Here is a 72,089-nt window from a genome sequence, read left to right as displayed (position 1 = left end):
TCAAACTGTGGCATGACATTCAATTTTGGAAATAGAAAACCATCATTCATTTCAGAACTATCAGCACTATCAGCACAGAAAGATTGCAACATGTCACGCTCCTTCTTTGTTAAGTCTCCTTTCCATTTGTTTAAGAACTGTGCCACAACTCGTGTTGATTACATATGTAAAGCAGTAGCTACAGGTTCAACGACATCAAGTTCAGGGCCTGCTAGAGATACTAGGTTCCCCAAAGTTTTAAGTCCATGGCTTTCCAAAATGTGGTCCAATGGCAGAGCTGACTCCCTTGATAGATCCAGCTTAGCCCCCCTTGTCAATGGCTCTTTCAACAGTAAGGGTGCAGATATTGAAAATTCCCATCTCTGTATTTTAAAGAAACATAGCACTTTAAAAAGTCCACAATAGAATGACGGTAGATTCTTGAAAGGTAGTCTCTTGGGGTCCATTAAGAAAAGGGAGAGATCCAACTGTAAACCTCCCAGTCTTCGCAATATACTATAGGCCAAAGGTCTCCACAATAAGTCTGTTGGGCCTACAAGCAGTCTTTGAAGAAACTGAAGGCGGAAAGCAGCAACTCGACTGATCAGGTGAACAAGTCCTTGGCCTCCCTCATCTTTAGGTAAAAACAACACACTTTGGGGAATCCAATGCAGCTTATCCCAAAAGAAATTCACCATTTCAGTTTGAATATCAGACAATAACTTCTGGGGAGGATTCAACACCATTAAACGATGCCAAAGTGAGGATGCCACCAAATTGTTACATATTAAAACACGCCCCCTATAGGACATCTGAGGTAATAACCAAGACCATCTTTTGAGACGTCCTTTCACTTTTTCTAGGACCCCTTCCCAATTTTTCTGTTCTGTTTGACTGTCACCCAAAAAAACACCCAAGTACCTAAATCCATTCCTGCCTGATTTTAGTCCTTGGGGTAGCTTTAGTGTCCTGCCTTCCCATTTTCCACCCAACAGTGCTTCGCTTTTGTCCCAATTAACCTTTGCTGACTTCCCAAAATTTGTAACTGTATTGGTTAAAACATTTACATCTTCTTGATTCTTTACAAAGACCACCAGATCATCAGCATAAGCAGATAACAGATATTTTGAACCACAAAGAGAAAAAACAGAAATGACCATCCTCAATTTATGCAGTAGGGGCTCAATTGCAAGAGAATACAACATACCAGAGAGTGAACAACCTTGTCTTATTCCCCTCTGAGCTTTAAAAGGAGAATATAAAGATAAAGCACCGTTAAATTTAAGGATACTTTCAGCACCACAATACAAAACCTTAATCTTGTCAACAAAGCCTGGGCTGAAACCAAAAGCTGTTAAAGTTTTCCATTCCAAGTATTGGTGTTCAACCCGGTCAAATGCTTTCTCTTGATCAAGAGAAATCAGACCTGTATCCATGCCAAATAATCCTGAGACATCCAAAATATCTCGAATTAAAGCAATGTTATCAAAAATGGATCTGCAGGAATACAGTACGTTTGATCTCTATGGACCAATTGCTCCATTACGTTTCTTAGTCTAATAGCCAGTGCTTTAGAAAAGATCTTCAAATCAGTACACAAAAGTGCCACAGGTCTCCAATTTTTTATCTCGTGGAGATCAACCTTTTTTGGGTAGTAGAGTAAGGACTGCCCTCCTACAACTCAATGGTAACTCAGTTTTAGTTAGGCTGTCATTTAAAACATCTAGCAGATCATCTCCAATCACTGCCCAGAATGTCCTAAAAAACTCTACTGGAAGCCCATCAATGCCAGGTGATTTCCCACTCTCCACTCTCCATGGTCTAGAGAAGCACTGAGCTCCTCTAAAGACAGTGGTCGTTCTAATTCTTTTGCACTGCTGTTCCAAATTTTAGGAAGCCCATCAAAGAACTCCTCTTCAATTTCTGGCTGCTCACTGTATTCAGAGGAAAACAAGTCAGCATAAAAACTGACTGCTCGTCTCCGAATCTCAGAAGGCTCTTTTAGCAAATTCCCAGATTGTGAACGCAGAGCATGTATGCAACATCGCTGACCATTCTTTTGCTCCTGACTAAAAAAGAAACGGGATGGAGTGTCCATCTCAGTCAAACTCTGAAATCTTGATCTCACTAGGGCACCCTGTGCCTTCAAGCCTAACAAGTCAGCCAATGCGCCTTTTTTAACTTTGAGAGCCTCATTATGGTCTTGATCTCCTGTGGTTTCCATCAATTTTTGGAGTTCTACTATCTCTATCTCAAGATTTGTCATAGATTGGGTTATGTCTTTTGTTACACTAAAAGTATATTGCTGACAAAACTGTTTTATCTGCACCTTCCCATAATCGCACCATTGCTGAAGAGATGGGAAAAAAAGTCTTACAGTTTCTAAAATCACAAAAAAGTTGTTCTAAAATTAGCATCACTCAACAAAGTGGTGTTAAGGTGCCAATAAGCACTCCTGCGCTTAAGCAGCCTCATGACTACACCACACTGTACCAGACAATGGTCGGAAAAAAAACAGGACTGATCTTACAATTCCTAAAAATGTTAAGCTGATTCTTAAAACAATTAAATCTATCAAGACGGGCTAAAGAAATCAAATTGTCTCTTGCATGTGCCCACGTATGTTGCCTTAAATTATTAAAATTTCTCCAAGTATCAGTAAGTTCATGTTTTTTTATTAATTCCACAAGTCTCTTTCGTGATGCAAGATGTGGTTCTGGATGATTTCTTTCTGTACAATTGAAATCACCTGCCATAACTAAATAATCATCTTTACTACAATCACTTAATACTTCACATAATTTATTTAAGAAAAACATTCTTTCCAGATGAGGGAGCATACACACATAAAAAAACAAAAGCACAATGTTCAAAAATAGCTCTTACTTTCAAAAGTCTTCCATCTATAATGTTGTCAACTGAGAAATCTAGTGGAATCCAACTTGTAGAGATGAGTAAAGCCACACCCCCACTTAAAGCTAATTTATGACTAAAAAAGATTTTTCCATTCCACTCTCTACACCAATCAACAACATTTCTATCATCTGTATGGGTTTCCTGCACAAACATTACATCTATGTGTTTTTGCTTTATAAGCTGTTGCTTTATAAACAGTTGAGCTCTCTTGTTTACATCTCTAGCACCATTTATATTTAAGGTTGCTATGTTAAAAACACTCATTTGTAATAGAAAGCACAACACAAACTCAACAAGAACAAAGCCCTAAATACATGCTGTTGTGACGTTGAGCAAGAGTCCATAGAATCGTACTCAGATTCAATTAAGTCAGCTTCGGCAGAGACGGCAACTTTCTTAGCTGCTCTAGTGTGACTAAGAGTATCTATTTTTCTTCTCACCATAGGAAATTTAAACTTCACATGTGTCCATTCCTTCCTCATCGTCCAATTCCTCCAATAGGCTACGGCCTCTGCTACCTCATCGTCCAATCCCTCCAATAGGCTACGGCCTCTGCTACCTCAACAGCAGTCGCTTCATTTACTGTGGGAATTTCTAGCAACTTATTCCCGCACGCTTCTTCACTTTCCAAAACTTGCGTGTTTACACTCTGATTAGTAGAAATCTCATCAGACACTGTGCTACACCCCATACCCAAAACTTCCTTACCTTTTGTGTCGTTTTGTTCTGGTTCTGGTTCTTTTTGCTCATTTTGTTTGCCAGACGACCCTGCCGCTGAAACCTCATTTTCCGACGCTTCTCTTAGGCCTACTCCTCCAGGCTCCGTTTCTGACTGTTCATTTGTACTTGCGGCCGGGGTGCCTACTGTGGGCCTGCTTTTCTTTTTCTCAGGGCAAGCACGAATAAGATGCACTTCCTCTCCACAATGAAAGCATGTCATAGTCTCAGTAGTGGCGAAGATCGTGTAATCAAACTGATCAATTTTAAATTTGAAAGCGACATTGCGATCGCTTGTATAATCTTTAAGGATCATATACACATGTCTCCTGAAAGACACAACATGTTTCAGTAAAGGGGATTTACATCCAAGCGGGATCTTTTTAACTGAGGATACTATTTGCCCATATCGTGCCAATTCACGGCAGATTATCTCATCACTAATGAATGGCGGTACATTGGACAAAATGACACGTCTTGAAGGAGTAACGAGAACATTAACCAGATTTCCATCTATGTTAATACCTGTGCTGATAATTTCACTGACTTTAGTAAAACTATCAAGAAAAATAACCACTGAACCATTCATTCTAGAAGCTGAAACAATACTATCATGTCCTACAATAGCGCCAACAGCTAGACCACATTCCTCAACAGAGATATCCAAGTTTACAGGGATTTTAATGGCATGGCGCCGACTTAAATTATCAAACGCCATTCTCTCCATGTTTGCCACGCTAACCAGCGCCCAAACCGCTGGTTGCGGACCTAATAATTACTATAAATACAACACTTATCAAACTAAAGACAAAACAAACTAATTAAACATAAATTATAAAGAAAATAGCAGAATAAACAGATAGAAAGAGAATCACTCAGCCGGACAAAGGTCCGCACGCACACTCACTCACACTCAGAAACGCTCGTCCAATCAGAGAGAGAGAGAGAGAGAGAGAGAGAGAGGGAGAGAGAGAGAGAGAGACATGCATCCCTACCCTGCATGACAGAAGGAGAGAGAGAGAGAGAGAGGGATTGAAGAAAGGAGGGAATGATTGAAAAACAGAGGGAGAGGGAGGTAGACTGAAAAGAGAGTGAGGGAAGGAGGGAGTGGAGGAGGGAATCTGAAGTGGTCTAATTACTGTATCTTGTGTTTCATCAAAAGCCTCGTCTGTCTGGATACATAGCAGATGCAAAGTCATCTGGAACTGTCACCACTCAAAGCAAATGCCCAAATGAGAGATTTTGTAGTCAAATGCAATATCTTTCAGACACCCCACACATGTTACATAAACACAGGAACCTTTTTACAACACAGCACCATCTACACAAACAAACACACAAACAACACAGCACCATCGACACAAACAAACACATAACCAACACAACACCAACTACACAATCACATACACAACACACCATCTACACAAACAAACACACAAACAACACATCGCCATCTACACAAACAAACACATAAACAACACAGCACCATCTACACAAACAAACACACAAACAACACAGCACCATCTACAAACACATAAACAACACAGCATCTACAAAAACAAACACATAAACAACACGGCACCATCTACATAAACACAAAACAGCACATCTACACAAACACACACATAAACAACACAACACCATCTGCATAAACACAAACAGCACAACACCATATAATAATAATTATAAAATAATGAAACAGAATTAGTCGTCTGAGGTGCAATGCTGAATATTTACACTGTATTGATGTGATTAAACTATTAAAGCTCTTGTAACGATGTCTGCTATAGGAGATAGATCTGGGATATCATAATGACGTCTGCTATAGATAGATCTCGGATATCATAATGACGTCTGGTATAGGAGATAGATCTGGGGATATTGTTTGTGCAAATGAGTGCAGCTGTCTGCTATCTAAGGCCAGCTAGCTCAGGTGCAGTTTTGCTGGCTCTGCATTAAATTCCTCCTACATCAATTTGAAAACACTGTCACATCCCATTTAGTAAATCCGTCTCCCCGCTGGGAACTAATCCTGTTACTCTCCTTCTTCTACCTTTTCTCTTCCACGCTCTAAATAAGAAAGCAGAGCGATTTCTACCTTTCTTGGAGCACTCTAAATAAGAAAGGTAGAAATCGCTCTGCTATCTCGGAGGAGGGAAGGAGCTGAAGTGTGTGTGTGTGTGTGTGTGTGTGTGTGTGTGTGTGTGTGTGTTTACACAGCTCCACTCCAGAGCTGCAGCCCTCCGACATCTCAGTGTGTGTGTGTGTGTGTGTGTGTGTGTGTGTGCGCATTATCAGCGCCATGGCCCACAGAAAGCGCACGCTGTGATTCTACAGTTTACATCAGTGGTCCCCAAACTACGGCCCGCCACCTCATTTTGGGTGGCCCCCCAAAACATGTCCGTGGTATATAGCATCTGCCCCGCATGGGAGTACGACATCGTCAAACTATAACCTCCGTAATTTCCCCCATTCATTCTCTATGGCGAGTCTTAACAGTACACATGTAATACTACTTTTGTCCACTGGTGGTTGTTTTGGCGCTGTTTCGCGTTTGCCATCGAAAACGGAATGAAATGTAGGCCTACCTGCAAACAATGTAAGAGGCCTATGCGGACTGCATCAGTGCTCAAAGTATTCTAAACGTTTATCAATTATTTGTTAATAACTAACTAACTTCTATTCAAGTCATATTTCTGGGACTTAATTAACTTAATTATTTATATTTTTTATTCACACGTTCAAATGTTCATACAGAGTTCTCATCAGGTGAGTGAAAGTTAAAATGGTGGTCATTTCAGATGTGTTTGCCAGCACTTCATAAAACTGTCATAGTTTGATAACTTTAAATTATTTGTAGGATATTGCTTGTTCACAACTTGAGCTATGTATGCAAAGAAACAGAGTCTTTTTATTAGTGTTATTTCATTTGAGCTACATTTTACACTGATATGGCATGGTGGCAACATAAACACAGCTAGCAATGGTATTAAATTGCAGTAGCCTATGATTAAATGGAATATTCAACTAAGGTAAACTGCTGCTGTTCACAGCACTAAGCTATTTATGGTTGATATACTCCGAGTCTCTGGCCCTCTCTTAGAGCCAGCCATAGTGAGCTGGCCCTCGGAAGAAAAAGTTTGGGGACCACTGGTTTACATGGTGATTATCAAACCTGCAGTTCATAGAATAATCAGCACCTTTCTCCGCCCCCTACCGCCCATCTCTCCGCCCCCCTACCGCACCTTTCTCCGCCCCCTACCGCACCTTTCTCCGCCCCCTACAGCACCTTTCTCCGCCCCCTACTGCACCCCTACCGCACCTTTCTCCGCCCCCTACAGCACCTTTCTCCGCCCCCCTACCGCACCTTTCTCCGCCCCCTACTGCAATTTGCGAACGTTCACAACTGAACTCAATCACAAGCGCAGTTGAATGAAGTTAACTGATGATAACATTTTCAGAAATCAAACATTTAGTGATCATGACAGACATGATAAGATGTCAACAAGCAGGAAGATAATGAAGAGCAGTATTCTACTCAAACTACTTGTGCACGTACACTATGGAAGATTGTTCAAATCTAGCAAGTAGGAAAGTTTAAGTGGATGGCGTGAAAGTGAATAAGACATTTGGAAGGCCAACGATACCAGGAAGTTCCGGGAGTCTCCCGCATATTGATAGTGGCTCCCTGATGCTCCCGCATATTGATAGCGCCTCCCTGATGCTCCCGCATATTGATAGCGCCTCCCTGATGCTCCCGCATATTGATAGCGGCTCCCTGATGCTCCCGCATATTGATAGTGGCTCCCTGATGCTCCCGCATATTGATAGCGCCTCCCTGACATCCGCAAATTAGATCAAATCTCCCGGAATCTAGAGCGAGTGTGCAAAAGTGTGCACGCAAAACTGAGACTTCAAATCACGTATGCATCTGAGTTTAGTACTCACACGACGGAGAGAGAGAGAGGGGGGGGGGGAGGGGTGGTGTGCGTGGTGCGCATCCTGTCATGTTTTGCTAAATCAACCAATCAGTTTTCAATGTAGTCTGGCTTTTATGTATTTTATCCCGAACTAAATTAATCAGTTCAGTGTATCTAGGAACAGGAGCATCATGGCAGAGTCAGAGTGCACCAAAAAAAATAACTTTTAAGACCCATTTCACATCAGACTAGACAAAAGTGTAGGCCTTGTCTCAAAAGAGTAAAAAACAATGATAGGCCTACTGTAGTTGCATGCTGCACTGTTTGTAACAGTGACTTATTGCCCATGGCAGGTTAAATGATTGCAAAAGACATGTTGAGGTGAGTTGAACAAGTGTCATTTCATATGCGTATTATTCAGGCCTATACAAAATGGCTAGTTGCCATTTATTATCACAATTTCAATCTATAGGCCTTCCTTATTTGGTGTACTGACTAGACATTATTGAACAAACATTAATCTGTATTTCAGTATCTAAGTATACCTATAGGCTAAAATACCTCCCTGAAATGACTTTTTGCAGGTTGGGATGTCTGGATATACTGTAGTACAAAGACGCAAAACTCTGAATAGCGATTCCGTTGTCTTTGAAAGTTTCTCTTGACGCATTTAAGCAAAATTTGGATTAACACCTGCTTTTACAAGGCGAAATATTTCACCTCAAAATAGACGTGCGCCTTCCTGGGCAGTTTTCGTACATACAGGGGAATACCTAATTAGGCGCATTTTACGCTTCTCCCATCTTTACATGAAACTCCCACTTCTCCTGACCCTCCTATGAGCGCATACGCATGACACGGAAAAATGCAATTTGCCATTTTCAGCTCCCGCAACAGGCAGTCTGTGCTTTTTTCTCAGTGTGGCCTGTTTGTACCTTGCCATGTTTTTACGCCCACGTTGCGGAACAAATACGCCTGAAGTGGATGCAAAATGTTAGTACATCTGGCCCAGAGTGTGTATTTGTGTGTGTGTGTGTGTGTGTGTGTGTGTGTATGTATCTTCACACTGTTGTTAAAACTGTTGATGTGATATCGCTTTGTCCTCACCAGATGATCATTTTTGGGGCAGTCGTGGCCTACTGGTTAGCACTTCAGACTTGTAACCGGAGGGTTGCCGGTTTGAACCCCGACCAGTAGGCACGGCTGAGGTGCCCTTGAGCAAGGCACCTAACCCCTCACTGCTCCCCGAGCGCCGCTGTTGTAGCAGGCAGCTCACTGCGCCTTGATTAGTGTGTGCTTCACCTCACTGTGTGTTCACTGTGTGCTGAGTGTGTTTCACTAATTCACGGATTGGGATAAATGCAGAGACCAAATTTCCCTCACGGGATCAAAAGAGTATATATACAGTACTTATATACATTGTTTTCGGAGTAAGCACATTGTCTACTTTATTGTGCTAACTATTCCCTTTTGATGATGTGATAGAGAAAGCCTTTGAAAGCAATAAGTTAAAGTATGCAGAACTGCTATCAGAGGTAAGGGAAGGGGGCAAGCACACACAGTGGAGATAGGTGTTTGAGGCTTTGTAAGTCGACCACAGCATTTCTGTTAGATTTTAGTATTCAAAGATGGTCACTGAAAGGAGTTGAAAAGGGAAGTCAATGGCCATGACTGAGGCCCTCATAGCAACCTGAATTGACTCTGAGATGTGTTAAATCTTGCTGCTGTGTTTCCGAAGGGGTAGTTGTGGTGCCCACTCTAGGGCTTGAGGTTTGCCTGGTTATGTTGCTGATTGGATCATAGACAGCTACAGCAATTAAGAGAAATGCCCAAAGAATTTGTGAGTATTTGTTGGTAGAGAACCAATCAGGAGTGTGGATCTGGGAATCCAGACACCACTGTTGAGCCTTCTGGAGGTGTCATGGGCCTAATTCAACAAAACACAGACGAAGGAAGGTACCTATTTGTAAGCCCAGTGAAATGCTCTCGAAAGCTACTCTTTTGGTGATGTTTTTTGCCCACAAACATTGCTTTGTTGATGATTTTTTTTTAATGGTAAAAGTGCTTGGTTGTTGACTGGCCACTGTGGTAAATCCCCTTCCTGTGACACTAGCAACTCCTCTCCTGTGTGTATCTGAAATTCATTTGGTAAAATTAAATCATTCACATTACCATAACATATACAATATACGTTGTATTTCGGTAATGAGAGTTAATTCATTTAAAATATATAAAACAGACATTTTGATGCACTGCACTGTTCATTTAATGTACTTATTTGTGTAAATGCAAAAAATAGTTTTCTCACTAATGGTCTCCCTTTGTCATTTACCATATCGGTAATGAGAATATTCTGGATCATACTACCATAACATTGAAATAAAGTTATATAGATTGTTTTACTATAATACTTTTATCAGAAAATAAAAGTTCACATTCTGTTTAGTCTCTTAAAGGTAAACTATGCAGTATTGTATTCATTACTGATTTTTTTCTCGGTTTTTGCTTCTTTTTCGCTGGCTCTGTCATGACGAATGTCTGAGAAACTCCATCGCTACCTTGTTCTAGCCGGTGCCTGGCGTGTATGTGTATTTAAATGCAGTAAAGCAATTCGTTACACTCGTTATACTTCCTGACACTGAGGCCGTCGGCCCGCCGGCCCACAGTTGCAAGGGTGGTTTTTCCGCTCACAGGCGCTAGGGGGAAGCGAGATGGCCACCATTCAACCCGAAAAAAGTCATATAACCATTCCAATGACTCTGAAGCTGGTAAATGAAGGTAAATGAAGCTAAAAACCTGCATAGTGTGCCTTTAAATAAAAAAAGGTAGATAATATTTTGATGTCAGTTTGACAGGCTTCGTGAGATTCACCCATCAGTGCAGCTCAGTGCCTGGTTCCTTCCACACACAGTGTTGGGAATTGTGGCCTAATAGTTCAGTCTTTGTTTCATCAGACCAGATGATTTTACTTGTCATGGTCTGAGAGGCGTTCAGGTGCTTTTTAGGAAACTCCTGGCAGATAATGGCCTCCATCTGTCCACTCTGCCATAAAGGCCTGATTGGTGGAGAGCTGCACTGATGTAAGGCCTGATTGGTGGAGAGCTGCACTGATGTAAGGCCTGATTGGTGGAGAGCTGCACTGATGTAAGGCCTGATTGGTGGAGTGCTGCACTGATGTAAGACTGTAAGGCCTGATTGGTGGAGTGCTGCACTGATGTAAGGCCTGATTGGTGGAGAGCTGCACTGATGTAAGGCCTGATTGGTGGAGAGCTGCACTGATGTAAGACTGTAAGGCCTGATTGGTGGAGAGCTGCACTGATGTAAGACTGTAAGGCCTGATTGGTGGAGAGCTGCACTGATGTAAGGCCTGATTGGTGGAGAGCTGCACTGATGTAAGACTGTAAGGCCTGATTGGTGGAGAGCTGCACTGATGTAAGACTGTAAGGCCTGATTGGTGGAGTGCTGCACTGATGTAAGGCCTGATTGGTGGAGTGCTGCACTGATGTAAGGCCTGATTGGTGGAGAGCTGCACTGATGTAAGGCTGTAAGGCCTGATTGGTGGAGTGCTGCACTGATGTAAGGCCTGATTGGTGGAGAGCTGCACTGATGTAAGACTGTAAGGCCTGATTGGTGGAGTGCTGCACTGATGTAAGGCCTGATTGGTGGAGAGCTGCACTGATGTAAGACTGTAAGGCCTGATTGGTGGAGTGCTGCACTGATGTAAGGCCTGATTGGTGGAGAGCTGCACTGATGTTGGTCCTTCTTTACACTTCTCTCGTCCTCTCAAAGGAACTCTGGATCTCATTCATAGTGACCATCGTGGCTTGATTTACTCTGACATACGCCATCAACTGTGAGACATTATATAAAGAGATGTGTGCCTCTCCTAATAATGTCTAGTAAATTAATTTAGGCACAGATGGACTCCAATCAAGTTGTAGAAGCATCTCAAGGACCACTGACCAGAGGTCAATTACAAGCATCATAACAAAGGGTCTGAATACTTATGTAAACGGAATATTTCAGTCTTTTATTTTTTATACATTCACAAAACACTCCAAACACCTGTTTTTTTGTGGAGTGTTGGAGTATTGTGTGTTGATTGATGAGAAATAAATGAATTGAATCCATTTTAAGATGAGTCTGAAACGTAACAAAATGTGGAAAAAGTGAAGCACTGTCAACTGCTTGTGGAACGTTGGTAAACCTCACTCCCCGACGCCTCAAGAGTGCTGCTGGCATGCGAGCCAGCGCCTCCCGATCCGAGGTGCTGCTGTTCACGGGTTCGAGTCCGGGCGTGTGCAGGACTGAATCGCGCAGGTTCAACACAACGCGGGTTACACACTGTAACTAGCAAATAGCCCAGTTAAAAATAAAAAAATGTTTCCATTTTTTTCCAACACAACTATAAACTCTCGCCATGCCCCAAATCATCAGCTTTCCCATAACTCTCCAGGGACAGCAGATGAAGTGACCCTGCAGCCCCACTGGCATCATCCAGGGCTGCAGGCTTTTGGAAGTGTTTCAGTGTGGATGGATTAGACTCATAAGAGGTCTCAACAGCCTCCCCAAACTCACTTGTACACTCCTGCAGCCATCGCAGCCAGTGCAGCCATCGCAGCCAGTGCAGCCATCGCAGCCAGTGCAGCCATCACAGCCAGCGCAGCCATCACAGCCATCGCAGCCAGCGCAGCCATCGCAGCCAGTGCAGCCATCACAGCCAGCGCAGCCAGTGCAGCCAGCGCAGCCAGTGCAGCCAGCGCAGCCATCACAGCCAGTGCAGCCAGTGCAGCCATCACAGCCATCACAGCCATCACAGCCAGTGCAGCCATCACAGCCAGTGCAGCCAGTGCAGCCATCACAGCCAGTGCAGCCAGCGCAGCCAGTGCAGCCAGTGCAGCCATCACAGCCATCACAGCCATCACAGCCATCACAGCCATCACAGCCAGTGCAGCCATCACAGCCAGTGCAGCCAGCGCAGCCATCACAGCCAGTGCAGCCAGCGCAGCCAGCGCAGCCATCACAGCCAGTGCAGCCATCACAGCCATCACAGCCAGCGCAGCCATCACAGCCAGCGCAGCCATCGCAGCCAGCGCAGCCATCACAGCCAGCGCAGCCATCACAGCCAGCGCAGCCATCACAGCCATCACAGCCATCGCAGCCAGTGCAGCCATCACAGCCAGTGCAGCCATCACAGCCAGTGCAGCCATCACAGCCATCACAGCCAGTGCAGCCATCACAGCCATCACAGCCAGTGCAGCCATCACAGCCAGTGCAGCCATCACAGCCATCACAGCCAGCGCAGCCATCACAGCCATCACAGCCAGTGCAGCCATCACAGCCAGCGCAGCCATCACAGCCATCACAGCCAGCGCAGCCAGCGCAGCCATCACAGCCATCACAGCCATCACAGCCATCACAGCCAGCGCAGCCATCACAGCCAGTGCAGCCAGTGCAGCCATCACAGCCATCACAGCCATCACAGCCATCACAGCCAGCGCAGCCAGCGCAGCCATCACAGCCATCACAGCCAGCGCAGCCAGCGCAGCCAGTGCAGCCAGCGCAGCCATCACAGCCAGTGCAGCCAGCGCAGCCAGTGCAGCCAGTGCAGCCAGCGCAGCCATCACAGCCAGTGCAGCCAGTGCAGCCATCACAGCCAGTGCAGCCATCACAGCCAGTGCAGCCAGCGCAGCCATCACAGCCAGTGCAGCCATCACAGCCAGCGCAGCCATCACAGCCAGCGCAGCCATCACAGCCAGCGCAGCCAGCGCAGCCATCACAGCCATCACAGCCAGCGCAGCCATCACAGCCAGCGCAGCCATCACAGCCATCACAGCCAGTGCAGCCATCACAGCCAGTGCAGCCAGTGCAGCCAGTGCAGCCATCACAGCCAGTGCAGCCAGCGCAGCCAGTGCAGCCAGCACAGCCAGTGCAGCCATCACAGCCAGTGCAGCCAGTGCAGCCATCACAGCCATCACAGCCAGTGCAGCCAGCGCAGCCAGTGCAGCCATCACAGCCAGTGCAGCCATCACAGCCAGTGCAGCGGTGCCTCCACTTTAGGTTTGCTCTCCATCTTGTGACCTTGGAGAGCCTGCCGTGATCTGTTCTGCAACGCTCGGGCTTATCGCTCTCAGATCATGTGACAAATAGGAAGTCCAGCCCTTGTGATTCCATTTTCTATGCCATTACCCAAGAGTTCTGTCACAGAAGCCTAGTGTCTCACATTGTCCAGGTCTACAGATCGTACACCGTAAGAAAGCCCATTAATGGACAAAGCATTTGCTTCAGCACAATCCCTTTTATCTTATGGCAAACATTTTTGTTTTTGTGTCCTTGCCTCTGTCCCACATCTGAGTGATTGTTGCCGGCGCGAATGGCTGCAGGGCTGTGTCTCCAGTTGGCTGTCTGTTCAGTTCATGGCCCTCACTCACTCAGTTTTTGTCCAGGGGAAGGCATGGCTGGAGGAGGTGTTGAGATGATGGGCTCGGGGAGTGTGGGGGTGCTGTGGTCAGATTAGCATAGCCCCACCACATTAGCATAGCCCCTCCAGAATAGCATAGCCCCACTAGATTAGCATAGCCCCTCCAGAATAGCATAGCCCCACCACATTAGCACAGCCCCACCACATTAGCATAGCCTCTTCATAATCTAGGTGCTTGATTTTACACACCTGTGGAAAGGGACCTGATGAAACCCATGAATATAAGGGCTGCAATACTGAAACCAGTGAAACCAGAACCGGTTATTTCACACATCTTTGAGCAACAGAATATGCACATACTGTATCTCACAGAGTCACAGAAATAAAACATAAAGGAGAGGCGTGGGTGTGTGTGAGGGTGTGGGTGTGCGTGCGTGCGTGCGTGCGTGTGTGTGCATGTGTGTGTGGGTGCGTGTGGGTGTGTGTACGGGTGTGGGTGAGTGTGAGGGCAGTTTGGTCCTCCAGCCTTTGAGCTTCCTCACTGTGCAGGTCCATTATCAGCTCTGAAAGGGACCAAAACAAACGGCAGTCCAGTGGGCGTCCAGCGGCTCCGCTCTGGCCTCATCTCCCGTAAACCAGCGTCCGCTCTGGCCTCATCTCCCCTAAACCAGCGTCCGCTCTGGCCTCATCTCCCCTAAACCAGCGTTCGCTCTGGCCTCATCTCCCCTAAACCAGCGTCCGCTCTGGCCTCATCTCCCGTAAACCAGTCGGCTACTGCACGTCCGCTCTGGCCTCATCTCCCGTAAACCAGTCGGCTACGTCCGCTCTGGCACACACAACACAACGGCTCTCCTCATCACAGCGCGCCTCCAACGCCACGCTCTGATCAGGCCGCTAATCCTCACCTGGAATAAGGTCCTTTCCTTCGCTCTGATCAGGCCGCTCATCCTCACCTGGAATAAGGTCCTTTCCTTCGCTCTGATCAGGCCGCTCATCCTCACCTGGAATAAGGTCCTTTCCTTCCCGAGAGGAGCACCTTCATAAACCAGAGCATGTCACATGACCAAAACCGCATTACTAGGCCTGGGATAACCATGTAGACATTAAATGCAACACAAGGCCAGTCTTCACCATCATCTGTTGAAGATTTATCAAAAGAGCAACAGAGCATATCATCCCTTTAAAACGATTTATCAAAAGAGCAACAGAGCATATCATCCCTTTAAAACGATTTATCAAAAGAGCAGCAGAGCATATCATCCATAGCCTGGCTATATCATCCCTTTAAAACGGGACATCAAAGCCTTTTCAGTGGCATGTTCAATTTTGGGATTTTAAACAAAAATGGAGTGACAGATTTTTGGGCTGTGGCACAATCACAGGTGTTTCTGTCAGAGAGCTTCGTAATGATACACACACACTCACAAAGCTCCGTAATGATACACACACACACTCACAAAGCTCACAGAGCCATATCCTGTCAGCTCCACCAAACTAATTATGACAGAGGACCTCCAGCTCAGAGCTAGGGCTGTGGGCACACACGCTGTGATTTATCTTGTTTGGAGGGTGGAAATTGGGTTCAGATTAAGTAGAGGACACACGTTGGCTCTTGCCTTGAGGCTCGGAGATGGTGTACCTGGGGATGTCAGCTGAAGGGATTGATTTGTTGGACAGTGCTGATCTGAGCCATGTGTCACTCTCAATGTGCTCATATTCTCCTTCTCTTTTTCTCTCCTTCACCACGGACTGCATTTGAACAATTACGATAGGTAATAGTCCGCAGATCGGCAATAGTCCGTAGATGGGCAATAGTCCTAGTCTTGTTTCAAAGAAGAATTTACTTAACATCAAACCATTTTTTTGGTAATGACAAATATGTTTGTTTCATGAATTTCATTAATTCATTCTGCAAAAAAGCATGTTCTCTCCTTTCCTAAAAACATTAACATTGTTTTACTCAACATAGACACACATTGTGAAGGACTCATTTCAGAGAGAGCTACTGAGCTACGTCTGGTCCACGGTGCACAAGTGCAGTGTGTCAGTTAAAACACACACACACACACACACACACACAGAGAACTGCAGGACTGCTAGCCTGTTCCTGGGAAAGGATTGGATACACTGTGTTAATGCCAGTGTGTGTGTGTGTGTGTGTGTTTGTGTGTGTTTGTGTGTGTGTGTGTGTGTGACGTAGGTGCAACCTGCTTGTATCTCCCCCACTGACATCTTTAATTACAAATCTGCAGGTCGTTGTCTCTGTCACCGGGTCCCCCAGAAGGCTGGAGAGAACGAGAGGACGAGCTGGACAGGACGTGCTGGAGAGGACGAGCTGGACAAGACGTGCTGGAGAGGCAAAGAGCAGGAAAAGGCGGAAACATAAACTGGGTGGCAACAGATTAAGATTCCATTCACAGTGTGACCGGGCGCTGTCTCCTGCCCCTGATTGAAAGTGTTGGCGAAATGTCAAGCTATTGAGATGAGACAGAGAAGAGCCTTCACATACACACACACACACACACACACGCCCCTTTATGCCCAGCTGCGGTTGCCTCGGCATTGACGTGGCTGCCATACCAAATGTCAGCAGCCTTCTGCAGATAAACTAAGTGTGTGTGTGTGTGAGAGAGAGAGAGAGAGAGAGATTTAGAATGTGCCTCATGCCCAATCTATGAAATTCTGAAAATACCTCTTTACAAACTGCAGCCATTTGTTCCCATTCACTGTGATCCTATTCATACTTTGCAGTCACGTGATTACCATGGATACCTGGCGGGCAAGAAACGCAAGACAATGGCGACGAACAGTGGCCAGCCAGGAGAATTGCAGATTTCCAATACTACAATCAATTAACTATTTAGACCATATGTCACCAAATGTTCAAATAGATATCAAGAAACGATTGACATACTCGGAACGTGTGATCCATAACATTACACAGCACCCGCTGATGTTTTCATTGCTTTGAAGCTGGCAAAGTCTCTACCAGACTTGGAGTTTGGAGATATTTACATATGTTATAGAGAATTCGTCACCTTACACCGCACAAAAAATGAAAGCCTACAAAAGTACAGATAGCTATCTTTTTATCAAGAGTGGATGGGTTAACAACGCTGTCGTATGGAAGGTGAAAAACAGGAATATCTTCATAAAAGGTGAGTGTTACTAGTTAGCTAGCTAACGTTACCCGTTTGCTAATGTTTGCATGTTTGTAGCTATAAGTTACACAAAGTGACATCTGTTCCATCGTGTGATGAAGTCTTCATCTGAATATGTACACCCTGCCTGCCAGCGAATGACAGCTTGATAAGTAGTTTAAAAAAAAGAACGTATGCCAACTGTATCATATAGCTAGCAGGATGTCAACATTGTAGCCTACCTGCTTATCCACTCCACATAGCAACAGACAAGAGCAGTTGGGGCAGCGAAATGCGTATAATCCTGTTAGGTTGTAATGTAGTAGTAATAAGTGTACGATAGTATGCATGCAAAGTAACTGTAAGTAATAAATAGACGCAGTACAACAGTAACGTGTCATTCATTCACCATGTACTCTTCTTCTCATATATCAAATCATGTACAGATGATAACGCGTTCTCCCCACCTACTGGCGAACGTGTAAGCACGTTTAGTTAAGATTACACGATTGACATGAAACATAACTTCAGCGAATCATAAATCTGAAATTATCCATTATGTCAACTGTCTCTATGACAGGAGACTTCATGACCGTCACTTAGAAGTGAAACCCAGCTGGATGCACAGCTTGCAGTTCGTCTGATTTGTCTACCCACATCCATTGATGCCACATGTAAACATACAAGGATACAAGGAAGTTTATTGTCACATGCATATAGTTACTGGAAGTAAGAAATGCACTTACTATTGCAAGCAGAGTACTGTATGCATGATGTATGTGAGTGATGACAGTGAAGATGTGTGTGTGGGCGGGAGGGGAGTGGAGCAGTGACTGTGTGTGTGTGTGTGTGTGTGTGTAGTGTGTGTGTGGGTAGGTGGGGGCAGTGTGCTGTAAGTATGTAGAGGATGTGTGTTGGAGAAGATCCTGAAGACAATGTGCTGTGTATGTGGGGGGGGGGGGGGGGGCAGTGTGCAGCAAGTATGTAGAGGAGGCTTACTGTAGCAAGCAGTGTGCTGTATGTATGTGAAGTGATGACAGTGATGATGTAAGTGTGTGTGTTGGGGATGGGGGGGGGGGGCAGAAAGGCTAGGCAATCAAGGACATGGGTAGATGGAGGAGAAATAAAAAATAATAAATAAAAAGTGTGCAAAAGTTGGAGAAAGTCAGATATGTGTGTGTGTGTGTGTGTGTGTGTGTGTGTGTGATGAAATAAGAAAATAAATAAAAGGTCTGTAGCATAGGGAGAGGGATGTAAAAGTGCTAAAAGTCTTGTAGGTGTGTGTGGGTGTGTGTGTGTGTGTGTCGGGGGGGGGGGTCATGAGTGCTGAGGAGTGAATGAGTGCAAAGTCAGTATAGTGTGAGTTCAGAGTTGGGAAATGTTTGAGAGTGCTGAGGAGTGAATGTGTGCAAAGTCAGTATAGTGTGAGTTCAGAGTTCGGATGGCCTGGGGATAAAAACTTCTCCTGAGTCTCTCAGTTCTGGATTTGTGACTACATAGGCGTCTTCTTGATTTCAGCGGTAGGAATAATCCATTGTTAGGATGAGAAGAGTCCTTCAGAATCTTTTGGGCTCTTAGGAGTACTCTTCTGGAATAGATATCTTGTAGAGCAGGGAGTTGAGTTCTTATAGTACGTTCAGCTGAGCGCACTACTCTCTGCAGAGTACTACAATCTCTAACTGTGGAGTTCCCATACCAGGTGATGATGCTACCAGTTAGAACACTCTCAACCGCTGAAGTGTAGAAGGCCTTCATGATGGATGTAGAAACTTTGAATTTCCTTAGCTGACGAAGGAAGTAGAGTCGTTGTCTGGACTTCTTCAGAACATATTGAGTGTTAACAGTCCATGTTAAGTCTTCAGTAATGTGGACACCAAGGTATTTAAAACTTGTGACTCTCTCTACAGGTTGCCCGCTGATCATTAGTGGGGTGTAACTGTAGTTCTGCTGCTGCCTTCTGTAATCCACTACCATTTCCTTGGTTTTATTGATATTCAGTGTCAAGCTGTTAGATTGACACCACTGTGCCACCTCATCAACCTGATCCAAGTAGAACTGTTCATTGTTGTTACTAATCAGGCCCAAGATCACTGTGTCATCTGCAAACTTGATGATGGAGGTATGACTACTGTTGGCTTTGCAGTCATGTGTGTAGATGTTGTACAGCAGTGGACTCAAAACACAGCCTTGGGGAACACCAGTGCTGATGGTTAATGAGTCAGATGTCAGACCCCCCACTCTAACCACATATATGGTAACCTAATTAAAAAAAGGAAAGAAATGTGTAGCTTTAAAAAATATCTGTTGTAGGCTAATGTTACTGTGCTTGTGAATGATATACTTTATCTAATTAAAACATTTTTCTATGTTAGGTACATCATTCCTACAGCTTGAATGAATCGCCTCTGACAACTGAGGGACTGATTCGATTTGGCCACTGCACCTGTATGGCCGGGTTAGGTGAAGTGTGCTCACATGTAGTGTACATCAGGAATCTGTAAGAGACTGTACATGCACAGAAGTTGTTTGCAGACTACTGATCTTAGTCTTTTGAATTGGAGGTGCAGTGTCTGCAAACAGGAATTGGCAAAACGCAAGCGTGCACAAAGAAAACAAATGAAAAGTGCTACATTTTGAACTGCACTGTTAGACAGACAATTACAGATGTATTCAATAAATAAATAAAATGCACATACATAGATAAATAAAACAGATGAATACAAATAAATACAATGCACAAAGGTATTTAAAGTGAAAATGTAATACATGTATTATTGTAATATATAAAATGTCATATATTCATTATTATTATTATTTACAGTGTATGTTTGTATAAATAAATCATTGCATATTTACATTGTATTATTGTAGTATTTAACCAGAAGGAATGATTGAGGGTGCCACATTTGTAAGGGCACAACACACATGGACTACTTTGTCTAAAACTGTTGTTCAGCCTCCCCATCCCTTAGATATGAATATGACTGTTCCTTGTGGGGATATGCCTATTAGGTATTTCATGGTGTGATGATGTTTATAGGTCGAATATGTGCTCTTGCTTCTAAGTCTTTGGGTTTTTCTATAAAAATTTCGAAACAATCAATTATGCAGGCACATCTAAGGTAAGTTTGTCTAAATATCATGGGCATTGACAGCCGAAGCTCTTCTCTCTGTGGCCAAAATAGAAATGATGGGACAAGCTTTCCATGTCTTTCTCCCTTTTCCTCCTTTTGGTGGCAGGGGTGTGAGAGGAGACAGACGGAACCCAATCAGGGGACAGTGGGTCATCAGATTTGGCACCCGAAATAATAAAATAAGATAATATAATAGATAAAACACGTTATTGCCACACAAGGTTTTGGGTATTTTCAACATTGAGTCCTGAAATGTTAGTTCCAGGTCTTTCTAGTAACTATCAAGTCTGTTAGCAAGCTACCTGCATAAGGGACAAGGATTAACTAGCTAAATTGTGTGAAGCAGACAAGTTTTTTTTTTTTTTTTTTTTTTTTTTTTTTTTTTTTTTTTTTAAATAATCGAGCAGTAATAATTCCTCCGTAAATAATCTAGCTCTACTGTTGGGTCATCTCGTTCTCATTGAAAACCATAGATATCACAAACCTCAAAACAACCTATCACACAACTTTTGTTGTTGTTAGCAAAAGACGACAGCCTAGCTTAGACTCATAACACAAACAGCTGACTTGCGGAACCAGCTGTATAAGTATATATATTTTTTTGATCCCGTGAGGGAAATTTGGTCTCTGCATTTAACCCAATCGGTGAATTAGTGAAACACAAACAGCACACAGTGAACACACAGTGAGGTGAAGCACACACTAATCCCGGTGCAGTGAGCTGCCTGCTTCAACGGCTCTTGGGGAGCAGTGAGGGGTTAGGTGCCTTGCTCAAGGGCACTTCAGCCGCGGCCCACTGGTCGGGGCTCGAACCAGCAACCCTCCGGTTACAAGTCCAGAGTGCTAACCAGTGGGCCACGGCTGCCCACAGCTGGTAGTGTTGATTGACGAAACTACAGGGTAACTTAAGACACGATTAATTACATGATCATACACCCATTGTATTCAAACAAATGTTGAAATTACCTTTGATGAAATGATCACTGCACAGACGTGTAGGGCCTATACTGTGAAGGTTGCCAGGTCCCATTTCCTGAAACGATTTCACGTCTGATAGTCTGTATCCATAGTTGTCTTCTCTCTGAATTTTCCTTATCAGATCCGGTAAAACATAACCCCGGCTTATCTCCTCGGCGTTTAGTGCATCCAATCGCACAACAACTGGATGTTATTTACACCTCAAAACACCAACTTTTGTATAGTAAAACTGGCGACGTCCTGGCCAGATCCTAGACTAATTTACTGGATTTCGTTGCTGGAGAACGACGTTCTTGCCCGCCAGCCAGTGGTTGTGACGTCACGTGCAAAGTATGAATTGGAGGAGGGGGGGGAGGAGGGTACTCAACCCAGCGCTGTGATCCTATTGGAGGGGGGGGGGGGGGGGGATGGTACTCAAACCCAGTTCTGTGATCCTATTGGAGGAGGGGGGGGGGGGGGGGGGTACTCAAACCCAGCGCTGTGATCCTATTGGAGGAGAGGGGGGGGGGGGGGGGGGTACTCAAACCCAGTGCTGTGATCCTATTGCTCCAGGGACAATGTGATCCCTTGTAATATAGCTAACATATGCTAAATGTAATAATAATATTGGAGGAGGAGGGGGGTACTCAAACCCAGTGCTGTGATCCTATTGGAGGAGGAGGGGGGTACTCAAACCCAGCGCTGATTTCACTAACAGTCCCAATCCCAGAGCTGTCCCAATCCATGTTATGCTTTCAATTCATAAAAACTAATAATCATTTTCTCTACTTGGGAGGCAGGTCAATTTTTTTATTTTATTTTATCTCATAAGATTGTTATTTTTCACTGTATCTCGTGTTAAGTCCATGTCCCCCGACACCAACATGCTCTCTCTGTGTCTCCAGCTTCTGTTTCACGATTTTACTCAATTCTGGGTTACGGGGACGCTGGCGAGACACGCCGCTCCGTCTGGCATCATGTTTTTGTTTGTTTTTATGTAATGTTCGTAATTTTATGCAATGTTCTGTTTATTTTTTAGTATTTTTTGTCTAGTTAAATGTATTCTCTCTTTATTTGCGTTATTTTTGGGTAGTTTTTGTGTTATTCTTAGTCTTTTATTTGCTGACAAGTCTGTTGATGCTGTGACGTTAAGGGCTGAGGACCTGGCCATGGCTAACGTTGGCGTTGGCTTTTGTCCTGGGCCTCTGGTGTACTCCATCCGTGAACGGAAAGGGATTTCTCCGCTGCCGCGACCACTGGATTGACCTGCGAGCTGCCATGCTCTGCTGCCTGGAGTCTGGATTGAGTAGGCTAACGTTAACGTTAGAAGGAAGTTTAAAGAACTCTGACGACAGCGATCTCACTGAACAACAAACGGTCGCTGTCAATGTTCACCAAGTTGCTGATCTGTAGGATCACCTACGACTTCAGACTGTTCATTGCTTCCAGTGCTCTCCAGACTGCCAGGAAAACGTTAAATCCTCCGGGTTGGACACAGCTGTGCGCCTTCATCATTGCCCTTGGACTATTCAGCCGGTTAACTAGATGCAACCAACTGGACTACTAAGTTAACATGAGTTTTCTTTTTAAAATGTCTTAATTATTTATTTTATTATTTGTTTTTGTTTGTTATCCGTCTTGAATGTTTCACATGTTGTATGTTTCACGTGTGACGGGTACGCTGGCGATTACGCCACTCCGTTTTTGCATTTTTGTTATTTGTTTGTTTGGGTCTTGTGTGTGAAGCACTTTTGTTGCACTCTGTGCATAGAAAAAATGCTCTTCATGTTTGTCTGTAAGCACTTTGTGCTCAATGCTTGAAAAGTGCTATAAATAAATATTATTATATTATTATAATTCATTCATTTCCTTCATGCAGTGTTTGTGTGTACAACGGAGCCACTGTACCAAGGAGTGAGAATATCAGGCTGTGAAATATAAAGATTTAGCAATTTTCTATGCATTTACAAATACCATTGCATGATATTAGCACTTTTAGAAAATCAACCCAATGGCGACATCTAATGTTGACCACTACAAACTACAAACACCCACATAGCCATGATGGTTTGTCAGTGAAACTATGTAAAAGGTCTCATTTACATATATATATTTTTGTTTTTATTTTTTATATAATTTTTTTTTTTTTTTTTTTTTTTAACTCCTCCGAGCACCCAAAGTACATAACTGTTTTAGAGATATACTGTAGCCTATTGGCCTTTAGAGGTCAATTCAAATCCCTCTCTCTGGCCTACAGCACACTTTGCAGGACGCTGCTATCTTAATTCCATGGTCCAGCTCTACGCCCCCCTCGTCCAGCTCTACCCCCCCTCGTCCACTGCGGCGGTCCTCTGATGAGTGTCTGATGTGTTGGCCCTACATCAACACTGGTCACTATGAGGTCAGTCAAGACTGATTCCTTGTTGGTGGAATGATTTACCCAATGCTCTTCTGTTCTAGCGATAGTTTCGGGATCCTCAAAAAGTGTCTAAAGACTTCTGTTTTCTGTTTTCTGTGTGTAACCCACAGGGAAAATAAATATTAGGATATAAAGTTAAATAGATAAGTTAAGAAATATGCTAATACTTAAATATGTAAAACTACATTCAATATAATAGTTGTTGAGAACTTTCAAGAGTTTATTTGTAGGCACTCTAACCCATAGAACTGGCTTACAGCCAATCACAGTTCATACAGGGGTCCCCGGGTTTTTTGAGTAGTGCACGACCGTTGAAATGATAAGACGCGCTGGGAGTAACGTTAGTCAGGCTGACTACAGGTGAAAGGATCCAGATGTGAGAGATAATTTTGTAAATAAGCTATTTTGTTTTGGTATGCCAGTTGTCTATTCGGGAACTGTGTGTAATGAGTTTGTTTGTTTTGTAATAGTGTACAGACAAAAGTCTCATCAGTTAAGGGCTATAGTCCTGTGTGAGATAAGTGGCCTTGTTAGCAAGCTAAGTAAGCTAGCCAGTTAACGAGTTCGGTTAAGTGTCTGCTGTGCGCTCGACGACGGTGAAGGAAAACCAGATAGCGGTTTAGGCTACCGTGTGCCTTATACCTCCTCTGGCAACGCTGGACGTCTCGCTCTCACTCCCTCTTGGTTGGATGTTTTCCCCCGCTGCTGTACTGTCACTGCCTCGGGTCTGTGGAGCCTCATTGCCGGCGCGAGCTAACGTTGTTGGAGGTATCGTAACCCTTTTTGTTTTCAGGCTCAGCTGAGTGAAGCGGCTAGTCTGTTTGTAGCCTCACCGAGCACAAGCAACGACACAGGCCTGCAACGATAACTCCTCGATACCGTGCGGTATTGTGTGTGTGTGTGAAAGAGAGAGTGTATGTGTGGGCCCACATTGTTGTTGTCTTATGTGATGTTCAAATTGGTTGCCGTTGTCTGGCCTTAAGCCAGGCTAAGGGGTTTAGCATTGAATTGACAACCTTATGGGTCGTTTAATATAGTATTTATACTATTACTCATACTTTAGTGTTTCTAAACCTAAACTTAGGCTATCTATTCATACTTCACTATTTCTAAACATAAACCTATTTAATCATACTGCAGTTCTTCTAAACCTAAACTTAGCCTATCAATTCATACTTTAATATTTCTAAACGTATACTTATTTAATCATACTGTAGTACTTCTAAACATAACCTTGCTTAATCATATTGTGTCATTTATAAACTAAACCTTCTAACTCAGCTGTGCTAAAGATATTTTACAGAAGTGTGTTTACATCTATTACACTTGCTGGTCAATTTCGTCAAGCCACAGGTTTTATATTGTATTTATTGATTGTTTTTATATCCTGGTATTATTCATACTATCTAGGCAGTTGGCAACTGATTGTACATTAGCTATACATAATTTATATATTCATTGTTAAACATACAGCATTTATATTTCACATTTATATATTTGGGTAGATGACAAATAGCAGAATTCAGACTGTCCATGTGTCACACACTTATAAAAAATGGCAATTGTTAAGAATTGATATGGAAATGTTGTAGGTCTGGTAGGTTCAAGTTCTGTCATATAAAATTTATTGGATTTGTATTTCACTTTTGACTTAAAATAATCATCCAAACATAAAAAATGTCATATGGTGTGACTGTCCACCATGTGTGCGAACTTCCTAAAAAGAGTGTATATCAAATAAAAAGTATAATTACTTTAAAGTTTTACCATGCATATAAAATAATTGGATGTTTTTTACAACCACAAAAAGTTTTGATGTTTATGCATGCTGTCCAACTAAGTTATAATCAAATATATTTTGTCCATAAAATGGTTGTCATATGGCGTGACACTATATTGTATATTTTGACTGGGCATTCATTTGGACATTATTATTGTGAAGAGGACCCTGCTTAATCAGGAAGTAACAATAGAATGTCAGGAGTAATTGGCATGGTCAAGAGGTGAGTTCTGCTTTTTAGATTTTTATATAAAAAGCTTTGAATTGGACATCATCAATCGTGGCCACATTTTAGTGTCTTATGGTGTGACATCATTTGCCTAAAAAGTAGCTATTTTCCACAAATATTCTTCATGAATTCTTAAAAAGCACTGCTGCCATGTGGTCAGTTGCATGTTAAATAATAGTTAGCTGTATTTAACTGTCTAGAAAATTAGCTTAACTGTCAAAATGTCATATAGTGTGACGCTGCATCATATGGTGTGACAGCTTTTTTCAAGTCACACTATATGACATTTCTGTCACACCATATGACCAAATTGCATTTTTACATAAAAGTTCTTGTAAAAATATGTTTTAAATTCATATATTATATGTTTTTTTGTTAAATCTGTGATAATTGGGAAAAAATGTATCTGTACAATTCATATTTCTCATACTTTTTTCTTTTATGTTACCATGCCATGTAAGTTTAAAAAATAAATACTAAACTTTCATCTATTTTGCTGTTACACGCATACACCATTCATAGAGTGACTTCAAAATTCATTGTTAATGATTTTATTGTCATTAAAAACCCTGTTTTGCTCTGACACATGGTGGAGTGGTGCAGTTCATCATATGGCGTGACACCATGTCATTTGGTGTGACATTAAATAATGTCACAAAAAAGACTTTATAATTGAAAAATCATTAAAACATCAATAGCACATAAAGGAAATGGTATCTGCAAGAACCTCAAGAATTTTGAGTGAGTTCTTACAAGAAATATCAGAATTAAGCTAAAATATCTGGTTACACTTAGGAGCATTCTCCACCTTGACAAAATAACTTGTTAAATTTTAGGTTTTTCTTCTAAATATTCATAAGGAAATGTTGCAAATCAAATCAAACGTGATTAAAATGTACAGTGACATAAATTAAAGTAGAAAAAAGTATCTAATTTTCATTTTATTTCAAATTATTTTCACGTCACACCATATGACAATTTTAGGCACTAACATGACAAATTGACATATAAATATATATTTCACTTCTTTTTTTTTGAAAAAAAATGTATATTAGTCAAGTTTAGAGATACAGCAACACATATAAACACTTTTTAGGGATGATATTTGAAGTTTTTTTAAATTCCTTTTTTCAGGCTTATTTGTCATCCACCCATTTATTGTTATTTATAACTTTCTCATATCCTTACCTTTGTTAGTAGAAATAAATTAACAGCATTTGGCATTAAAACTGTGGTATTTGTCTTGATGAGGGGATATTTATTAATTGTTCAGAAATGGTCATACTTGGAAATTTGATTTAACTAAGCGTTAAAAGTAGTGACACAAAAAAGTAAGGAGAGATCCACCTTAACAGAACTCAGGCCTTTACCTTAAGTGAAACTACAGGTAAAGGGCGTTACATGTGTACCTAACGTATCAATTGCCCGATATAACATATCAACAGAGTCAGAGTTTGAACATGTTTATGGTTATTTTTATCCTTAGATTCTCTTCATGTTAGATATTTTAATGTAGGCTATGTGATTTTACTTCAAATTGTTTACCTTTAATGTTAATGTAATGTTTATCGTTTTTGTCACTTTGGATAAAAGCATCTGCTAAGATCTATAAATATGAACATAAACATGTAACAGCAATGTAAGGTGTATGAACATCCACAAAAATACTATATACATAATAAACACACATATTTATGCTAGGAATTATGATTACCTTGTTTGCAATCAGACACAGATGTCCATATATGGAGAGGACTTCCTGTGCAGGATAACCTTTAACCCCAGGTGTGCATGAGACTGTGTGGCCTATTCTCCCCCATCATACTGTAGCTTATGCTACTCTTTGGTTACGCATTACAAGGGCGCTCTGCATGAGCCGGAGTGCTGTGGCCTAATCTCCCCCATTATAGCAGTGGTTATGCCATATATGGAGAGGACTTCCTGTGCCGGAATGCTGTGGCCTAATCTCCCCCATTATAGCAGTGGTTATGCCAAAGAGTATCCCCCTGGTTCTTCCCCATTATAGCAGTGGTTATGGCAAAGAGTATCCCCCTGGTTATGCATTAGAAGGGCGCTCTGACCTTCGGTTCCACCACACCTCTCCGACTGTGAGATTCCCGCTATCATCCTCTGGAGAGTTCATGAAGCATGGAAGTAGTGCTGCATCGCCTATCAAACAGCAGACACGGCCAATCGGCCATTTAACCATTCCAGACTAAGCTCTACGCCAGACCCGTTGTGCTGATGAGCCACTCAGCTAAGAGTCGCTCTGTGGAGAAGAGAGGGTTCACGAGAATAAAAAGCAGATTCAATCAAGTAAAGGACTAAGTCTGTTTCATTCGTTAATGAGAGATGGATTATTTGGTGTTCATATTCATATCCCAGTAGTAAATGTCTTGTTTGGTAAAATAGACTGAACAACTACGCATGCTGATTTTTAGGACATTACAAAACTGAAGAAACTATTTGTTTTAGAAGGCTCTCAATTAGAAATTTCAATTTCAGAAAACAACTAAATATAGACTAAATATAGGCCACTACCAAATTCCGACTGCCAAGTTACAATGCCTTATGGGAAATATATCAATACAGTATGACAATCAGAAATATTTTGCCCTGAAACTGAATGACATGCATTTCATTGTGAAGGGATACATTTTGAAAAGTTAAGAACTGGTCTCCACGTTAAGCTATAATGGAAAAGTTCTTCCTGTGATGAACAAAAATCTACTGTTGAAATTTAACAGGTATAAAATGAATGAGTCTTCACCACCCCTGTCTGTGGTGGACTACAACCAGCAATAAGTCAACCCTGTGTGAGTATAACTCAAGCACAGGAAGCGGTAAAAAAGGATATGGGTGTTAATTAATGTCCATTCTCACAACAGACAAAAGAGTCCTACTCTATGCAGGCTAAAGACATCCCCGTAAGCTACACCAATTAGACATTTGCATTGAGGGCCATACAGGGTGATTTGACAACAATGAAAAATGAAAATTCAGTTTTATTCTGGTGACATTGATGGATATGATGGGCCAGTTGATAGAATCATTAGCCTATATAATATAAATAAACTAACCAAAGGGCCGGTTGATATCATAAATAAAGGTTGGACACAAATTTGGCAAAAGCATAAAGCTTTGTGATGTTTAGCATTTTTGCATAGGCTAGTCAATGTTATTCATCAGTAAATTATAATCAAATCCTTACTTAATTCATGGCTTTTATAAGATATATTTATCTTAATCTCAGTTATCCCCACTCCAAACAAACAGTTACAGTTTGAACAGGGGTTGCCAACGTCTCCGGTCAGTTGTTTGCAAGAGGGTAACCGTGACACATCTGTTGACATTCGGCCTGAATTACAGGCTGCATCCCCAGAGGTCATCACTGCTTCACATGAGTAAGTAGATGCGCATGGGAGTTTGACCTATAGGCCTAGTGGAATAATTGTCGTTGGCCAGAGCAAAGAAAGAGCCCAGTTGTCTTTCGGTGAGCCGCCTATTGCGTCATAAAACAATAGCTTGACCTAAATGATCATTTTGACAAGGTGGTGCTCGGGGCATGAATCATTGACAACTGTTTAGCGGATTCCCAAGCGATGGGCACAATTCCATTTTACGCATTAACTCGAGGAAATGAAATATTTCCAGAAGCGAAATGCAAAGGGGTAGGAGAAGAGAAGGACTCACCTATAAAACACTGGAACATGGCCTGCAATAGGTATCCGTGGGGTGACATCCTACGTAGGCTACATCTGGACGACTTCGAAGACCAAAATCAGCTGTGTTCTTGCTGCCGCTGATTCCATTTGACTTGTTGGGGAATCGCACACTTTTATAAGTCCAAATAAGGAGGATATATCTGCCACGATATGTTTATAGAGGAACGTATTTTAACGCTTTTCAAAAGGAACTGGCAGCACACCTTGACCTACTGGAGTGTGTTCTTCAGCTTTGGACTATGTATTGCCTTCTTGGGCCCCACCATTCTAGATCTACAATGCCAAACACAGTCAACACTCCAGCAAATTACCTGGGTGTTTTTCTCACAGCAATTTTGCCTTCTTATCGGCAGTTCCATTGGGGGTGTTTTCAAGAAAACGTGAGTAACAAATTCAGTTGAGCAAGTTTAATTTCATAATTGTGACATTGGTGATTTGTATTTGATTAAAAGAAAACTTCATAAGGCATTCAGTCTCTGTAATAAGCTAGGTGAGGCCAATTTGAAGTATCTCTAAATGGTTTCATGTTGTAGAATGACGGCTGCAGTAGAGTAGGAGCAGTAAGATAACAAGGCAAATGTCTCTTGTGTGATGTGATGTCCGTCTTGTCCACAGGCTTTTCAGTGCCCTGTGTGCACTCTTCGTGTCCTCCCTGATGATCTCGGTCATTTTTGCCATAATCCCTTTCTGCTACAACGTGCTGATCCTGGCCATAGCCATGGCCGTCACTGGCTTGGCAATGGGGGTGATTGACACCATAGCAAATATCCAGCTAGTGTCCATTTACCAGAAGGACTCTGCTGTCTTCCTCCAGGTCAGTTTGCATTGGCAGTGTGACATGGTGTCAGTGTGATGGTCAACATGTGGACCTTTTTGCTGTCCATATCAAGATATAGGTAGTGGCTTATTGTTTTGATAGGAAAGTACACAAAGCTAATTTAAAAGGTAACGTACAAACCATGAGTGACCCTAGTGTCCGCATCTTGAGTGTTGTTATTGTCGTTCTCATGGCAACGTGGTCTTTGGCTCCTCCAGGCTCTGCACTTCTTCATCGGCTTCGGAGCCCTAGTGAGCCCCCTGATCGCCGACCCCTTCCTGTCTGAGCGCTGTGGAAACCGCACCGGCGGAGAGGAGTCCCTGCACTTCCACAGGAGCTCCGTCTACAACATACGGACCTTCAACACCTCCACCGCCACGCCTCCACTGGCACATGAGGAGGAGTCCATCGTCTCCTATGCTTTCTGGATCATGGCTGTTATTAATGTAAGGGTTTGGGAGTGATCGGTTTCTTCAATGCTTGTCAATTTCTTTAATCTTTAACAGAATAGAACAGATCAAAAACTGCTGTTTCATGCCTCCAAGCGTAAACTCTAATTCTTGTGTATGCTGTGGTTCATGTGCACCGTGCAAGCCTTGCTTTTCTTGCAACATTGAATCTCAAGTCTCAGTGAGCCCTTCAGATGGATAGAGATAGATAGATACTTTATTGATGCCCAAGGGGAAATTCAAGGTCTCAGTAGCATACAGACAGACACACACACAACATGCACTTACAGCAGAAAAAGTAATATATGAATAAAAAAACTCCACTGTACAATAGAGACAGTAGAAGATAAACATGTTACTAAAATACTAAATATACTAAATAAAATATCAACATAGTGTGCTTAAGGATGATCAAGCATGACAGGGCAGGGACTGAGCCTTTAATTCAGTGTGCAGCTGAGGATGATCGCTTCCTTGTTGTCTCTGTCAAGGGTGCCATGGTCGTGGACCCCTCAACAGACACAAGCAAGATGCAATATACAGTTGAAAGGGTGGGGATAGTAATATGGACATATAAGAGCATAATGTAGACAAGATAATATAACAAAAATATGTCAGTGCAAGAATAGGTTGAGGTAAAAGGGTTACAGCCATTGGTCAAGTATTGAATATAAGGTATATACTTCAGAATGCTGCTGTTCAGAAAGTCTCAGTGAGCCCTTCAGAAGGCTGCTGTTCAATAACAGGTGCGTAATGGTCAGCAGCAGGTGCGTAATGGTCTTCTGTTGTCCCGTCACCTCCTCCAGCTGCCAGTCCCCATCGCTGTGCTGGTGCTGATGTACCTGGAGAAGCTGATCCCCTGCTGCCCTGGAAGCAAGAGCCGCCTGCTGGACAAGGACGAGCTCTCCATGGAGACGCAGGGAACGGAGGCAGCGCCTGCGCCCGAGCCTCAGCACCCGGCCCAGCAGGAGGACGACGTGGGAGGTAAGACCTGCAGCTCATTTGCCAAATAAGAGGACAGAAGTTACTCTCTTTTTAAGGTGATGAATGGTTTGCATAGGATGCCATGTCTGTTTTCATACCCAAGCTATTAACAGGGTTAATGGACTGGATAATCTGCAACATCATTCATTTAATGTGCCATGTGCTTCATGTGTCATGGTCATTTAATGTGTCATGTGCTTCATGTGTCAAGGTCATTTAATGTGTCATGGTCATTTAATGTGCCATGTGCTTCATGTGTCAAGGTCATTTAATGTGTCATGGTCATTTAATGTGCCATGTGCTTCATGTGTCAAGGTCATTTAATGTGTCATGCGCTTCATTTGTCAAGGTCATTTAATGTGCCATGTGCTTCATGTGTCAAGGTCACTTAATGTGTCATGTGCTTCATGTGTCAAGGTCATGGGGACCTCTTCAGCTGCTGCAGAAACGGTAACCTAAGTGGGCTGCCTCCGTCGTTTTTTGGGATCCATATCTTGGGTGGAATCGTGCTCTTCATGACCGATGGAATAGTGGTGAGTAGACCCAGGCGTGCTGGTCATACTGGCAGGGTTCCCACTCGAAGTCAAATGTAAAATTCCATGACTTTTCCCTGACTTAAAAATCTGAATTTCCATGACTTATAATATATAATGATCATGACTTATAATATATAATGATCGCTACAATATACTGACCGATGATTTCAGAGCAGCCGTGTAGCATTCGAGAATCTTTACCCTTTTAGAGTGGGTGATAAATAAATGGGTATTGAATAAACAAATTTGGGCTACTCAAGCATGCAGTAAAGATAATATCCAGGTATACAGTACATGCGTGGAAATATTTGTATTAATGTATTTTGGCAAGTACATTTTAAACCTCTACAACAAAATTCCCTGATATTCCTATGACTTTGCCTCCAAAATGATAAAATTCCCTGACTTTCCATGTCTGGAATAGACTTTCCAAAATTCCATGATATTCCAGAAATTCCATGACCCGTGGGCTAATGGAAGACCTGAACTAGAGTCTAGAGAACATGATCTTGGCACAACATACAACATTCACGATTTAAGGTGTTCATAGAAATAGAACTGCTTTCTGTTTCAGGGGGAATATGCGGGTAATAGAACTGCTTTCTGTTTCAGGGGGCATATGCAGGTTTTGTGTACACGTATGCCGTGGCCCCCCCGATGTCCCTCACGCCGAAGACCGCGGGGTACCTGGCCAGCCTCTTCTGGGCAGCCATCACAGCAGGCAGGCTGGTGTCCATTCCTCTGGCCTACCGCTTCCAACCTGTGCGGCTTCTAATGGTCAACCTGGTAAAGCTGCCCTCTTCAAATATAAACCTGTCAAATTAACTTTTTTGTTTGTTTTTTTAAACTGTTTAACTGTAATTGTGATTATATTTTATGTTAATCTTTTTATCTGTCTTTTATAATATTTGTTTCAAATGTAAAATACTTACAAATAAATTGTATTATTATTATTAATAATAAAATATAATAATAATAATAATAATAATAATAATAATAATAATCGATTGGCTAAATGTTTCATTATGGATATTTGACATCTGCTGTTAGGACAGTGTAGAGAAAGTTTGAGTGTAAACAAATGGCCCTTGTTGTGTGGTCCTGTCCCGTCCCTTCCCGTCCCAGGCAGGAGTGATCGTGACGGTGCTGCTGCTGCTCCTCCTCTACACCAGCAGCACGTTCCTGTTCGTGGGCACCTGCCTGCTGGGGTTGTTCCTCAGCAGCATCTTCCCCTGCATGCTGGCCTACACCGAGGACGTGCTGGAGTATCAGGGTGAGCTGCGCACAGCCGGAATAAACATGACCGGACTCCTCAAGGCCTCCTCACATAGGCACCCACATGACAGGACTAGTACTCAAGGCCTCCTCACATAGGCACCCACATGACAGGACTAGTACTCAAGGCCTCCTCACATAGGCACCCACATGACAGGACTACTCAAGGCCACCTCACATAGGCACCCACATGACATGACAGGACTAAGGCCTCCTCACATAGGCACCCACATGACATGACAGGACTAAAACGTCCCACATACTCGGCGCACCCGACCAGTAGCGCGACAATGTGACGTCACAGAAGCGCCGTAACCATTTATACTCGCGCGTGGTGGTCGCAACACTAGTTGCAATATTCTCCTGAACAGAGGTGTCGCTGTTGTGAAAAGACTAACATTAACTACTTACACAGCAGAAGAAGCTGCAGTAAGAAACACCAGTAGCTAGCCTCTGTGATGGTACTTCAGACTTTGGTTGCTACTATTCACAACTACCATCATCATTATCATGTAGTTTCCAAGGTGTGTGCACAGGTAGATAGATAGATAGATAGATAGATAGATAGATATATAGATAGGTACTTTAGTCATCCCGAGGGAAATTTTAATAATTTAAACAGTTTAGTTAGCTGGCTAGCTAGCTAGCAGCTGGCTGAGTTTGTGTAATTTCCTGAAGTGGAAAGAGATTTTGTTCAGGCCTTAATAGATATCCTTTGTTTGAAAATAAATCGTTTCTATTCTTTCCTCTTAATTCCATGTGTTGCAACTCTCACTGGTAACTTTGTTAACTTATCCAGCAAACTATTAAAAATTCACGACTGTAACAAAACACTGCAACTCGCTTGCCCTCGAACTAGTCCATCTTCCCGTTTCCGCCTTGTCGCGCTCGTCTGAAAAAAAATGAGTGGTGCGCTACCGTGTGCTACACGGCCAAAACCCTGGCGCGCCAGAGAGATCTACGTCATTTTGACGTCACATTGTCGCGCTACCGGTCGGGTGCGTCAGGTATGTAGAAGCCATAAGGCCTCCTCACATAGGCACCCACATGACATGACAGGACTAAGGCCTCCTCACATAGGCACCCACATGACATGACAGGACTAAGGCCTCCTTACATAGGCACCCACATGACATGACATGACTAAGGCCTCCTTACATAGGCACCCACATGACATGACATGACTAAGGCCTCCTCACATGAATGTGGCACGATGATCAATTACATTAGATGTAATTTTTTCAATAAAACCCTGCTTTTCGCCTCCAGTGTATATTACAATTCAGTTAAATTTTTGTGGGTGTGGCTTGTGCTTGTCAGTTAAAAAAATACCATTCTGGTGGGTGTGGGTAAGTGGCAGCAAGTGTCGCTCAGGTCAGTGCCAATGTGTGGAGGCCATCAGGTTCTCCAGATGAGAGACAGCAGCATCTGCAGCCTAACCCTAATGCATCTGTTTAGGGAGCTTTGGTGTGTCTCCACCAAACTAGCTTTACCAGCTAAGGGTAGGTCATGTTAAAGCGATGGTTCGGAGTAATTTCACTCCAAACCATCGCTTTAAGGGCCTGTCCCATTACACGCGGCATGCACTATGAAAGGCATTATAGTCAATGGCTTGCGCGTGTAAAAACTGGTCTGCCGCTACGCTCAGCAAAGCGTAGCGCAAGTGACATTTTGCCGCTTTGCCGCCCTTGCGCATGCCGCAGTCAAAGTTCAATCAGGTTGAACTTTGACAGCGACGCGCTGAGAGTCGTTGGTATTTTGCACTGAGCCCAGCGGCAAGCACAACAAAAATCTTTGGGACGTTACCTCAACCAAGAGCAACCTAGCGGCGAGTGCAGCGCATACCGTGTACAATGTGATGCCCCTTTAGCTTTACCAGCTAGGGTAGGTCATGTTAGCTTTACCAGCTAGGGTAGGTCATGTTAGCTTTAGCAGCTAAGGGTAGGTCATGTTAGCTTTAGCAGCTAAGGGTAGGTCATGTTTGCATACTGAGCCCTGTTTCATCCACTCCTCCACCTCATGTAACCATGTAGTACCCCACTTTTACAGGTTGTGCCACTACAGTTCTGGTAACAAGTGCAGGATTGGGAGAGATGGTTCTTCAGGTGGTGGTTGGATCGGTGAGAGACATTTTAGATATTCAATTAATTTATTATTATAAATATATACTAGGAAATTGACCTACTCATCCATTGGCCTTCACACCTTGTAGCAGTTTTAATAGCCATGTTGCTGTGTTCTTATTCCTGCAGATTATCCATACAGCCGGCAGCTACAGCTTCTTATTGTGTGGGATGATCATCGGCTGTATTGGCTTCATAGTCTTCTTTGCTCTGCTGCTATGCCATCGCCTGCACAGAAACTACCTTACTGGTCAGTCCTCCACCTCTGACCTCAAGAAGCCACATCTCGTGCACTCAGTGGACCCTTAGATTCACAAGCTGATGTTATAATTATGCTGTTTGTTTCTCTTCTACAGGGACGTCTAAAAAAACGGCAATGGTAGAGGAGCCTTCATCAGAAAAGAATGAAGAAAGGACATAACAGCAAAATGACCACTGCTAAACCTAGCTGAAGGATCAAAATACAATGCCATTGCTTAATACTACAGCAAATATTTTTCTTAACAGATTTTGTTTTTAAAAGGGTTTTGTGTCCACAAGTGATATGCATTATTAATGTAAGTTATATTCTGTCCATGTGCTTTTTGTTTGTGTGTGTGTGTGTGTTACTGTTCTGTTGAGCGCATCTTTTCTAAACCAAATGTTAATTAAAATATCCATTACAATGTCACAACATTGTCATATCTTAATGTAAAATCATAGTTCAAATAATGTCATACGAGGTGAACGATCCTGCGCAGTTGAGCTACCTCCCCACCACTCTCTCTGAGTCCCAGAGCCACTAGCACTGCGGAGAAGCGGAACCCTGAGTCCCAGAGCCACTAACGCTGGGGAAGAGCGGAACCCCTGGACCAGCATGGAGGATCGTCAGACTCAAGCAGACACATAAGGCCTCCACATGTCTTTAAAACCTGGGTACATTTTATTTCTTTTCTTTGTAAAACAAATATTACAAAATCGGACCAGAGTAATTAAAACAAACAAAAACAAAGAAACAAAACAAAACAGAAACTTTTTGGATAAATTATGATAGAGAATGTTTCATGGGGGGAATAGAGAGATCAAAAGCGATTAAAATTGTTTTAAGATTAAAACCATAAAAATAGGCAAAAGACAGCCTGCTAAAGGTGTTCATGCTCTGGCAACAGTGCCAGGCCCAGGCCTGCGTCCAAACCCAGCGCCGAGACAGACCGAACCCCAAACGCTGCGCCGAGACAGACCCAACCCCGACACACACAGAATCTCTTCAAGAAGGCACCCAGAAGCATCACAACGTTCCAGACACACACCAAAGGTCACAGAGGTCATACAATGCTTTCAGAAACAACAAAAAGAGAGAAGAGATAAACACAATGTGCTGTCATGAAGCTCTATATGTGCACCATTCAGACTCAGGCCCTCACCCAAATACACTCCTCATCCTCTTCTCCAGTAAAATACACATAGTACACATAGAAAAGCACGCCGCCAAAACAGACAAAGGCGGAACAGAACATCAAACTGCAGTCTTAGTATCGTTTACAGGTGAACTGAAAGATACGGATTCATTGAACAATGAATGTAGATGGCAAGCACAGTTGCAGACCAATACTGTGATGAAGCCAGACGTTTGAGTCCTCAATAGCTACATCCAGATCACGCATACACAGGGGTTTGGATCAGAACAGAAAAGCAATAGACTCCATCTACAGGTGTGATTCCTCAGTTCCCTTCACTGGTAAAATGAGCTCACACATACCTAAGCTCTCATACACATTTTTTTTTTTCAAATATGCACTGACTACAGTCAGAATAGCTCTTCAGAAACCAAGGCCTGCTATCTCAACAAAGCCACTTCACAGAGAAGTATACTGAAAAATAGCACTACACAAATATAAAAGGGAAAAAAACATGATTCTGATGCAAACAAACTGCTGTCACAAAAGTTGCACATTTCCTCATCAACAGCTTGACGATGAGCCACAATGCTCTGTCAGAAACATCAGGACTTTGATTCTCCTGTCCTCTTTTTCATATAAAAAGTGCAGCCAGCAATAATTAATTCAAGCTGCATACACATCTTCACAAAGAAGTTAGCAAATTTACACTGCCATTAACGTAGTCCCTGAAAATGTATCCATATATCTACCAAGCAAAGTTAAAGCATAATATGCTTCTTGGGTTGTATTATAAACTGCTATAAATGCTGTCAATTTATCATAAATGGTCATGATGAAGCAACTGGTGCAAAATTAGTTTAAAGACATTAGCACGCATAGTCCCATTATTTTGCAAAAGGCAACGCCTTTTTGGGAACTTTCAACAATCTAGAAACCGTTGTTCTGCAAGTTTGTGTTTTTGTCAAAACCAAAGGTTCTGTTCTTTTGATCAAAGGGATGGGGCTTACCGGCAAGTTCAAAAAGATCTGATATGGTATTTACAAGCAAGAAGAAATGACCCAACGCAGTACACACATCAAGCCAGGCAGACATGGAGCGAACACTCCACTGGGGCCTACATGAAAGGAACTTTTTTTTGCTTTTTTTTTCAAAAATAAAGATAAAACCTTTTCAGAATCTGGTTCAGGGAGACGACTAGTCTTCACCTGACGGAGGATCCTCCTCCGAAACATCGTCCTGCTCCACCTTCTTCTCCTTCACTTTCTCCTTCACTTTCTCCTTCTTCTTCACATCTTCTTCCTCCTCCTCCTCCTCCTCCTCATCTTCCTCCTCCTCCTTCTTCATGTCCTCAGCCTCGTCATCAGATTTCTTGGGGGCTAAACGAGCCTTCTTCTCCGGTTTCCGCTCCTCTTTCTCCTCCTCTTCTTTGGGGCTGTCCACATCTTCCTCCTCCTCTTTGGGCAGAACCTTCTTCACGACTCTCCTCCCCCTGGGCTGTTTTCGGCCCCTCTTTTTCTTGGGTCCACGAGTAGCTGTGGAGGAGGTAGCAAACCAAACCAATGATCTAATCACATCTTCAACCATTCAAGGCAAAGCGGGGTAATGTTGGAGTTGTCTAACGATTGGAACGGTGGTTTACCTGAGGCCCTTAATGTTGGAGTTGTCTAACGATTGGAACGGTGGTTTACCTGAGGCCCTTAATGTTGGAGTTGTCTAACGATTGGAACGGTGGTTTACCTGAGGCCCTTAATGTTGGAGTTGTCTAACGATTGTAACGGTGGTTTACCTGAGGCCCTTAATGTTGGAGTTGTCTAACTAACGATTGTAACGGTGGTTTACCTGAGGCCCTTAATGTTGGAGTTGTCTAACGATTGGAACGGTGGTTTACCTGAGGCCCTTAATGTTGGAGTTGTCTAACGATTGGAACTGTGGTTTACCTGAGGCCCTTAATGTTGGAGTTGTCTAACGATTGGAACGGTGGTTTACCTGAGGCCCTTAATGTTGGAGTTGTCTAACGATTGGAACGGTGGTTTACCTGAGGCCCTTAATGTTGGAGTTGTCTAACGATTGGAACGGTGGTTTACCTGAGGCCCTTAATGTTGGAGTTGTCTAACGATTGTAACGGTGGTTTACCTGAGGCCCTTAATGTTGGAGTTGTCTAACTAACGATTGTAACAGTGGTTTACCTGAGGCCCTTAAAGGAGAATTCCGGTGTGATATTGACCTAAAGTGTATCGAAACATGATACCGAGTGTGAACGTATGTCTCATAGCCCATCTCGGCTTGTCCCCTGCACTCCAAAATCTGGCGCTAGTTAGCCGATGCTACCAGCATCTTTTTCAATAGTGGTGCTTCGGCATCGGGCTAGCCATGCAAATAAATCACTGTTTTACACCCATTTACGAGGCTCAATGTATCTCCACCAGGGCTCCGAACCGGTTCAGGGAACGAAAACGAAAACCGAAAACGAACGGAATTTTACGGAATTTTACGAGGAGCAGAAACGGAAACGAAAACAAAATGATCTTCAACTGTTCCGGAACAGAAACGTTATTCTGAAATCCACAAAACCGGTTAATAACGTTTTTTTTTTGTTCTCTATATATTTTATAAAATTTCACAAAAGCATATCCTATGTCAGGGAGACTATTTCCGGTTGTGCGAAAAACAAGCCCGCATCTACACTGTTAATGTGAGCTAACAAGCCGCTATGTAGCCAACTACTGTACAAATAATAATTTGATTTCTGCAGTTTGAAAAAAAAAAAAAAAAAGAATAAATGGACCTTTGGTCCAAATGTGTATATTTTGTCTTGCTGTTGTAATGTAACCTATCCGTCTGCCACTTCGGATCTTAGGCCAGCTCGTAGCGTAGGCTACTGAAACTGATTTGGAAATTGTTTGTAGCCTATGCGTAATAGCCTATTTTGCCTGTCCACGCCTTGTTGTTTTTAAAGTCTGGATTTGAAATGTTTGCGCAATTGTAGCCTATTCTATGTAGAAGAGTTAAACGGGAAATATGAGATAGGCCTTGTCAGCAACAGACAGGTTCGTTTATAAACAGGGTTGGAATTATAGCGCAAGCCTTTGAAGATCTCCATATGGATAAAACTTAGGCTACAATCAGGTAAGGAGTTTAGCACGTATCCAGAAATATTTTTGATAAGAAATTATTTATAGGCATAGGTTAGGCCTACAGTAAGTCTGGCTATGGGATGGATAGCCCATCTGAATGTTTTTGGATGCTGCCTGTGATTTATTATTTTTGGGCATAGCTACGGTAGGCTAAATCAAGGGGAAATAATGAGTAGGGGAGAGCCGGGACAGTTGAAACACTTTTTAATTAAACGTAATTTACATAGCGATCGTACCACACAGAAAGCTAATATTTGGTCACCTACATCTAACCTAACCTACATCTGTCCTCTGTCAAATACAGATGCATTTTCAGCTTTGAACAAAACCGTTATCATGAATGGTACTCCCAAAAGTTTTTATTTTAGATATATTGTTGCAGGGCTATACGTCTTTGTGCATGTCTGTTAACAACTCATTGCCATCATCATGAAGCGTGTATGCAGCGGTTTTTGAAATATCTAATATCTAATAGAAGTGGATGATTCTGCCATGTTTATAGCTAGAACGGTAAGCTTTCCCATTTATATCATGTTTATATTGTTGAAAATGTCGTTTCACTAGGTTTTTAGGTGGGTTAGGCCAATGCACATTCAAATAAGTAGGCTTAACGACCCACCGGCCGTCAGTCTCCATAGGATAACATGGGGAAACTCAACCCCCTATCTGGTGGGCCCAAATTTATTTTCATCTTCCTAAAACTGTTTTTCTATGTCTTACCTCCATAAATAATTGTTTAAACACACCTATTTGTGCATTTAATTAAAATACATGGAGTTACAGCCTGGTCAATCGTCCCGACACAGACATATGTCACTACAGCTTGATTTGCTTTCCATGTAAACAAGCATGCGATATGAAAGTCTGGGATTGTGGAGAACACTAAATGGTCTACTGAATAAGCATTACGTCAAACCTTTAAATGAAAAACACTCATTGATAATCGAAAAAATGTAACCATTAATGAAGTTTACTTTTGCGCATCAAAACTCGTTTATCACTCCGTGATAAAATGACATAGCAGGAAGATATTTGGCTGATAGAAGGAGGTTAACATGCTCTATGTTTTGACCGAAGGACGTCTGTCTATCATCATCACACTCGGAGAAAACTGGATTGTTTCATTCGTCCCGTGTTTCAATCGTCCCGGCTCTCCCCTACGTCTAATCTAAGGTAAAGTCCACAAAAATAGACTTGATAGGCCCGCCAAACACTGCCGGAACTTTAAGAACGAACGATATTTTGCGTTCCGAACCGGTTCAGGACCGATATGTTTGTGGCGGAACGCATGCAAGAACGAAAACGTTAAACATAGGCCTACCTGAACCGTTCGGAACGGAACGTTTGAAAAATAATTTCGTTTTCAAGCCCTGATCTCCACACTTCATTGGTAGACTTCCGAGGGCCCTGACATTTAAAACGAGACATTGAGAACTTTGAAAAAGCACTGGTAGTTTACTTACAAGACGATTTATACAGACAGTATCTTCACGAAGTTTAGCGTTTGCAGCCATCTTGAATTTAGTCACGATAAGTCGAGCAACGAGTAAGAATGAACAGCTATGATAAGGGATCAGATTCCAAAAATAATTCAGTGGAAATGCATGGATTCCAGTTGCTGCTACTGGAAGAAACTGGAATCCATGCATTTCCACTGAATTATTTTTGGAATCTGATCCCTTATCATACCTGTTCATTCTTACTCGTTGCTCGACTTATCGTGACTAAATTCAAGATGGCTGCAAACGTTAAACTTCGTGAAGATACTGTCTGTATAAATCGTCTTGTAAGTAAACTACCAGTGCTTTTTCAAAGTTCTCAATGTCTCGTTTTAAATGTCAGGGCCCTAGGAAGTCTACCAATGAAGTGTGGAGATACATTGAGCCTCGTAAATGGGTGTAAAACAGTGATTTATTTGCATGGCTAGCCCGATGCCGAAGCACCACTACTGAAAAAGTTGTTGGTAGCATCGGCTAACTAGCGCCAGATTTTGGAGTGCAGGGGACAAGCCGAGATGGGCTATGAGACATACGTTCACACTCGGTATCATGTTTCAATACACTTTAGGTCAATATCACACCGGAATTCTCCTTTAATGTTGGAGTTGTCTAACGATTGGAACTGTGGTTTACCTGAGGCCCTTAATGTTGGAGTTGTCTAACGATTGTAACGGTGGTTTACCTGAGGCCCTTAATGTTGGAGTTGTCTAACGATTGGAACGGTGGTTTACCTGAGGCCCTTAATGTTGGAGTTGTCTAACGATTGGAACTGTGGTTTACCTGAGGCCCTTAATGTTGGAGTTGTCTAACGATTGGAACGGTGGTTTACCTGAGGCCCTTAATGTTGGAGTTGTCTAACGATTGGAACGGTGGTTTACCTGAGGCCCTTAATGTTGGAGTTGTCTAACGATTGGAACGGTGGTTTACCTGAGGCCCTTAATGTTGGAGTTGTCTAACGATTGGAACGGTGGTTTACCTGAGGCCCTTATCCTTGGTTTGGGGGTGGTCTTCTTCTCTGGCTTGCCTCTCCTGCCTCCCTTTGAGGCTCTCCGCCGAGGCTTGCCGTAGTCACTGTCATCGTCATCGTCATCCACACAGAAGTCCTCATCGCTCCCCGAGTCCTCTGTGGAGACAGCAGAGAAACTAAGAGTCAAGTCACTGAATCCTCAGCTTCTGCATTGCTGCTTGACTACTACTCAGTGATAATACACACACACACACACACTGCTACAAAACTATTCAGCAAAATTCAAACATTTCAATTTATTCATTCTGATAATGTCTCTTTTTAAACAGAGAGGTAACATCAAATGGAGAAGGTCTATCATTACTGATTCCATCCCACTGATCCTCACTCAAGGCTCCTGATGCTGGGAACTCACCGCCAGTGTAGACATCACTGTCCTCCTCTTCCTCGTCTTCCTTCTCACCCTCCTCTTCACTGCCACCATCTCCCAAGATCATCTCCCGCTGCTTCGATACTGCTTTGGTGGCGGCCTGTCGTACCTGGCGTCCCTTTTTCCTTGGGCCCCGGTCATCATCGCTGTCGTCTGGTGGACAATGATACAAAATGTTGGCCACAGCAGAGCATCAACGAAGTCTGACGCTTAAGTCTCCTTCTGATGAAACTACTTTACTCTGTTAATCCAATAGTTGTATTTTGTGATTAGTGGCATATTACAGCATATCTGCATTTCAGTCACATCATAAAACAAGAACTCTGGTCATGTTCAACCTAAGCCCTGTTTTTAGTCAATATCTGCAGGGTGCGATTTGTAGGGGGGGGGGGGGTGGTGAGGATTTCCCCCCCTCTGGTTTTCCTATCCCTACCTCTGCTAAATTATTTTTTATCGTCGGGGGGGACAACATTTATCCCCCTCTGCCCCTCATATTGATTAATGCTACTTCATATAAGTAAAGCGCTGCAACGTGAGAACAGTCTAGTAGGCTAGCCTACATAATAATCTGACATCAGAAACGCACCGTCACCATCAGCACTCATGCTGCTGACACAACCTGTCACACAATAACTTAATTTGGCCTTGATCGTGCAGGACATTTCAGAATGTCGAGTGTGTAATCCATCATAAATGGCTAGTTTCAATGGAAAAGTTAGCTGGACAAATGAAAGAAAACGAGAAGGATTCAGTGAAGCATAATAATGTTTTAGAACCTTCAAAATTAGAAAACTGATGCAACTGAGATGAAGGACAACTGCACGTAGAGTAGAACGTAGGCCTATTGTCCGAAGGAACTTGAGGAGATACAAATTTCAGCGGATCCTCACCAAAATTGGCAGAGACCATCTTCAGACCATGCCTTATCAGTGCTTTGCTTTCGGCTGTAACAGCCAATCGAAACTCTCTGACCTCTAGGGGGCGCTGTAATTAAGAAACATGCCTTTTGGCCTGTAGCTGCTGTTGTGTTTGGAATTAAAATGTACTAGTGGTGTCTGGTAATACTGTTGAAGGTCCTTAGGCCGACCCAGGCCAACTTGTGATGTCATCATAATTGATTCGGCGTGAATCAATTACGATCAACAACAATTGATCATGTTAGATTTCATCAAAAACATCAAAACGTTTTCACAGGTCGCAAATTTCATCTGATCTTCACCAACATTGGCACAGACCGTCTTCAGACCATAACCTATCAATATATTGCTCTCTGGAACAATTGACAAAAGCATTCGCCCGTAACATCCAATCGAAATTGGTGGCGAAGCCGCCAAACAGGAAGTGAGCTCATATCTCAGCAACCCTGCCATGTATCATAACCAAACTTACTACATATATCCATGACCCCATTAGGAGGACGCTCAAAACATTTGGTGACCTTTGACCTGTAGGGGGTGCTGCAATTAGCAATATTGCATTTTGATGTGTAGTTGCTGATGTGTTTTATCAATCTTTTATTTTTTGATGTGAAACTGGTGACAACATGTTCCATCCAGTTAATTCTAATGCGTGCGTGCAAGGGCAGGGCAGGGTAGGGCAATACGGGGTGGGACGGGCTGGGGTGATTGGGGGGGGCTGGCTGGCGGAGGCGGTGGCAATACTCAGCCCTGTTGATCCCGGGTGTCTGCTGAGTTCTATCTTGTCACCGTGGCTACTCCGGCCTATTCTGCTTGGCCCCCTCATTGCTGCTTGCAGCTATATTTGGGGGCCAAGCAGCGAAGCACCATGAGTGATTCTACCTTTTCTTATTGGGGGCCAAGCAGCGAAGCTGCGAGGCAACCCATAGTGATTCTACGTATTCTTTTTGGGGGCCAAGCAGCGAAGCTGCGAGGCAACCCATAGTGATTCTACGTATTCTTTTTGGGGGCCAAGCAGCGAAGCACCATGAGTGATTCTACCTTTTCTTATTGGGGGCCAAGCAGCGAAGCTGCGAGGCAACCCATAGTGATTCTACGTATTCTTATTATTATTATTATAACGAAACGCTCATTTGCCATTGAACCGTACAGTAAAAAGTTGAGAAATTTGGCACATTGATTCGTTACAGGCATATGTTTAATTTCAGAAAGTTTAATGTCTGCACCTGGAGTGCTCTAGCGCCACCAACATTTAAAATGTTGTATTACATCTATGCACTTACCGTACACCACATTTTGAACATTAAGGTATATTTGGAATCCTTGGATGAGACCGAACTCGACGCACCCCATGACGTCAATTTCCGCCATGTTGGATCTTCCGCCATATTGGATATCATCAAAAACACTTAAAAGGCATGAAAGTTCACAAAGTTTGTCCGATTTTCACGAAACTTGACGCAGATGATCTTCAGACCATGACTCACAAATGCATTGCTTTTTGGAGCCATATTCAAAACTCATCACCCGTCATGACCAATCAAGTTTGGCGGTGAAGCCGCCAAACAGGAAGTGAAGTGATCTCAGCAAGGCTTTCGCGTATCAACATCAAACTCAATACAGGGTCTCAGGACCCAATTAGAAGGAGGCTCATTAAATTTGATGACTTTTGACCTATAGGTGGCGCTATAATTAGCAAAATTACGTTTTAGCCTGTAACGGGTCATGTGTTTGGAATTAAAGCATATTAGTAATATCTGTTAATACCTTGAGAGGTCCTTAGGCCGCCACATGCCAACATGTGATGTCAACATAAATGATCCAACCGCCATATTGGATGTCATGAAAAACACTTAAAAGGCATCAAAGGTCACAAAGTTTATCCGATTTTCACGAAACTTGACGCAGATGATCTTCAGACCATGACTCACAAATTAATTGCTTTATGGAGCCATATTCAAAACCCATCACCCGTCATGACCAATCAAGTTTGGCGGTGAAGCCGCCAAACAGGAAGTGAAGTGATCTCAGCAAGACTTTTGTGTATCAACACCAAACTCAGTACATGGTCTCAGGACCCAATTAGGAGGAGGCTCAATAAATTTGATGACCTTTGACCACTATGTGGCGCTATTATCACAGGAAGTGGGCTCATATTTCAGCAATGCTTTCACGTATTGAAACCAAACTTAGTATATGGACTTGGGACCTTATCCTGAGAACACAAAATAAATTTGGTGACCTTCAACCACTAGGGCGGCGCTAGAGTAACAGAAGATTAGGTCATATCTCAGCAATGCTTTCACATGTCAAAACCAATCTTGGTTCATGGACTCAGGACAAAAAATTTAGCAACCTTCACCACTAGGGCGATTGACGTCAATTTCCGCCATGTTGGATCTTCCGCCATATTGTATTTCATCAAAAACACTTAAAAGGCATCAAAGGTCACAAAGTTTGTCCGATTTTCACGAAACTTGACGCAGATGATCTTCAGACCATGACTCATAAATGCATTGCTTTTAGGAGCCATATTCAAAACCCGTCGCCCGTCACGACCAATCAAGTTTGGCGGCGAAGCAAGGCTTTCGCGTATCAACACCAATCTCAGTACATAGTCTCAGGACCCAATTAGGAGGAGGCTCAATATATTTGATGACTTTTGACCTATAGGTGGCGCTATAATTAGCAAAATTACATTTTAACCTGTAACGGTTATACCAAACTATACCAACATCATTGATTCGACCGCCATATTGGATTTCACCAAAAACATTTAAAAGGCATCAAAGGTCACAAAGTTTCTCCGATTTTCATGAAACTTCGTCAGACCATGACTCATAAACGCATTGCTTTTTGGAGACATATTCAAAACTTGTTGCCTGTGACGACCAGGAAGTGAAGTGATCTCAGCAAGGCTTTCGCGTATCAACACCAAACTCGGTGTTGATACGCGACCAAACAATTAGGAGGAGGCTCAATACATTTGATGACTTTTGACCACTAGGTGGCGCTATAATCACAGGAAGTGGGCTCATATTTCAGCAATGCTTTCACATATTGAAACCAAACTTAGTATATGGACTTGGGACCTCAGACAATAATTTTAGCAACCTTTGACCAGTAGGGGTGCTATAATTTGCAAAACTTTCTCGTATCAACACCAAACTTGGTATGTGGACTCGTGACTACAACCTGAGGATGCACAATAAATTTGGTGACTTTTGACCACTAGGGGAGCTATAATTATCAACACTTTCTCGTATAGACACCAAACTTGGTATGCGGACTTGTGACCACATCCTGAGGATGCACAATCAATTTTGTGACCTTTGACCACTAGGGGTGCTATAATTTGCGACACTTTCTCGTATCGACACCAAACTTGGTACAAGGACTCGGGACCACATCCTGAAGACGCTCAATATATTTAGTGACATTTGACCACTAGAGGCATATAATTATCAACACTTTCTTGTATCGACACCAAACTTGGTGTGTGGACTCGTGACTACAACCTGAGGACGCACAATACATTTGGTGATGTTTGAGGCATGCGTATGTGTGGGGGGCTATTGGGGTGTGTGGGAGAGGAGGTTTATCTGTGTATATGTGTGTGTGTGGGATGGGGGGTTAATTGGGTGTGTGTATAATGTAACATTGGGTTGCCATGACAACTCCTGCTCAACTGCTTGGCCCCCACACTGCTGCTTGCAGCTATATTTATTAATATTATTATTATTATTATTATTATTATTATTATTATTATTATTACAAAGATGTCTTTGACCTCTAGGGGGCTCTGTAATTGACAAAAATGCATTTTGGCCAGTAGTTGCTGATGTGCATTATTCTGCAATGGAAGTCAATGGCTGCCCATAGAATCGTCTGGTAAAAAGTTATACAATTTGGCACACTGATTGGGGACAGCCCAATAATTAATTTCACCAAGTTTCATGCCGGCTCCACCAATGCTCTAGCGCCACCAACAGGCCAAAGTCTGTGTTTAAATCACAGCAAGTGTGATCATATCTCAGTCAATCTTTTATTTTTGATGTGAAACTGATGACAGCAAGTTCCATCCTGTTCATTCTAATGTGTGCGTGCAAGGGTGGGGCGGGGTGGGATGGGCAGGGGCGGTTGCGGTGGTGGGCTGGCTGGGGGAGGGGGCGGTGACACTCAGCCCTGGTTCAGCCCCACAAAATCAGTTATGTTTTGATGTGAAACTTGACCTTGTAACTCAGCCAATCTTAGGTTGTATGGCATGGAACTTGCTGTGACTGCTTAAGGCTATATGTCTGATGCAACGGCATTGACTTACATGGCAAATCTGGCCTGCTGAATTGCCTGCTTGGCCCCCTCATTGCTGCTTGTGGCTATATTTTTTTCAACTTTTGCAATATTACGCACTTGGCTACTAAACGCAAATCAGCAGGAGAGAGAATGCACGTAGCCTACGCAGCGTGTAGCGCAATGTGTAGGCTATTTGGTTACCAACTAACACTGTTAGCCAATTCACTAACTTAAAGGTGCCATGTGTAATGTTCACCAAAAAACTCAATTCATACTCCACATTCCATAAAAGATGGGGGCAGTATACCTCCAAAAAAAGTGAGTTGGTCTACCCTAGAGTAACAACCGAGAAAAGTGTATTGCAGTTTGGCTGGCGGTTATGTTGCCCGCATACCCGAAACTGGTATTATGACACCTGTCGGGCTGTGGCTAGTAATTTAGCATGCTAATTCAGGTTGATATCTCTGCAGCACTATACCTTGTCATTTTTTTTATGACATCATCGCCCTTATTTCTTCTCATTCTTTTGATGCGTGTAGCTAATTTTTTGGATATTTTTACCTCAATTCTTACACATGGCACCTTTAAGACTTCAGTGCCATCATATACAACGTTTTTTTACACAGCAAATACAGAAAGGATGGAGGCAGCAAAAGTAGAGGAGTCATTTCAGATGGGGCAAGAACAAGGTGAATTTGTATGCTTGTCAAAACGTAGTCCTACCCTGCATTAGAGGAGCTGATCATCATACTAAGCACACTCGCTGTTTAAAGTCATACACCACGGTAAACTAAAACTAAAATGTTACAAAGGTGGCAAAAATAATATAGGGTATTATTAGCCATGACATTACTAGGCTATGAATCGCTCGTTCATTTTTTTTTTTTTTTTTGGGGTGGGGTGGGGGGGGTTTACAAACTTATTCAAAATCACCCCCCCCTCTGGTTTTTACACAAATCGCACCCTGAATATCTGAAACAGAAACAAACGAAATTGGTCGATTTGGTCTATTTAATTAGAATACTAAAACTGTCAACCTCAGAAAGGCTATGAAAGTATACCCTACGTTAAATCCACAGGTTCCGTGTTCGGTCTTTGCGTGTTTGCTAACTATACCCTACATTAAATCCACAGGTTCCGTGTTCGGTCTTTGCGTGTTTGCTAACTATACCCTACATTAAATCCACAGGTTCCGTGTTCGGTCTTTGCGTGTTTGCTAACTATACCCTACATTAAATCCACAGGTTCCGTGTTCGTTTTTTTCTGCGTGTTTGAGTGAAGCACCTGCAGCCCGTTTCCGTTTGGCCGTCACTTGCTTTGCCTTCCTGTCTTTTTTGGCGTCGTAGTCGCTGTCTCCTCCGTCCTCGTCCTCCTCTTCTTTGTACTCGTTGTCCTCGTCACCGTCACAGTCGTCTGAGACAAAACACACAACTTAACACACAACTTAACTTCACACTCAACGTAACACTCAGATCATTTGACACTAAAATCTTCTCATGTACAAGAATAGATTTGCATTTGTTGCAACAATATATTTTGAACATGTTTAAAAGCATGCGTGTACACACACTCCAACAAACACGGGCCTTTAGGAACAGGATTTTAAACTAACATTCTAGTGGGTTGCAAAATTCTGCAAAACCCCTTTGGGCTCCGTCTTGGCGATCAGAAACGGATGGTTAGAGGCGCAAAGCTTAAGCTTAGTCCACATTCGGCATGATTTTGTGATCAGACGCATTGTTGAAAAGGGGTGTTTTTCTGTTTCTTAATCAGTCATGGGTGTGTTTGGGTATAACGTCCTTTAAACCAATGAGAGTGACATCTGTCATTCCCTTTATATATAAGTATAATACTCTTTTGATCCCGTGAGGGAAATTTGGTCTCTGCATTTATCCCAATCCGTGAATTAGTGAAACACACTCAGCACATAGTGAACACACAGTGAGGTGAAGCACACACTAATCCCGGCGCAGTGAGCTGCCTGCAACAACAGCGGCGCTCAGGGAGCAGTGAGGGGTTAGGTGCCTTGCTCAAGGGCACTTCAGCCGTGTCTACTGGTCGGGGTTCGGACTTGTAACCGGCAACCCTCCGGTTACAAGTCCGAAGCACTAACCAGTAGGCCACAGCTGCCCACAACAGCCCTTTAACAGCAAGCAGCACAATTTCAAACAGCGCATCAGTATTTTGGCAGTCAGCTGCCCATTTGAAGAAATCTGAACACGAGACCTACGTGGAACTGAGGGATTCCACTAAACCTTGCTTTACTAAAACCTGTTTATGACTTGCAGAGTATAGCCTACATGCATTTGCACTCAGCTATTATTTGAACTCATAGGCAAAATGAAACTAACTTCCCCGTGGACTCATAGTCAACGACAAAACAGCTCTACACAGTTATTTACTTTCACCATTGACTGACAAGGGGTTACCATCGGAAACATAGCCTGAAAAAAACAACACTTAACCCAATAATTTTCGAACAAAAATCCTAAGAATATTCCTGTAAAGTTGTTTGGGAGTGGTTGCTAAGGGCTGCTACATCTAATGACAGTGCGTCTTCAGCTGTGCTGTATATGCGCCTTTCACTATAGACCAGGTTTTTCTTGGTCAGTGGAGTAATGATTTTTAGAGGGTGTAAGATAGTGATTTTTAGTTAATCCGCCAGACCACACCTTATGTCGTTAGATGCCACAACCCTGGGCGCAAGGTTAAATAAAAGTTGAATGCATGGCGCAAAATGATTGAGTGTAAGACCAGAATAAGCCTTGTGCTGTGTTACCGCTGGGTGTCCGACAGTGCCCCTTGACATTCATCACCATTTTCACATATACAAATTAAATACTGAAATACACATTTGACAAATCAGTGTGATTATTGACAACATTTCTATTTTTTATTATTTTTCAAAAATATTTGTGATATTTGTTCAAAGATTAAAAATAAATGAATAAAAAACTGGGAGGTAAACTATGGCTGTTTTACACCAAAGCGGCTCTTTCCTATGTACACACAGGGCTTTTGCAACCATGACATTTTACTTTTTATTTGTTTATTCATGTATTTATTATTTAGCCTCCAGAAATACATAAAAAATAAATGTTTTGAATGAAAACACTGATTGGGAAAAAAATATGTGTAGACAATTTTCTTAAACAAGAAAACAGTGCTGCTTTGCTAGGGAATTGAATAGTTTTGCAAGCAACTGTATATAGAAAACAGTACAGCACTTACTTGACAAATTACGATCCTTAGAGTCGTCACTGTATGACAAAACAAAAAACGAGTTGACTGATAAGGATACTTGAAACATGGGGAGATATAAGCAGATAGTGTAAACAGGTAGTGCAAACAGATAGTGTAAATAGGTACTGTAAACAGATAATGTAAACAGATACTGTAAACAGGTAATGTAAATAGATAGTGTAAATAGGTACTGTAAACAGGTAATGTTAACAGGTACTGTAAACAGATAGGACATGTTAAAGAGTGTCCCTTTCACACAGTCTCTGAATTAAAACAGGTCAGACGCTACATCGTTACCCATCAGCAGTATGTAAATTAAAATGGATCTGATGCTACATCATTACATTAAAACAGATCAGACGCTACATTGTTACATTAAAACGAGTCAGATGCTAGATTGTTACCTGTCAGCAGTGATTCCTGGCTTGCGTTTCCGCTCAGCATCTCCTGCATACTCATCTGAAGTAACAAGAAATTATGTAGTAACTTACATGTACTATACTGTGGAAACGTACGTTTGATGTAGTAACTTGCGTACTATACTGTAGAAACGTACATTTGATGTAGTAACTTACATGTACTATACTGTAGAAATGTACGTTTGATGTAGTAACTTACATGTACTATACTGTAGAAATGTATGTTAATGATGTAGTAACTTACATGTACTACACTATAGAAATGTACGTTATTGATGTAGTAACTTACATGTACTATACTGTAGACACGTACGTTTGATGTAGTCACTAACTTACATGTACTATACTGTAAAAACGTACGTTAATGATTACATGTACTATACTGTAGACACGTACGTTTTTGATGTAGTAACTTACATGTACTATACGTTTGCCGATATGAAAATGAAGAGCATACAAAACAAAGGCTCTCCCATACCTGCATCATCAGAGTCCTGGAACTGTGAGTAGTCAACCACCCTCTTGTTTCTGAGGGGGAAAAAAAAAATCAATAAATAAAAAGCATGTTAAGAAATGAGTTATGAGCATTCTATAAACATGCAATGGGTGATAAGAAAAACTATTTATTGCAATTGTAAAAATGTGTTGTAATTTTTCCTTGGCCCCACAAATGAGTGTCTAGTCCCATAAAGCTAAAACAAACAAAAACGATTCCAGTTGAATGAGCACATCTGCTAAATGTACTATATTGTCCAGATTTCGACCATATGTTGATTTTATCTTTTAGTGCAGTACAGTTTTGTCTGAGTGGCAATGAGACTCAATAGGACATTTAGCTGCAACAAAACGGGGTATCTATGTTGAAACAGAACAAAAAGGCTTTTTGGAATTTCCATAACCATTTGTTTGCAATGCTTTGGCCAACCACCATCAATCACATCTGTATATCTGAGCAGGGTACCTACCAAGCCCAAGCACTTCTCTATAAAGCCGGAGACACACACTGAGGGTTACACAGGTGATCTACGTAGATTCTACTAGGGAATCTGGGATGCTTGACACCTCGAGGCTGCAGTCAGATCGCTCTCTCTTTTTTGAGTAGCAATTTACAAAAATGTTATCAACACACTATCCAGATTTATGCATAATTTGTCACTGCTCAAATTTGGTTCTTAGTTTTAGCTTCTGTCAAACACTATAAAATCACTCACTATGTGAGACCTACATGTAAAATAAAAAAGTGTTAATTGTAACAGCTCTTAGGTGTATAGCTTTGTCACAAGTTTAAACCAGATGTTATATTAGTACAAAACAAAAACATTGAACTGAAAAATACTACCCTGATTTCACAATTAAAGTTAATGGGCAGAAATCATGGGAGTAAAAACATCAGACATGAACTCGTCTAACATTACGACTTTAATGAGCAACTTCTGTCAAAAAAGTACTTCATAGCATCAAAGTAATATTAGACGTAGGCCTACACTTAAATGTTGACATTACATTTGGTTAATGCTGCATCTATCAGACTACTCACTAAAGCAAGCTGTTCACCATACTACATTTGCATTTTGCTCGACTAATTCAAATAAATAAACCATCTTTTCATAAATCCAAATTCAGTGTGTGATTGTATTTAGATACAAGTTTCAGATATTCGACCCAGTGTAAAACTACAAATTCACATTTGCTACTATGCTAACTTACCTACGCTATCATAGGCGTAGGGTTGCCAACTAGCCAAGCCTGTTGCATTACCCCAGCTAAGCAGCTAGCTGACGTTGGTCAGGTTACCAGTCTCGCTCTCGCTTCGCCTGAGTATCATTCAACAGCGAACACTAGCTATCTCACGTTAGTTTTATAACGTTACTTGCAAGATTCTACCGCCAGCTATCTTTATACATCGTGATCAATTGTTCTACACTGTTATCGCAATAGACGAGTCGCCGAATAACCTGCTTTACTTATTTGACACATGCACACTGGCAAGGTAGCCACGAACGATCAATCATTAACCTTATCAAATCAATTTACCAGCATGGTATGACAAGACTATTCACATAACAAACAAATAATTTCATCCATTATAATGCATTGCCGTCTAACTACTCTCATTCGCTCCTAGGTGAAATAACTATGACTATGGTGTACAATTTTACAGTGTACGTTGATGTTATTACATGTGGCTAACGGTAGCGTAGTGAACTATTAGCACCCCATGCTACACAGCATTAATGTTACTAACGTCAGTTAGCCGAGATAACCTTAGCTTCTGAGCATAACGTGTGATGTTAGCAAGCTAGCACTAGGTCCATTCTAAACAGGCAAAGGGCTCGTGAGCAGCTAGTGTGCTGCACGTGAAGGCAATTCATACTCAACATACCTCGTGGGCCTTGACATTTCGTGTTTGGATATCTTGCAGATATTCCAGTACTTCAAAGTGACGCTGCCAAAGGTCCTGTTTGCAGCAAGAATGCGTTAGCAAGCTAGATCTAATTGCAACCAACTTGCTAGATAGCTAGTTCTCTTGTCGCATTAAGCTTGGTAGCTAGCTAACGTAAACAAATGCAAGTCGCTAGCCGAGGAGGTAACGTTAGCTGGCTCCACTCTGGTCAGCTAGCTTGCAGCCAGCTAAGAGTTGGTAGCACAATACATGCAAAATTAATATTTTAAGACATATTTAAACGTACAAAACAAATTTCATTATTGGAACTCTTAACTAATAAGTACATCAATTCGACTTACTTTATACCCGATCGACCGCGCGGTTGCTAGCTAGCTAAGGATTGGCAAAGCAGCTAGCTAGCAGTAAATTTTGTGGGCGAAACTGGAGAACGGTAACGTATGTGTGAACGGAGGGGTTGGATTGGAGGAATTTGCCCACCTTCATCACCTCGCGACCATCTCTGCCTGGTTTCACACACTAGTAACATACCTTTCAATTTTACAGATTACTAACTGGTATGCATGATGGAAGACCTTAAGCAAAATAGATCCCCTCCGAAATTGGATTATAATTACCTCCTTTTAAGTATTTTTAGGAGAGGTAGAAAGGTCAAAATGATGGAATGTCACCATGGAATAGACAGACTGAGTGGGAAGCTGAGTTTGATCCAAGCAAAGTAAAACATTACAAGACAACAAGAAATGCAAGTTTGTTTTGATTTTATTTTGAAGTGGATATGGTGTCATTTCATACACTACATTTCAAGAAGAAAGTATTAAGTAATATGTCAGATTACTCAGTAGTTCACATGCAGATGTGGGTTGAAATACAGAATACAGAACTTGTCTTTATTGTTCTAACTCATCGTATTTTCAAATGATCTGGAGTGAATGATGATTGTGGATAATCAACCTAGCATAGCCTAAGACCAGTTGCAGCAATTGCAGCTGGTGTCAAACACCAGGCCACCGCTGCAGTTCTGAAAATAGGTCCTTCCTGAAGTGCACTCGTAAAACTGACTCTTGTTTGTGGGATTAGGATAGAACCCGTTGGATTTGCCAACACAAAATGCACTATTCATTCCACTCTGGCCACTAGAACTGCCACTGCTAGAGCTGCCACCGCTGGAAGAACCACTGCTGGAAGAGCCGCCGCTGGAGGAACCACTGCTAGAGGAACCACCGCTGGAAGAACCACCGCTAGAGGAGCTCCCGCTGTCAGAACCACCACCACCACCAGCTTCAGTCACTCCAGGGATGGGGGGCACAGGAGTGGCAGAGGGGGTGCAAGCTTACAAAAAAGAGAAGAAAAAAAGTTTATGAACTCAACTTGCTTTATAACCACAAGAAGAAGAAAACACTTGATAGGGATCGCAAGATACCTTACCTTGTTTATCAAGCCCAAAGGCTTTGTGCAGGACGCTGATTAGAGGGTATTTGCCCTGGTTGCAGAAAGTGCCCAGGTAGTCGTCCATGTCAAGGGTCCAGACCATGGCTCCTCCAAAGTTGTTCTTAATCAGCCAGTCAACCTACATTTTCATCAGCAGTGTGAATCTACAGGATGTGACGTCTTATTTGTTTAAGATTCATACTAATTTGAAGCTTATCTTGATTCCAAAACTCTTGATGTTGTCATAGCCAACCCACTGGTTTCCTTACCTTGATTCCAAAACTCTTGATGTTGTCATAGCCAACCCACTGGTTTCCTTTGTAGGCATAGGGCACATCCTGCGCGGTATTCCAAACCTCAGTCCCGCCTTCCAAGAAGCCACAAATCTGCAAATCCAAAGATTTTTTTTCATTCAAATGCAGAAACATGTTGTTGAACAAGAGGGTTGGGGTCAGTAATGGGTTTGGCCCACTCCATCAGAACATCGGTGTTCTTCTAGAGGAGGAAGGCAAGGGACATGTATTTCTGGAGAGAGGAGAAAAGTGAGGGACATATATACTGTTTGTATTATTTCTGGAGAGGAGAAAGGTGAGGGACCTCAAAGTACGCCAGCTCGCCAGCCTCTTGAGTGTACTTCCCAGGAGTGCCGGCTCCAGAGATAGGAGCTCCGATGCCATGGTTGGAAGGGTCTTTCAGAGTGAACGTGTTTCCGTAGGTGGGGAATCCAACCAGCAGTTTCTCAGCAGGAGCACCATTGGTCTGCCAGTAGCTCATGGCAGAGTCCTGCAAGGACAGTTGATCTTTTTTTAGAGAAGCGTAAACCACGACAACCCGAACATTGACCATTAAGGGGAGTTATTTTATGTGAAATAGCAAGTCGGTTTGGAGCAGCTACACACCACATTGAAGTACACAAAGGCACCGTTGTCCTCAGGGCTCTTGTACAGTGGGCTAACCTCCCCGGTCATTGGGTCCCAGGAGCCGTGGAAGTCATAGGACATGATGTTGAGCATGTCCAGGGCTCTGATAGGACAACGCATAAAATAATTAAATTAATGTGATCATCTTAATGATCTACAACTATCACTAATGACAAAAACAATGTCAATACACAATCCACTTGACTTTTATTACCATATATAAAAAAAGTGTTTTTTTCCCCTAAAGCAAACTGTTGTTATAACACAGTACTCGTATGTTTTAAGAGTGTGTTTGTTGTGTAGAGTTATTACACAGTACACTACACGTATGTTTTGAGAGTGTGTTTGCTGTGTAGTTATTACACAGTACTCGTATGTTTTGAGAGTGTGTTTGCTGTGTAGAGTTATTTCACTCACTCAGCCACCTGAGGGATCTGATAGGCTGACTCGATGGTGTCTCGTCCAGCCGATAGGGCGGCGGAGAGCAGCAGGCGGGCTCTGTTGCTCTCCTTGGCCTCCTTCTCAAAGGCAGCCCTCATTTCCTGACATTTACAGGACAAACACTTTCACTAAGGTGCAAAATATAGTTGTGGGTGTTTACAGACAAAAGGCTCATATGTGTTTAAAGTCTTCATGTCAGGCCAATACTCTACTCAGTCCACAGACCTGCACAAGTACAGAGTACAGCTGTTTGTCCTGCGGAGGGCTCCCCCTATTGGCAGGGTACTCCCAGTCGATGTCCAGACCATCAAACTCGTACTTCCTCAGGAACACCACCACAGAGCTGATGAAGGTCTGACGGGCACTGGGACTGGCCACCATGGCGGAGAATCTGGCAGGAAGCACACAAAGACCAAGTTAACTTTTAAATCTGGCAGGAAGCACACAAAGACCAAGTTAACTTTTAAATCTGGCAGGAAGCACACAAAGACCAAGTTAAAGGAACTGTTTGTAAGAAATGTATTTCAATTAATCAAAATGGCCCTGATATGTCACTAGACGTTAAGAAATCATGTTCATTTCAAATACTTATATCACTGACAACAGTAGTCTGGCCAGGATATTGTCATTTAAAAGTTGCAGCCCTCAACTGATGTGTTTTGTCATGTCATGTTGTGTTTTGGCCTGATGCGCCACCCTCTACCTATCTACTAATCATAAAGTCAGTAGTGTTTCGGCATCCGGGTTGGCAACCTCGAGTCAGGGGGGAGGTGGAGGGGATACACCGCTCTACAGTAATTTAAAAGTGATTGCAGTACCAGTTTTGGCCACAATCTAACATATGGTTCCTTTAACTTTTAAATCTGGCGGGAAGCACACAAAGACCAATTTAACTTTTGTCCAAAGGGACCTGAGCAAAAACAAAAAAAAACATGAAGTTAAGTTTCATGTGCTCTCACGAAACGTTCATGTGCGTTCTGCATATGCGCACATGAAAAGGTTTTCTGTGAGCACCTGAAAAGTACAGTAGGCTATAGGCTTTGTAGGTTTTAGGCGATATGGTCAAGTAGGCTATATAGGCTTTGTAGGTTTTAGGCGACATGGGAGGCCAATGGGTCTATAACAGGGGTGGGCAAACTGCGGCCCACGGGCCGGATCCGGCCCGCCAAGCACTTTCATCCGGCCCGCCGAGCATTACATTTAGTTATCAGGCTGCTCGCTATTTTTTTCCTGCAATAGAGACGACGTTGGTTAGCTTTACTGCAAACTGCTTTTCACTCTCCTTAGATAACGTTTACAATGTCAATGTCAAAACATCATGTTAAATAGAGATAACATCATGTTAAACTAAGTTAACTCTTAGTTATCTCCTTTGCAGCAGATCTAACGTGAACATTATGCAATCCTTTTAATTGGGAACGCGTCTGCACTCATGAGAGGGAGAGAGAGCCGCAGGTTCCAGCTGGCTTGTGATTGTTGATAATTGATATCTCCTTCTTATAAGAAAGTTTTAAAAGGAAATCATGAAGGCAACAGTAGTTCCCACTACTGACCATTTAAAAACTGTGAGAGGGCCCAGCCGTAGGTACAGCACTAGATTTTTTTATGCGTGTGCCGTTGGGGGGGTGGGGTTGTTGTGCGGCCCGCCGGCCAAGCATGGAAAAAAGGAAAAGCATGGTGGCTAGTCCATTAGAAAAGCATGGTGGCCGGTCTATTAGAAAAGCATGGTGGCTGTCTGTGTTTGTGCACAATTTGTCATGAGAGTCTAAGTGCCAATATAATGAGGCCCTTCAGTAGTCATGAGAGTCTAAGTGCTCAGTAGTCATGAGAGTCTAAGTGCCAATATAATGAGGCCCTTCAGTAGTCATGAGAGTCTAAGTGCTCAGTAGTCATGAGAGTCTAAGTGCCAATATAATAAGGCCCTTCAGTAGTCATGTGAGTCTAAGTGCTCAGTAGTCATGAGAGTCTAAGTGCTCAGTAGTCATGAGAGTCTAAGTGCCAATATAATGAGGCCCTTCAGCCGTCTCCTCACTCTGCGTTCAGCTCCCCTTGGGTCTGATCCTCGTAGCCTAGATCCACCTAAATCCACCTACAGTATATCTACCTAAAACCACCTACAGTATATCCACCTAAAACCACCTAATTCCACCTACATTTTATCCATTATTTAGGTAGATCTACATCTACCTAAATCCGTGGAGTTGGCCAGATGTTTGTAACTGTTCTTAAATGAGTAATCCAAATCGGTGCATCCCTTGCGTTGGAACAGATTACAAGACTTCAAAATTCGTTTTATGGAAACAATATAATGGTAACGGCTTGCAAGCAAAGCAGCAATGTCCTCATAATGAAGACCTAGTTTAAATAGGCCTAGTACACCTTACTCCTGTAGGCCACTGTAGTCACAGCAGGCTTTCATGTGCTCACACAAAAAAGTTTTGCATGTGCCCAGGATAGTTTCGTGTGAGCGCATGAAACTAAACTTTATATTTGTTTCTGCTCATGTCCCCTCCGTAGTCATTTCAGAACTCTCATGATGATGACCTTACCCTGAAGAGCCAAAGTTCCATCCTCCAACAGACAGCAGGGTCTTCAGATTTCCGTTCCTAAGAAAGGGGTGGAGGAACAACAAAGATGTATTGATGACTCACTGTTGCTGACGTACAGTATAGCCCAGAGGACTTCAGACCAGACCTGCTAAATGCTAATTGCTAAATGCTAATTCAACTGCACTCACTGGTTCTTGAGTTTGCTGAACTCGCTGTAGAGATACACGTCATTCCACTCGAATGTGGCCAGCTGGTTGTTCTTCATGGTAGCGAAGGCGTAGAGCAGGTGGGTGCACAGGCAGGGGTCGATGTCCTTGGGCATGTAGATGGTGGGGGGGGGCCTGTACTGAGCCCAGTTGGTGAAGTAGCATGATAGAATGTGTGAAGAGCCTGCAGACACACATATGACATATGACAGTGCTGATGAGCACACTACACCAACCACTACTGAGCACACTACACTAACCGCTACTGAGCACACTACACCAACCACTACTGAGCACACTACACCAACCACTACTGAGCACACTACAATTGAACATGCACATGTATTTTAAGTTCCGCTAAAGAGGGGTGGAGGTGCATGGGGTCACATTTGAGCATTTAAAAATGTACTTGAAAGTAACGCAGTAGTTACTTTCTGAAGTAACTAGTTACTTTTATAATTTGTATCTGGGTATCTAATTCAGTTACTTTTTGGAAAAAGTAACTAGTGACTGTAACTAATTACTTTTTAATTACTGTAACTAATTACTTTTTAACTTGCCCAAAACTGCCAACCACTACTGAGCACACTACACGTTTTTTATTATCAAAATTATACTGCCAACATTCAACTTGAATATATTGTGTGTGCTGAAAGAAGATGGCATGGATGTATATGCTGTGAGGATGTATATGTTGTGAGGATGTGTGTGTTGTGAGGATGTGTATGTTGTGAGGATGTATATGTTGTGAGGATGTGTATGTTGTGAGGATGTGTATTTTGTGAGAATGTATATGCTGTGAGGATGTGTATGTTGTGAGGATGTATATGCTGTGAGGATGTATATGCTGTGAGGATGTGTATGCTGGATGTATTATGGATGTATTCTGGATGTACTGATGTATTCTGGATGTATGCTGGCTGGATGCTGGATGTATGCTGGATGTATGGATGTATTCTGGATGTATTCTGGATGTAGGCTGGATGTATGGATGTATGCTGGATGTATGGATGTATGAAGGATGTATGGATGTATGAAGGATGTATGAAGGATGTATTCTGGATGTATTCTGGAAGTATGCTGGATGTATGGATGTATGGATGTATTCTGGATGTATGCTGGATGTATTCTGGATGGCTTACCCAGCTGCACGCTGAACAGCAGTGCCAGAGCTGCAGAGGGAAGCAAAGAGTTCAGAATGTTCAACATTAAGGAACTAAGAATGTTCATTCAAATCAACATTGAATAACTATGTCCTGAAGTTGTTTCATTTTAAACCACGGTGTGTGGAGTAGACTCACCTGAAACCAACAGTACTCTGCCCATGATTGCCTCGTACACAGAGCTAGTGAGACCAGGCACACTTTTATACACCCATCACATGTCCTTCTGCACTTGAAAATGGGTTTTTGCCAGTGGGTCTATTTACAGTAGATTGTGATATAATGCTTTCAACTGCCAAATTGCAACCGTAAGTTGAAAAGTGTGATAACGTATCATCTGCAATGTGACAAAAACCTGCTGACCAAGTGGTCAGTGCCTCCTTGAGAGGAGGCTTATCCTTCAATGGACAGTTTGTAATTCTACAACTGATGTATAAGACACCTTAACAACCCATTTATTAATTATGAGTACTACGCCACGTCTTATACACTATAGCAACACAGGCCTATATTATATCTAATTTTATTCAAGTTTGTCATCAGGAGAAAAGCTTTTGTCTTAAAGGTGCCATGTGTAATGTCCGCCAAAAATCAATTCATACTCCACATTCCATAAAAAATGGGGGCAGTATACCTCCAGAAAGTGAGCTGGTTTACCCTAGAGTAACAACCGAGACTCGTGTATTGCAGTTTGGTTAGCGGTTATGTTGTCCGCATACTGCCTCCCATGGCCGAAACTGGTATTATGACACCTGTCGGGCTGTGGCTAGTAATTTAGCATGCTAATTCAGGTTGATATCTCTGCAGCACTATACCTTGTTATTTTTTTAATGACATCATCGCCCTTATTTCTTCTCATTCTTTTGATGCGTGTAGCTCATCTTTTGGATATTTTTACCTCAATTCTTACACATGGCACCTTTAATCTTACAATCACAGCATAATGAATATCATACAATACAACCACAGTCACTTGAAAATAATCTTTTAAATGCTAATGAAGAATATGAAATGTGTTTAGATTTCAGTTTCATGTGACCAATGCTCAAAAGAATAGTGTTCTCTCTCTCACATATGAGCTGCATGAAAAGAAGAAGTCGAGGCAGAAGTAAGACAATATGAAGTCAAAGGAGAACGTGCTGATTCATTTCCTCTCTGTAATGCAGAAATTACTGTGGCGTAACAGGGATATTAGAAACAATGATGAAATGGTAGTGGGGAGACTTTTATCACCTGCTATCTCCATTAGCCACGTTCCCTTTTGTGTTCTGTTTTTGTGTTCTTATCTGTGGAGATAGCGGCGGGTGAGTGGTGCGGTGAGGCACGGAGTGGTGGAAGAACTGCTGATGCTGGTGGAACCTACGGGTGGAACACAGAGCCAGAGCTGCTCCGCAAACACAGAGCAGCTAAGCGGCGCGGACTCCGACAGCTGATAAGATTTATATGCCGTTAATATCAGAGATGGTTCGGTAGTGATGACAGGGGATTTTATATCCCAACAAGGACGCTGCCGATCACATTTTAACAACTTGTTAAACTTCCCTTTTCAGAGTGTCCTGTATGACACGGCCAGAGTGCCTAACACACTTGTGTGTCATGGACAGATCATTGCAATGGCAACAAGACATGTAGAGGGTTTCGTCTGCAATTGGAACTGCAGCTAAAGCTCAAATAGCTGTTTTCAGTAAGATTTGTTTTATTTCCTCACAAGTAAAAATATAAGAGACTCCAAACGTGTACTATCCTGAGAGCATTCATAGAGAGCCTACAGAATAACAATGGGAGGAACACCATCAAGTGAGTTTGTTCATTTCTATATTGATATTGGTTGATCATATTTTAATTAACAAGTAGCCATGTGGCAGGCATAGAGATGAAAGAGCTTTTAACATCGGACATGCCCTAGTCGACGGACGTGCTATAGTATAACATGATTCAGGGTGTAGCCTACTATAGACAAATAAATTAAGCATTAAGACATTTAATTTAACTGATATTTTGTGTGAACAAAGCCATAACTCAGATGTGCTGCCAAGTAGAAAACATCTAAAGTTTAGGCTTTATATCAGCGAGCATGATGTTAGCTTCATGGCAAAAATGGAGCACAGGCTATATTCAGATGCTGCTCTGAAGTACTGGTTCAAATGAATATGATGAAGCAAATGGATCAAATACTGTTTCACCTTCAAGATCCTCTAACCAAAATGTCATGAACCAGGTCTTTTCCTGAGTCTAATCACTACTGTGATACTGAGTCTACTTTCACTTCTGTTTCAGCCACAACTAAAGCCCCGACTACAACTGCAAGAACAACAACAACAACTGAGGCTACATCTATCACTGAGGCTATCACTATTCAAACTACCACAGTCTCGCCTCTTGGGTACTTTTGTATTAATAATATTGGAAAGAGTGACATGATCACTAAAGCATTGATTTGCAAAGGTTTCCATGATTAATCTCATCACGTTCCTGACAAATTAAATTTGTACTACTGACTGTCTAAATGTAGTTATTTGTACTACTGACTGTCTAAATGTTGTTATTTGTACTACTGACTGTCTAAATGTAGTTATTTGTCTTCATCACAGACGGCCGTTAGAGTCTCAGCTCCTCGCCATCTTCTCCTCTATTGCACTTCTGCTTGTCCTGGCTTTGGCTTCAGCCGCCATCTACATCTTCTGCTGGCGAAAACTACCATGTGAGTTGTCTTTTTTAACATTTAGGTTGGCACCTTGCAAGCTAGCCTCCACCATTGGGGTGTGTGTATGTGGGTGGGTGAATGGTCCATTTAACATTTAATCAAGAAACAGTACTTGAGATTTATTATACAACAAAAACATTAACTTTGGACTGGTGAGTAGCATACTAAATTGCAAAAAAAGTGTTCTCTATATAGCTGCAATATTGTGGATTCTAAATGTCTTCCGTCTTCTCTCCATTTCACAAGTGTCAACGGTGACGGGCTGGCTGGCAGGGAAAGCAGCTGCAGAGGCAGATGATGCAACTGAGGTATTCAAACGTCTTCTCATCTTGTGCTGCTCTCTTAAACGTCTTCTCATCTGCTGCTCTCTAACGTCTTCTCATCTGGTGCTTAAATTGGATTAATGTCATTTTTTAAACAGAATATCATTCAAAACATGATACTAAATGGGCGATTGCCTCTGATTTCTTTTTCCCCATAAAGTCACATTTTGTGTCATGGTTTCAAAATAATGGCACGTTCTTTTTCAGACACCAGAGACAACTCAACACACCTATGAGAATGTTGGAACACCTGCCAAAAAGGATGTGGCACCAGATGTGATCTACAGTGAAGTTTCCAGCAGAACAGGTGGACACAGTGTGGTGGTGGTGCAGCCAGACACCGAATATGCAACAGTGAAGACATCATCTTAGTACATTAACTCATAACCTCATTCAGCTTCAGTCTTATAGGAAAATAAATATCTTGCCAGTTTGAATGATGCCCACATCAGGATCAACAATCCTACATAAATACTATGAAGAAATAGCCTGGGTTTTCCCATGCTGCCTTACGCGCGCACACGCGGCTAGGCAGCCTGGATTCCATGGACTTCGTTTTCACCTCAACGAAGGAACCAATCACAGAACGGAAGGGGGACAGCTAGACGATGACGACACACCGAAGCGGTTACGAGCTACGTACAGACGCATTTGATAGACATTCGTAGCGCCCAATAAACGGCTCTGGGCATTCGTAAACCACGTTTTAAATACGAGAAAATGAATGTGTAGTTCTCAGACCCCATCTCAATGAGATGAGGTTTGGCGTTTTTTTGTTGTAATTGTTGTATTGTTGTAAGTGTGAACAATTTAAGTATTTTATACTTAAATTAATTAATATATTAATATATATTATACTACTAGATGTACCGCAGAGCGGTACAAAATATGACCGCCGCCCAGTCCAGCACATTTTTTCCACAAAAAGAAATCACGCTGAAAGGCCTATATGATTCTAACTGTCTCACTAAATTGCATTATCCACACTCAATTCTCACTGGTATCTGCTAGACAACAAGTACCAAAACATGATTAGTTCATAGATTTCACATGTAAAATTCATTTTATACAACCCCACCTCCATCTTGCCTGTTCATAATTCTGAGAAATTCTTGATTGTTTGTGTTATGTTTATGTTATGTGTGTGTGTGTGCGTGCGTGCTTGTGTGTGTGCCTGCGTATGTGCCTGTGCATGCAAGCGTACATATGTCTACTGTATGAGTATGTGTCATACGTATGATTACTGTGAATGTATGTGTGTGTGTGTGTGTATCTGTTTGTGCACATGTGTGCACATGAAATGGGTTAACATGACCCCTGGAGGCAAACATACGGAAAAAAATGGTCATCCTAGGCCCTACAGTTCTCAAGATATTCACAGAGAACTGTGTCTGCCCTACCCTCCTTTCGGGGGGTCCAGTCCAGCGGGGGGGGGGCTACAGATCAAAACGAAAAATGACGGTTCCATGCTATCCATGTGGGGGTACATGCCCACCAAGTTTTGTGTACCCCGGTCTTTCCCGGGAATCCTTGTTGGTGTACGTCACTAAATGTACACATAAATTATTTTATTGTAAGGCCCCCCATGAACGAAAGTACACAAAACTTGGCATGCATTCGGAGGGTGTCATAATGATCCTACACTTTTAATTTCGTGCAGTTTTGACCTTGTCAGCCAGAGATATTGTGATGAAACACCTAATTTTTTGCTTTTTAATTTTTAACTAGGTGGCGCTATACATGAAATAAGTGGTAATGGGATGGGTTGACATGCCCCCTTAAGACCAACATACATAAAAAAGGTGGACCTCCTAGGCCCTACGGTTCTCGAGATATTCACAGAAAACTGTCTCCGGCCACCTACAGGCCAGTTGGTGTATAGTAACATAAATTAATTTATTGTGTGGCCCCCCATGAACGGAATTCCACAAAACTTGGCGTGCATACAGAGGGTGTCATAATGATCTTACACTTCCAATTTCGTGTAGTTTTGACTATGTTAGGTCACAGATACCTTCAATTACAACACCTCATTTTTACTTTTTTGTGTTTAACTAGGTGGCGCTATACATGAAATGAGTGGTTATGGAATGGGTTGACATGGCCCCTTGAGATCAACATACCAAAAAAAATGGTCCTCCTAAACCCTACGGTTTTCGAGATATTTACAGAAAACTGTGTCTGCCCTACCCTCCTTTCGGGGGGTCCAGTCCAGCGGGGGGGCTACAGATCAAAACGAAAAATGATGGTTCCATGCTATCCATGTGGGGTTACATGCCCACCAAGTGTCGTGTACCCCGGTCTTTCAGTGTCCCGGGAATCATTGACGGAAATTTGGGCATGCGAAAAAAAAAAAAATCTGACTAAACCTATATGACCGCCGCTTCGCTGCGCGGCGGTCATAATAAGTCACACTTTTTTTCATAGTTTCACTGGTGCGACTTATATATCAAAGTATATTTAATTTAACATGTTTTTAAATGCTAGTCAGTATGAATTGACATGAACCCTACATGAAACATCACCCCATCGTGTAAAAGCGGTTAACGTTAAGGTTAGCAACATTGTGCAGTGCTTCGTATCTGACTGCCATCCTGATGCATGGACTGGTGCATGGTCTGCTCTTGGACCGCCATATTCAGTTTGCTGTGAATTATTACACAAAATATTCATTAAATGTACGAAGAAGTATTTCTAGGTTAATGATTGATGATATGACTCGTACAGTATGAAGGCTACAGTAGCCTAGCTAATGTTAACTAGCATTACCAACCTCCCTGCAAAACTCACCACACAACTTTGTAGGTCTTGTCCCTCATGCTGGCTCTTACAAAACCCACAAGCTAACCCTCAGACACACAACAGTCAATAATGTGACCCGATTTAAAGTGGTTTTTACCCCTTTGGACACTCTTGATTCCGTCTTTGAAACAGTGAAATATTTACGGGGGCATGGACGGTTTGCTAACCATTTTACTGCAGTGTCTAGCTGCTAGCCGGTGGTAGCATCCAGCTTGCATGTGCTATCAGCTAGCTAGCTAGTTCAAAAGTTTAAGTACTTAATGAGGATATACAGGGCTTTTTATGCCTCGACTAAGTTTCCTATAAACAACAATTCATGTTCATAGAAACAACAAGGTCACTAAAACATCATACCTGTGTTGCAGCATGTAGGCTACATTCTAATGTCTGAAAGGCTAATGATTAGCCTATCAGCTACCTGAAAAGTTAAGTGTTTAAACTAGCATTTACAGTGTTCTATTTGATGGTGTATTGGCCCTGACTAAGTTCGTGTGATATATAAACCACAATCTTGTTGATACAAGTACCAGTGTTCGTCTAAAGTTGAATTCTTACTTCCGGAAACTCCTGTGGGCGGGACTGTGATGCTCTATTACTATAAGACTTGCAAAATGATGGACTGATACTTTAGTGTGATATACTGTATGTTTCAGTGACCTCTAAATCAGATTACATAAACACCAAAACCACTTTCCTAGGCTGAATAATGCTTAACTATGTGTTTGTACAGATTACACATTGTGGAACACTTAGTACATGAACACACTTGGCTCTATTTAAAGATTCAACAACCATTTCCATTGATTCAAAGGGCCACAATGTAAAAATAGACACCAACCAGTCTGAAATAATCCAAAGAAATTCACTCTTAAAAGAATGTTCCTCAACAAGATTCTAAAATTCCATGTAAAGTTAGATGGGGTCAGATATTCTTTAGAATGTGTATTCTACAACATTCTAATTACAGTTTTGTCAGTATTTGCTGAAGAATAATGCATAAAACAACCCTCATTTTAACATATTTCCACCAACTGGATTTTCATGGTCTTTTACTATGGTGTAAAGATCACCAATTGAAATATAAAAATGTGACAATAAATTCTGTTGCAATAAGTTTTGGATCAGACCTTTGCCTGGACTATTAGCTCCGTTGTGGTATTTATACAAATTAACTATACGTAATTACATTATGCCCTGTTTGCCCATGTTAACAAACAATTTTTGTTTGTCTTGATGTAAGTAATCAACTCAGTAATTGTCATGGTGATATGTGAAGGTTAATTTTTTTACCCTATTCACGTGAGAAAAATACTGTATAGGCGCATGAATAGGGTATATTTGGGTCTTTTTCGAAACTTTCCCCTATTGGGATTCTTCGGGGCTTTTTTTCACTTACTCAGGACATATTGAGGATTCAAAATCAGTTAAGTTTGCTTGTTTTGCAATTTGTTCAACCTTGACCCCTATTTTGGCTTAAAATGACTGGACTGAAATGTAAAAATACTTGACAGATGTTCACTTTAGCTCAGTTACCAATGATAGACTTCATTTATGGTTATTTGCTATTTAACTCATCACATTTATGATCATCATTTTGTGAGAAAACAAGTAAATTCAATTATAAAAAGGTAAGTAGAAACAAGTTTTTTTTAATTTTTTTTTATCATTATTGTTATTTTATCATTATTGGTGCTTATTATGACGATAGCAGCGAAGCGGCGGTCATATAGGTTTAGTCAGATTTTTTTTTCTTTTTTCTTTTTTTTTTTTTTCTTTTTCGCATGCCCAAATTTCCGTCAATGATTCCCGGGACACTGAAAGACCGGGGTACACGAAACTTGGTGGACATGTAACCCCACATGGATAGCATGGAACCATCGTTTTTCGTTTTGATCTGTAGCCCCCCCGCTGAATTGGACCCCCCGAAAGGAGGGTAGGGCAGACACAGTTTTCTGTGAATATCTCGAAAACCGCAGGGTTTAGGAGGACCATTTTTTTTTTGTATGTTGATCTCAAGGGGCCATGTCAACCCATTCCATAACCACTCATTTCATGTATAGCGCCACCTAGTTAAACACAAAAAAGTAAAAATGAGGTGGTGTAATTGAAGGTATCTGTGACCTAACATAGTCAAAACTGCACGAAATTGGAAGTGTAGGATCATTATGACACCCTCTGTATGCACGCCAAGTTTTGTGGAATTCCGTTCATGGGGGGCCACACAATAAATTAATTTATGTTACTATACACCAACTGGCCTGTAGGTGGCCGAAGACAGTTTTCTGTGAATATCTCGAGAACCGTAGCGCCTAGGAGGTCCACCTTTTTTTTGTATGTTGGTCTTAAGGGGGCATGTCAACCCATCCCATTACCACTTATTTCATGTATAGCGCCACCTAGTTAAAAATTAAAAAGCAAAAAATTAGGTGTTTTCATCTCAATATCTCTGGCTGACAAGGTCAAAACTGCACGAAATTAAAAGTGTAGGATCATTATGACACCCTCTGAATGCATGCCAAGTTTTGTGTACTTTCGTTCATGGGGGGCCTTACAATAAAATAATTTATGTGTACATTTAGTGACGTACACCAACAAGGATTCCCGGGACACTGAAAGACCGGGGTACACAAAACTTGGTGGGCATGTACCCCCACATGGATAGCATGGAACCGTCATTTTTCGTTTTCATCTGCAGCCCCCCCGCTGGACTGGACCCCCCGAAAGGAGGGTAGGGCAGACACAGTTCTCTGTGAATCTTTTATGGTATGTTGGTCTCAAGGGCCCACATCAACCTGGCTCATAATCACTCATTTGTGATTTGCCCCCCGGTAAAAAATGAAAATCAGTAGGATTAAAAGAAAGCCAAAATAAATATTCATCATCATCATCATCATGGCTGCATTTTCAGTATTGGCGAGAAGTAGTCGTTTGTCCACTAGATGGCGCATCGTTGCAGTGAGACGTAATTTTGTTGGAAGTTAAAAGTGGGTTGGAAAAAACAATGGACGCTTCATACAAGGACTGTAATTTACCGCAGCGAACATCTAATAAGGATAGGACGATGTTCACATGAAGTGTAATTCCCATTTCTTCTTGAAGCCGAAATAAATCTGAGGATGTTTATCGGACATGCTTGGTTTTTACTGCAGGTACGTCAATCTTGTAATATCAATAAGGACCTAGGTAATGTTACCGTTAGCGTTGGTTGAGTGATGGAGGCATTTGATTTATTGCATTTGTAGAAAACTATAAATGCGGTTATACCAAGCAAATGTATAGCAGCACTGTTTGTATCTTTCGACTGTCATTTATTGCACGTGCTACAAAATCATTCTGTGCAATGGAAGATTTACCAACGTTACACCGGTCTGATACAGTTTTGCCTATACATGCGTGAGACTGAGACGCCTGTTTATTTTGTTTTAAGTGCGTGCAGGGTGTGAGAGGGGAATCGATGTGCTTTGATTACAGCTTGGTAGTTGTAGTCTGTGAAATTAAAAAGCACGTGTGTGTGAAGTATCCAAACAATGACACCTTCATTTCATTATGGCTGCTTTAGCAAAACACCTTAAGCTACTGTGTAGTGGGTCCATTTAGAAGTGGCTATTTCATTCGCGCTTTCCTTGACTCATGGAGCTGCGTGAATGTTATTACAACTTTTCGCCATGATATGACAAGTCCGCTTGATACTGTAAGGCGTAAGCCATTGGTTTCCAAAGGAGATTTTATTTGTGTCGCCAGCATAGCCTATTGACAATTTATGTTGTAAATAGGCCTACCTTATAATCCTACCTGTAGCTTAGGGAAGCTAACAGCTTTCTATTAGGATCTAGTTTGTTAGTTACCGTTTTGTCATAACTTCCTGATGCCTTTTTGCATTTAGAATAGCCAGAGCGTGTATATCTCAATCGGAAAATTAAACAATATCGGGTGCCTATGGACTAGGCTGGGTGAACCCAGCCTGATCTGCCCGCTATTTATTTTTTGATTTCTTAAAAGATTGAGCTTGGTCTGATGAAAGCCAGACTAGCCATGGACCTCAGTTAAACAATGCAAGGGATCATGAATCAGCCTATATTTGCACTAACAATAACGGACAAAAGCTCTTCAACTTTGGCCCGTTAAAATGTGTATGAACAGTCTAGCGACGCATTTCATCAAGGCCCATTTGGACATGTCAGTTATTTGCACCACTGGTTAGATGTAAAACAGCATTTCGTTTCAGACTAGGCTACTGTTACTTAATTTGTGCATTAACAATAACGTTTCAGACTACTGTTACTTAATTTGTGCATTGACAATAAAGTATTACATGAACTAAAGATGACTAAAATCTTATGTAAGAAGAAGAAACATTCACAAAAAATCCATCCATCCAAAAATGACCTTTGTTTTTGATAGCTGTTGAAAACGGCATGGAACTGACAGAGATGTTTTTGTTTAAAAATACATAAAAAATAAATAAATAAATAAATAAATAACATTATGCTGATACCTTTTGCTTTTCCCAAATACAATGTAGCCTACAGGTGTAAGTGACCTTTCATCAATCCAGTTGCAATGGATGAACTGTGATGAACTGCCCTACTTGTGATTGTTTAGAGATTTTAAAGGTTTTATAACAATTCTACATCTTCTTTGGCTATTCTACAATCTATTCACCTTTTCAGCACCAGTAGGGTACTTTCTGTGCAGCCGCACACACTCAGGCATGCCAAACAAGCATACACAAACGTTTCAAGAGTGGGGGATGGAGTAAAATATGGAGACAAATTGAAGTGTGATTTATTTTCGCGGAACGGATGTACAGGACTGAGCGGCGGTCATATTTTGTACCGCTATGCGGTACATCTAGTTTCTTAGAACTTAATCAGAACAGGTGAAAGTGCTTGAAATGTAAGTTTTATAACTTTGTGTGGGGATAGCAGATGCAGAAAGCCAATGAGTTTGAGTGAGAAGAAATAATAAATTCAGCATCAGCGTCAGTTTTGGCAGGCCAAGTAGTCAAGGCGCTGCTAACCGCTATGGGCGTCAGCTGATCAGCTGTCAACTCCCTTCGCACTCCCCTCGCTTCTAAATGGCTACATCCAAACAGGGCGCCTTATTTAAAGCTGCTTTAGTTATTCCTAACTGCTTGCTGATCGCATTTATGCAACCCACCTCCTCCCCTGCTCCACCCTGTCGTGTATAACATGGCATAGGCTTTATGTCATAGTTGCCTGCTCTGTTCATATGGGGGAATAGTTTAGCTTGCTCAGTGTTAAACTGTGTGAGCGCCCCCTAATGCTGCTGCTGTCCCCAGGCTCACTGCTCTTTCATGGTGCTCATGAAAGGTCTGGGGACC

The 72,089-nt window shown here is 42.2% G+C and overlaps 3 protein-coding genes across 4 annotated transcripts; 1 reads left to right on the top strand and 2 right to left on the bottom strand.

The window, feature by feature from the left end:
• The first annotated feature begins 26,631 nt into the window (after positions 1-26,631).
• mfsd4ab (major facilitator superfamily domain containing 4Ab) lies at positions 26,632-36,414 on the top strand. The gene is made up of 10 exons (XM_042099495.1): positions 26,632-29,717; positions 29,953-30,151; positions 30,373-30,600; positions 31,410-31,587; positions 32,005-32,120; positions 32,736-32,909; positions 33,249-33,396; positions 35,448-35,518; positions 35,651-35,771; positions 35,878-36,414. Exons 1-10 carry the CDS (start codon positions 29,488-29,490, stop codon positions 35,940-35,942), a joined length of 1,530 nt encoding a protein of 509 aa, XP_041955429.1. The 5' UTR covers positions 26,632-29,487; the 3' UTR covers positions 35,943-36,414.
• A 6-nt stretch (positions 36,415-36,420) lies between these two features.
• On the bottom strand, positions 36,421-54,693 carry nucks1b (nuclear casein kinase and cyclin-dependent kinase substrate 1b). Its single transcript, XM_042099509.1, has 9 exons — positions 54,548-54,693; positions 54,186-54,260; positions 52,281-52,330; positions 51,788-51,842; positions 51,372-51,400; positions 49,425-49,553; positions 42,916-43,083; positions 42,510-42,656; positions 36,421-38,432 (listed from the first exon to the last, which is right to left on the bottom strand). Exons 2-9 carry the CDS (start codon positions 54,200-54,202, stop codon positions 38,095-38,097), a joined length of 933 nt encoding a protein of 310 aa, XP_041955443.1. The 5' UTR covers positions 54,203-54,260; positions 54,548-54,693; the 3' UTR covers positions 36,421-38,094.
• Positions 54,694-54,950: 257 nt separating this feature from the next.
• LOC121714222 (acidic mammalian chitinase-like) lies at positions 54,951-62,235 on the bottom strand. Of its 2 annotated transcripts, none has more exons than XM_042099494.1 (11): positions 62,150-62,235; positions 60,896-60,925; positions 59,736-59,937; positions 59,548-59,604; positions 57,224-57,389; positions 56,975-57,099; positions 56,537-56,660; positions 56,235-56,420; positions 55,907-56,023; positions 55,635-55,776; positions 54,951-55,538 (listed from the first exon to the last, which is right to left on the bottom strand). In XM_042099494.1, the coding sequence occupies exons 1-11, from the start codon at positions 62,160-62,162 to the stop codon at positions 55,171-55,173; spliced, it is 1,530 nt and encodes a 509-aa protein (XP_041955428.1). In that variant the 5' UTR covers positions 62,163-62,235; the 3' UTR covers positions 54,951-55,170. The 2 variants fall into 2 exon arrangements, with proteins under 2 accessions (XP_041955428.1, XP_041955427.1); XM_042099493.1 differs by lacking the exon at positions 62,150-62,235 and adding an exon at positions 61,055-61,451.
• Between the last annotated feature and the right edge of the window lie 9,854 nt (positions 62,236-72,089).

Source organism: Alosa sapidissima, chromosome 7 (assembly GCF_018492685.1).
Source record: "Alosa sapidissima isolate fAloSap1 chromosome 7, fAloSap1.pri, whole genome shotgun sequence".
NCBI lineage: Eukaryota > Metazoa > Chordata > Actinopteri > Clupeiformes > Clupeidae > Alosa > Alosa sapidissima.
The sequence above is the reverse complement of the archived record's forward strand: the minus strand, read 5'-3'. Positions and strand labels throughout refer to the sequence as shown.

Coding starts and splice junctions, on each gene's coding strand:
- mfsd4ab (XM_042099495.1), top strand. CDS start 29,488: ATGTTTATAGAGGAACGTATTTTAACGCTTTTCAAAAGGAACTGGCAG. Junction 30,152..30,372: donor ACTCTGCTGTCTTCCTCCAG/GTCAGTTTGCAT, acceptor TGGCTCCTCCAG/GCTCTGCACTTCTTCATCGG. Junction 30,601..31,409: donor GGATCATGGCTGTTATTAAT/GTAAGGGTTTGG, acceptor CACCTCCTCCAG/CTGCCAGTCCCCATCGCTGT.
- nucks1b (XM_042099509.1), bottom strand. Junction 51,401..51,787: donor CCAGGAATCACTGCTGACAG/GTAACAATCTAG, acceptor TTTGTCATACAG/TGACGACTCTAAGGATCGTA. Junction 38,433..42,509: donor ACCAAGGATAAGGGCCTCAG/GTAAACCACCGT, acceptor CCTCCTCCACAG/CTACTCGTGGACCCAAGAAA.
- LOC121714222 (XM_042099493.1), bottom strand. CDS start 61,079: ATGGGCAGAGTACTGTTGGTTTCAG. Junction 59,938..60,895: donor GCTGTTCAGCGTGCAGCTGG/GTAAGCCATCCA, acceptor GTGTGTCTGCAG/GCTCTTCACACATTCTATCA. Junction 57,390..59,547: donor TGGAACTTTGGCTCTTCAGG/GTAAGGTCATCA, acceptor GCTTCCTGCCAG/ATTCTCCGCCATGGTGGCCA.